We start from the raw sequence: 72,089 nt of genomic DNA, 5'->3' as shown, positions 1-72,089 counted from the left end.
TTGACCGTGAGGCAGCCCAACTTGAAGGCCGCCCTTTGTTCTATAGGTAGCCAGTGCAGTTTGTGTAGCAGAGGTTTGGCCGACTGCCATTTGGGGGTGTAGTGGATGAGACGAGCTGCTTGGTTCTGTACGGCCTGAAGGCGATGCAGCAAAGATTTTGGGAGACCGTGGTACAAGGAGTCGGAGAAGTCCAGGCGGGATAGTACCAGGGAGATGACTACCTGGACCAGAGCAGCTGGTGGTAGTAGGTGACTGACTTTGCGGATTTTTCGAAGCTGGAACATGCATGAGGAGATCACAGCACCCACGTGTGGTCTGAGGGAAAGTTCGGTATCGATTGTCACACCAAGACTTTTTACTGATTTCACAGGGACCGGGGTGGGGACCTAAGTTATTGGGCCAGAACTGCGGGCCCCAATGGGAGGGACTAAACCCGGGAAGAAGATGCTCCGTTTTGCCGGGATTTAATTTTAACTGATTGTAGTCCATCCACTCCTGGATGTGTATCATGGCAGATTGGAAGTTGTTCACCGCGTCTAGGGTGTTGAGTAGGAAGATGATCTGCAGGTCATCGGCGTAGTTATACACTGTGATGTCCCAGCTATGAAGCGAGCGGATCAGGGGACGGAGATAAAGGTTGAATAGTAGGGGTGACAGGGCAGAGCCCTGAGGGACTCCACAGGTTGTAGGGGTTTTGGACGCTGTGTAGGGGCCCAAGCGGACGGCTTGTGTTCTGCCAATCAAGAAGGACTGAGTCCATTTGAGGGCAGGGCCCTGGATGGCCGCCTGCTGGACACGGTGAAGAAGGATGTTATGATCAACCGTGTCGAACGCGTCGGACAAATCCAGGAGTACGAGGGCCTGGGGGATCCCTGTATCAGCGTTCCTCCTCAATGTGTCCAGTACTGCTAGGATAACAGCCTCGGTGGAGTGGGATTGCCTAAAGCCGGCTTGATTGGGCTCCAAGTGGTGGGAGGTCTCGATGAAGTTAGAGAGACACCGAGTGACGTGGGCCTCCATAAGCTTGGAGAAATAAGGTAAGAGCGATATGGGGCGGTAGTTCGAAAGTTCCGCCGGGTCCATACCAGGTTTCTTCAAAAGCGGCACCAAATTGGCCTCTTTGAAGGAGCTGGGGACAATGCCGGTGATGAGGGAGCCATTCAGTAGGGGTAGAATGCAATCGGGTAGTTTGAGGCAGATGTCCCGCAGGACCGAGGGCGGGCACCAGTCGTTCGGAGAACCAGATTTTACCCGGGTCGCAAGCTCAGCTAGTGAATTACAGTTGAGGGTGGGGAAGTGAGTGAAGGTCGATGAATTGTTCGAAGGGAGGTCTGAGGAGAGCATCGGAGGTAGGGTGGATGGAGTCCTTGATTTTGTTGATTTTCTCGATAAAGAAAGCATTAAGAGCGTCACAGGTCTCTTGAGTAGGGATCTGACCTGGGAGAATTCTATCATCTGAGGTAAGCTCGTTCATGATACGGAAGACCTCCTTTGATTTATTGTTCGCAGAGAGGATTCTGTTAGAAAAGTGTTCCGATTTAGCTGAGGAGATTGCGTTTTTGTATTCTCTGCGGGCTGTGGTGTATAGTAATCTATCTGACTCAGAGTAGTTGCGTCTCCATGTCCGTTCCAGCTGGCGCACCGTCAGTTTGTGTTTCTTAAGTTCGCCAGAGAACCATCTATGGGAGTTATGGTGTCTGGTGTGGGGGAACTTAGTGAGGGGGGCGAATTGGTCGCTAGCCGACATTAGCCAGGTGCCAATATCACTGTCCACCGTGTCAATATTGGCGGCTGTTAACAGCTGGGCGGGTGTTGGCTAGGGTCGTAAAAAAGCCTTGGGAGTCATAGGAATTCCATTTACGTGAGAGGCCGCCAGCCATCAGAGGGGCGGGGGTCCTGCCAGTGACAGTGAGGGTGGTGTCAACTAGGTGATGGTCTGACCAAATGCAAGGGAACACAGATGGCTGGGAGAGTGCTAGGTTTGGAGTCCAAATTTGATCCAGGATGTGGACCTTAATGTGAGTGGGCGAGGAAATTTGTTGGGTCAGGTTAAGGCTGTGGAGGGCTTCAAAGAATTCTGTGGCGTGGGGTCCGGCATTAACATCATTGAACCAATAATTAAGGTCACCAAAGAGAGCTAGCCTGGGATGCAATGTCAGTAGGTCAGAGAGCTGTTCAGTCAGGGCAGAAGCAAAGGACGGCATGGGGTGTGGAGGCCGGTAGAGGAAGAGAAGTGTTAAAGCTCCTGCATTGGTTTTCAGACTAATAACTAGGTTGTCTACTTCCGGGAGGGGAAGGAGGGAATTGGAGGAGAAGTTGAGGTGTTTGGATATGATGGCTGCCACCCCACCCCCAGGGCGATTGCCAGTGCGGTCGGCATGGAGGATGTAATAGTCTGGGGGAAGGGCAGACAGAATGTCAGGGAGAGAATCTGTAGTCAGCCAGGTTTCTGTGAGCAGAAGTACATCTGGTTTCTCATTAGATAGAAGGATAAAAATGTCGGCTTGATGTTTGATTAAGGAACGGGTGTTCAGATACAGCACCCGAATGGGGGTATCATTCCTGACTGATTTAGTGGAGGGTATGCATCGGCTAGGGAGGTGTGAGTCAGAGCGCGCAAGGCCAGCTGTAATGATTCGTCTGGAAGTGGCGGGGGAGAGTGGGGGGTGTAAATGTTGCAAATCTTTGAGGAAGTTAGCCGAGTATGAGGTAAATTTGCCAGCGTGGCTGGCCCCTGGGCCCGGCCTGGCGCGGACGGGCGCAGACGGGCTTGCCTTGGGCGCGCCTTCGGCGGCCCCCCTCGCTTCAACAGGTAAAATCAATGTGCAAATTAGCAAGCCAGTATGATCTATGTATGATATATATTCGTATAACCATGCAACTGTAAATACCTATATCAAATATACAGTTTTCTTCTTTCACTAAGTATATTATATGTAAACATCTGTGGTTGTTATGCATTAGCCTTTTCATTTAATACATAACCACAGTGTTCCATTAATTTACAGTTACCATTAATTCAGCTGCCACAGCATTTTGGCAAAAATCATTTCTTTCAGATAGCCTTCCTAAGTAGCAGAGATATTCAAAACTTACTTGCCTTTGTAACATCTAGGCATGTATCCTAAAGTGTAAAAACATGGGGATATATATATATATATTTTGTTTTTAATTGAGTTTTCAATTTATAATCATACATCGACCGCAGTTACTTGTTCACCGGTGACAAAATTAGTGCATTTGAATGTTTACATATTCCAACATATCACAACATATTTTTGCTACACAAAGGCTTTACTAATAGTGGATGGGAAATCAAGATCTTGTTACTGTGTTAGTGTACATCACTCCCTCCTCGGCTCTAGTCATGGCGCCCTGGCCACATGGCAGTCCCACAGCCCAGTGAAGCCCGTAGGCGCCGGTCAGTGCGCATTTAATTGCCAGGGACCAGCATGCAGGTGATGCAGTCAGTTCTTGTTTGTCCTGCAAACAAGAGTTTGTTGTGCTGACCAGATATTCGCTATGGTACTTTGCTAGTCAAGGAACAGAGCCAGCATGTAAATGGGGACCAGATGTATTTTGGGCGAGATCGGACCAGTATGAGTTCCCAGTAGCATGTCAATTGTTCTTTGCAATATGCAATGTCTTTTAACCAGGTTTTTATGTCTGGGGCTGACATCTTTCCCCAGTGAATAGCCACCCATCGCTTGTCCAGCAGAAGTAACATTGATGTGAGCGGTCGGCTCGTTGTGGGTATGTCGCGCGCATAGCCCACAGCTGCAACCAGTGGCGATCTCGACAACCTCTGACCAGTTATGCATTCTATGTGTCTGAACACCTCCAGCCAGTCCCAGGCCAGATGTAGAAGGGCTGTCCTTGGTGTCCCGCAGCACCAGCATTTAGGATTGGGCCATAAACCCTAGCGATGCAGTTGAACTGGGGTGTGATATAATCGGTGTAGGAACCTGAAGTGTATTAATCTGAGGCGGTAGTTCGGCGAGAGCTGCTCAAATTGGCCACAGCAGAAAGTCAATTTTGAATCTGGTATAGGAGAACCCAGTTCGGTATCCCAGGCGTTGTACGATTTTGGAATAGTAAACGGGGATGTGTGCTGTGTGATGGAGTACTTGTGAGTGAATAATTTACGACCAGATGACTCTGTGAGCATATGCTCCAGCACTGGAAGTTGCGGTGGGGCGTTGGGGAATGTATGATGTATTGTTCTGCAGGTAAAATCTGGGGTAGTGTGAGGAGTTCCCAGGATACTCTAGGCTGTTTTCCTGCGCAGACTATCTCGATCATGCTTGATATAAGACACTTTAGGAATTGCACAATTATAGGCATAGGGATATTTTCAAACAGGTACAGCAGTTTAGGGAAGATTATAATTTTAGTGATAGCAATACGACCTGGGAGGGATAGGGACACATTCTTCCTCCTCTGATCTCTCTCCTCTATCCATGTCAGTGCCCTTCCAAAATTGGTGCTCCAGAGCTCCTGTATCTCCCTGCTTACCCAAACTCCCAGATTGCACGTTGGGCCGTCTGCCTGAATGTGTTTGTGCCTTCTGTGAGCAGGAGAATGGTAGATTAGGCCCCTGTATCGTATCAGCTCTCGAGTAACGGGTATGAAATTCACAGCCCGGTCCTTGATATAAAGAGTGATAACGTCAGCATACATAGACACTATCAGCCCCCTGCTGGTGAATCCTATACCCCTGTTCGCATGGTGCTGCCTCAACCACGCTGCCATAGGCTCCGTGGCAATGGCAAAAGTAGGGGGGGATAGCAGGCAACACTGGCGAGTGCCCTGTGAAATTGTGATGGGATCAGATATTAATTGTCGTATGTAGTGAGAAGAGTCACCTTCTCACAAAGCAAGGGCACTCAATAAACAACGAAACTGTTGAGTTTCTTCATCCATTTATTGACTTCATGGAATGAGTTACAACAAATTCATCCGATTAAATCTCTCGTTGAAAATATCATTTCCAAATGTGATAGTACATAACAAAGATTATTCTTCTTAAGCTCATTAGACATCCACCCAATGCATTTCGGGTCATTAGTGTCTGACCCTTCTTCAGGGGTCTAAAAAATGAAATGAAACAGGACCATTAGGTTCACTATCCGGAATGAATGAATGCTATAAACAGTACAATCAAATACATGCATAAGACGAAACATATGTACCAAATCCATAAAACTGTAATAAGAACAAACTAAGTAGAAAATTAGGCGTGAGAACAAGAAATGAAGAGAAAAGAGAAATTTAAAAGAAACGAAAATTAACAAAACGTGCAAAGGCTAACAAAGCGTGTAGGTGGCACAGGATCGAAAACCAATTAAAAGAAACACGAAAATATCAAGCGAGTGAGAAAATGCGAAGGCTTAAAGCGAGTGATAAGATTATGTGAAAAATGGTACTAAAGGATCCCATTTAAACCCAGGGGGGAGCGTGTTGAACGGAGACTTACTGGAAACCGGACGGTTTTCACATGTCTAAGGCTCTGCTGGCGGCGTGAAGGTTCGACGTCGGTTCAGGATCATCAATCTAAGACACCCCGTGATTAGTCAATATATATGAGTGAAAATGAGCCAATTGGTTACGTGATGACGTAATTTCGCAAGCCTATGGGCATCAAGTTGTCAAAAATAAGGACGCTGGCGGCCAATAGAGCGGCCAGACAAATATAACCCGTGTGAAAACGAAGATACGAAAAAATAAATAAATAAATAAACAAAAACCCTCAATAAAGTTACAAGAAAAAAGAAATCAGTAGAGTTAAAGAGAAACAATAAAATGAGAGGGAAACAAATTCAAGAGTCAAAATACAAACGTAATAAAGATACGTAAGTGAACATCATCATTCGAAAATAGATTAATGGATTATGCATAGGGAATTTCAGGACCGGATAACACTGTTTGCCAATGGAACTATGATTAATTGACTAAAGAAAACAGGCATATTCTATACGATCATTCAACCCGATAGGGTGAGAACAATTAAGTTTTTTTATCCAGAAGTATTCAGTCCTTAATCTTTGTTTTGCAGGATCCATGTCTCGACGTTGTGTGATCTTTTCAAGTATTGTGAACCGCAACTGAGAAATTTGGTGACCAGTTTCAATCCAATGTGATGCTACAGCTGATTTTAAATTCTTCGTTCTGATGTTACTTTTATGTTCTGAGATCCGAATTTTCACTTTCCTCTCAGTTTGACCTACGTATATTTTTCCGCAGGGGCATTTGATGGCGTATATACAATTAGTCGTATCACAAGTACTTGTATGATGTAAAGGTATGGAGTAACCTTTCGTGGGATGATTAAATTGGTTGCCAATCATTACGTTACCACAGTGGGTACAGTTTTGACATTGAAGCATACCTCGCCATGGTTTAGTCAATTTCTTAGGTGTATTCAGAATTTCCTTAATGTTTTTTGAACGTTGAAAAGCAAATGTGATTTTATTGTCAAAAAGATCAAGAAGATCTGGTTCCATAGAGATGATTCGCCAATGTTTACTTATGATTTTCTTAATCTGTGATGATTCAGTGGAATATTTCAATACACATACAGTTTTGTTCTTGTCTTTTGTGTCTGTAGTTTTTTCTTGGAGAAGGTTAACTCTGGGTAACAGTGATACTTTATCTGCTGCTGTTTTCAACACACTTTCTGGATAACCCCTTTGTCGATACTTGGTCAATTGTTGTTCAATAGATTTAGTTAAATCATCATTGTTGGATACAATACGTTTTATTCGAATCAGTTGCGAAGTAGGTAGATGTTTTTTTAAAGTTTCCGGATGAAAACTCTGAAAAAGTAAGCTGGAATTTCTGTCAGTCTTTTTAATGTGTAGCTGAGTCGAAATTTGATTCTGATCAAGTTTGACAATGACGTCAAGAAATGTAATGGTTTTTTCATCAATGTGGTAGGTGAATTTAATCCGGTCATTGTGTGTGTTTAATATCGAAATATTCTCTTCAAGTTGTGAACGTGATCCTTTCCAAATAAAGAATAAATCGTCAATGTACCGTTTGTACATGATGATACCTTCTTTCCACATCGTATTATCAAGGATGTGATCTGTTTCAAATTTGCTCATAAAAATATTAGCATACGAGGGAGCCCCTCCGAATCCCATAGATGTGCCACTTGTTTGATTATAAAAGTTGTTTTGCCACTCGAAATAGCTGCAATACAAAGCAAATTGCATGAGTTCCATAATAAACAACCTTTGTGACTCCTCTAATTCACTTGTTAGCAGGCTCCATTCTAATGCCTCGAGGCCTTCATTATGGGGTATTGATGTATATAGCGCTACTACATCAATAGTGCACAGACTGTAGGATGCACCATTTTCAAGTTCAACCAAATTCAACAAGTTTAAAAAAGAGGTGGTGTCTTTAATGTAGGTAACGCTTTTCTGAACAAGAGGCTGTAAGAATTTATCAACAAATTTACCAATAGGCTCAGAGATAGACCCACACGCCGAGACAATGGGTCTGAAGGGAGGGTTATTAATATCCTTATGAATCTTTGGTAACATGTATAGCTTGGGTCTTCTTGGAAATTTTGTGTCAAAAAATTGTTTGGTCTTGGTGCCAATCCAATTCATTTCAAATGCATGTTTAGTGATGTTTTCTAGTATTTGTTGATATTCCACAGTAGGATCAGATTCCAAAGGCAAATAAATGTCTTGATTTGCAACATGTTCATTGACGTTATTGATGTAGAATTCAGTGTCCATTATAACGAGGGCGCCGCCTTTGTCAGCTTTAGAAAAGGTTAGTTGTTTGTCAGCGCTTACATTTTTAAGTGTATTCCATTCTTTGGGAGATAGATTCAACTTTCTTGGTTTGACAAATTTCATTTCTTGTATGTCCGCTAGTACAGATCTCTCAAAAGTTTCAATAGTTTTGTGGGTGAAAGGCGCACAAAAGGTACTGGTGGGTTTAAAGTCTTTATCCCATGTTTCTATGCATTGTGGTGTTTGAATATCTTTGAAGAAAAATTTGAGTTTCAAAGTTCTGAAGAATTTAAACAAAGCGATTTCCGTTTCTGCTTGGTTGGAATGGTAGGTGGGAACGAATGTCATGCCTTTATTGAGTAATTTAGTTTCTGCTTTGGTCAACTGTTTCGATGAAATGTTGACTATGAGGTTGTTTTCGATTTCTGGCTCCTGGTCCTCTCTGCAATTGTTTGATCGGATTCTTTTACTCCTTCTAGTTGGCTTTCTGTTGATGGTGGAGCGTTGGCCGCGGGGCTGATATCTAAAAAAGCAGGCTGTTGAGTGTTATTACTTGTGGATGGTTTGGTGGTGGATAAGGTTGCTTTGTTTAATGGGCCTCTTGATCCTGAAATTTCTGAGTCTGATACCACACTCTCTTGAGATGAAGATGTAGTGGTCTTTTGTGTGGGTTGTGATTGCCATTTCCTTTGATTATAAACTTCGGCCCAAGTATAAACTTCTTCTAGTTTATAATCCAGTGTATCTCTGCGGTATTTTCTAATTTTTCTTTCATTGACTTCCTTTGCATATTTTTCCAGTTTCAAGTTGATGTCTTCAAGAGTTTTGGTGAGATCTGGAATTTTATTGATTTCAGTCTGTAAAATTTTAATTTCCTCTTCTAATTCAATTAGGACTTTTGAAAGTTCTTCCACAATCAGGAGAATGAGGTCTAATGAACATTTGTTCAGTATCTGATACCATCTTTCAACAAATTTCTTGCTGTTTTTGCATAACATTGGCTTGAGGGCTATCCTAAGTCCCCTCGGTATTCTTTTGTTTTTGTGATAATGGATTAACGTGGTGGCATGCATCCTTTGATTAATTTCTTTTTTGCTTATATATTCAAACTGTCGCAAAAGTTGAGAAGTAGTGGTTTTTTGTGAAGTGAAACATCTGGTCTCCTGGATCAAATCATAAATTTCTTGGGCGGCTTCTACAGAGAAGCCGAGCGTTTCAGCTTTGTTGGTGGTCAATTGTGCGATGTCGTCTAATTGCATGATTACTGGTGGTGCAAACAGGGATGAGAAGGACTAAGCAACGAATGAAAAACACTATGTTATCCCTGTGCACTCTTATTTAAACAATTTCGGCAAAGTTCAAAAAATTATTTTGTTGGTGCTCCTTGTGTCACGTGGAGTCCTCCCACGTCTTTGTAAAGATTGTCGTATGTAGTGAGAAGAGTCACCTTCTCACAAAGCAAGGGCACTCAATAAACAACGAAACTGTTGAGTTTCTTCATCCATTTATTGACTTCATGGAATGAGTTACAACAAATTCATCCGATTAAATCTCTCGTTGAAAATATAATTTCCAAATGTGATAGTACATAACAAAGATTATTCTTCTTAAGCTCATTAGACATCCACCCAATGCATTTCGGGTCATTAGTGTCTGACCCTTCTTCAGGGGTCTAAAAAATGAAATGAAACAGGACCATTAGGTTCACTATCCGGAATGAATGAATGCTATAAACAGTACAATCAAATACATGCATAAGACTAAACATATGTACCAAATCCATAAAACTGTAATAAGAACAAACTAAGTAGAAAATTAGGCGTGAGAACAAGAAATGAAGAGAAAAGAGAAATTTAAAAGAAACGAAAATTAACAAAACATGCAAAGGCTAACAAAGCGTGTAGGTGGCACAGGATCGAAAACCAATTAAAAGAAACACGAAAATATCAAGCGAGTGAGAAAATGCGAAGGCTTAAAGCGAGTGATAAGATTATGTGAAAAATGGTACTAAAGGATCCCATTTAAACCCAGGGGGGAGCGTGTTGAACGGAGACTTACTGGAAACCGGACGGTTTTCACATGTCTAAGGCTCTGCTGGCGGCGTGAAGGTTCGACGTCGGTTCAGGATCATCAATCTAAGACACCCCGTGATTAGTCAATATATATGAGTGAAAATGAGCCAATTGGTTACGTGATGACGTAATTTCGCAAGCCTATGGGCATCAAGTTGTCAAAAATAAGGACGCTGGCGGCCAATAGAGCGGCCAGACAAATATAACCCGTGTGAAAACGAAGATACGAAAAAATAAATAAATAAATAAACAAAAACCCTCAATAAAGTTACAAGAAAAAAGAAATCAGTAGAGTTAAAGAGAAACAATAAAATGAGAGGGAAACAAATTCAAGAGTCAAAATACAAACGTAATAAAGATACGTAAGTGAACATCATCATTCGAAAATAGATTAATGGATTATGCATAGGGAATTTCAGGACCGGATAACACTGTTTGCCAATGGAACTATGATTAATTGACTAAAGAAAACAGGCATATTCTATACGATCATTCAACCCGATAGGGTGAGAACAATTAAGTTTTTTTATCCAGAAGTATTCAGTCCTTAATCTTTGTTTTGCAGGATCCATGTCTCGACGTTGTGTGATCTTTTCAAGTATTGTGAACCGCAACTGAGAAATTTGGTGACCAGTTTCAATCCAATGTGATGCTACAGCTGATTTTAAATTCTTCGTTCTGATGTTACTTTTATGTTCTGAGATCCGAATTTTCACTTTCCTCTCAGTTTGACCTACGTATATTTTTCCGCAGGGGCATTTGATGGCGTATATACAATTAGTCGTATCACAAGTACTTGTATGATGTAAAGGTATGGAGTAACCTTTCGTGGGATGATTAAATTGGTTGCCAATCATTACGTTACCACAGTGGGTACAGTTTTGACATTGAAGCATACCTCGCCATGGTTTAGTCAATTTCTTAGGTGTATTCAGAATTTCCTTAATGTTTTTTGAACGTTGAAAAGCAAATGTGATTTTATTGTCAAAAAGATCAAGAAGATCTGGTTCCATAGAGATGATTCGCCAATGTTTACTTATGATTTTCTTAATCTGTGATGATTCAGTGGAATATTTCAATACACATACAGTTTTGTTCTTGTCTTTTGTGTCTGTAGTTTTTTCTTGGAGAAGGTTAACTCTGGGTAACAGTGATACTTTATCTGCTGCTGTTTTCAACACACTTTCTGGATAACCCCTTTGTCGATACTTGGTCAATTGTTGTTCAATAGATTTAGTTAAATCATCATTGTTGGATACAATACGTTTTATTCGAATCAGTTGCGAAGTAGGTAGATGTTTTTTTAAAGTTTCCGGATGAAAACTCTGAAAAAGTAAGCTGGAATTTCTGTCAGTCTTTTTAATGTGTAGCTGAGTCGAAATTTGATTCTGATCAAGTTTGACAATGACGTCAAGAAATGTAATGGTTTTTTCATCAATGTGGTAGGTGAATTTAATCCGGTCATTGTGTGTGTTTAATATCGAAATATTCTCTTCAAGTTGTGAACGTGATCCTTTCCAAATAAAGAATAAATCGTCAATGTACCGTTTGTACATGATGATACCTTCTTTCCACATCGTATTATCAAGGATGTGATCTGTTTCAAATTTGCTCATAAAAATATTAGCATACGAGGGAGCCCCTCCGAATCCCATAGATGTGCCACTTGTTTGATTATAAAAGTTGTTTTGCCACTCGAAATAGCTGCAATACAAAGCAAATTGCATGAGTTCCATAATAAACAACCTTTGTGACTCCTCTAATTCACTTGTTAGCAGGCTCCATTCTAATGCCTCGAGGCCTTCATTATGGGGTATTGATGTATATAGCGCTACTACATCAATAGTGCACAGACTGTAGGATGCACCATTTTCAAGTTCAACTAAATTCAACAAGTTTAAAAAAGAGGTGGTGTCTTTAATGTAGGTAACGCTTTTCTGAACAAGAGGCTGTAAGAATTTATCAACAAATTTACCAATAGGCTCAGAGATAGACCCACACGCCGAGACAATGGGTCTGAAGGGAGGGTTATTAATATCCTTATGAATCTTTGGTAACATGTATAGCTTGGGTCTTCTTGGAAATTTTGTGTCAAAAAATTGTTTGGTCTTGGTGCCAATCCAATTCATTTCAAATGCATGTTTAGTGATGTTTTCTAGTATTTGTTGATATTCCACAGTAGGATCAGATTCCAAAGGCAAATAAATGTCTTGATTTGCAACATGTTCATTGACGTTATTGATGTAGAATTCAGTGTCCATTATAACGAGGGCGCCGCCTTTGTCAGCTTTAGAAAAGGTTAGTTGTTTGTCAGCGCTTAAATTTTTAAGTGTATTCCATTCTTTGGGAGATAGATTCAACTTTCTTGGTTTGACAAATTTCATTTCTTGTATGTCCGCTAGTACAGATCTCTCAAAAGTTTCAATAGTTTTGTGGGTGAAAGGCGCACAAAAGGTACTGGTGGGTTTAAAGTCTTTATCCCATGTTTCTATGCATTGTGGTGTTTGAATATCTTTGAAGAAAAATTTGAGTTTCAAAGTTCTGAAGAATTTAAACAAAGCGATTTCCGTTTCTGCTTGGTTGGAATGGTAGGTGGGAACGAATGTCATGCCTTTATTGAGTAATTTAGTTTCTGCTTTGGTCAACTGTTTCGATGAAATGTTGACTATGAGGTTGTTTTCGATTTCTGGCTCCTGGTCCTCTCTGCAATTGTTTGATCGGATTCTTTTACTCCTTCTAGTTGGCTTTCTGTTGATGGTGGAGCGTTGGCCGCGGGGCTGATATCTAAAAAAGCAGGCTGTTGAGTGTTATTACTTGTGGATGGTTTGGTGGTGGATAAGGTTGCTTTGTTTAATGGGCCTCTTGATCCTGAAATTTCTGAGTCTGATACCACACTCTCTTGAGATGAAGATGTAGTGGTCTTTTGTGTGGGTTGTGATTGCCATTTCCTTTGATTATAAACTTCGGCCCAAGTATAAACTTCTTCTAGTTTATAATCCAGTGTATCTCTGCGGTATTTTCTAATTTTTCTTTCATTGACTTCCTTTGCATATTTTTCCAGTTTCAAGTTGATGTCTTCAAGAGTTTTGGTGAGATCTGGAATTTTATTGATTTCAGTCTGTAAAATTTTAATTTCCTCTTCTAATTCAATTAGGACTTTTGAAAGTTCTTCCACAATCAGGAGAATGAGGTCTAATGAACATTTGTTCAGTATCTGATACCATCTTTCAACAAATTTCTTGCTGTTTTTGCATAACATTGGCTTGAGGGCTATCCTAAGTCCCCTCGGTATTCTTTTGTTTTTGTGATAATGGATTAACGTGGTGGCATGCATCCTTTGATTAATTTCTTTTTTGCTTATATATTCAAACTGTCGCAAAAGTTGAGAAGTAGTGGTTTTTTGTGAAGTGAAACATCTGGTCTCCTGGATCAAATCATAAATTTCTTGGGCGGCTTCTACAGAGAAGCCGAGCGTTTCAGCTTTGTTGGTGGTCAATTGTGCGATGTCGTCTAATTGCATGATTACTGGTGGTGCAAACCGGGATGAGAAGGACTAAGCAACGAATGAAAAACACTATGTTATCCCTGTGCACTCTTATTTAAACAATTTCGGCAAAGTTCAAAAAATTATTTTGTTGGTGCTCCTTGTGTCACGTGGAGTCCTCCCACGTCTTTGTAAAGATTGTCGTATGTAGTGAGAAGAGTCACCTTCTCACAAAGCAAGGGCACTCAATAAACAACGAAACTGTTGAGCTTCTTCATCCATTTATTGACTTCATGGAATGAGTTACAACAAATTCATCCGATTAAATCTCTCGTTTAAAATATCATTTCCAAATGTGATAGTACATAACAAAGATTATTATTTGTTGTAACTCATTCCATGAAGTCAATAAATGGATGAAGAAACTCAACAGTTTCGTTGTTTATTGAGTGCCCTTGCTTTGTGAGAAGGTGACTCTTCTCACTACATACGACAATCTTTACAAAGACGTGGGAGGACTCCACGTGACACAAGGAGCACCAACAAAATAATTTTTTGAACTTTGCCGAAATTGTTTAAATAAGAGTGCACAGGGATAACATAGTGTTTTTCATTCGTTGCTTAGTCCTTCTCATCCCTGTTTGCACCACCAGTAATCATGCAATTAGACGACATCGCACAATTGACCACCAACAAAGCTGAAACGCTCGGCTTCTCTGTAGAAGCCGCCCAAGAAATTTATGATTTGATCCAGGAGACCAGATGTTTCACTTCACAAAAAAACACTACTTCTCAACTTTTGCGACAGTTTGAATATATAAGCAAAAAAGAAATTAATCAAAGGATGCATGCCACCACGTTAATCCATTATCACAAAAACAAAAGAATATCGAGGGGACTTAGGATAGCCCTCAAGCCAATGTTATGCAAAAACAGCAAGAAATTTGTTGAAAGATGGTATCAGATACTGAACAAATGTTCATTAGACCTCATTCTCCTGATTGTGGAAGAACTTTCAAAAGTCCTAATTGAATTAGAAGAGGAAATTAAAATTTTACAGACTGAAATCAATAAAATTCCAGATCTCACCAAAACTCTTGAAGACATCAACTTGAAACTGGAAAAATATGCAAAGGAAGTCAATGAAAGAAAAATTAGAAAATACCGCAGAGATACACTGGATTATAAACTAGAAGAAGTTTATACTTGGGCCGAAGTTTATAATCAAAGGAAATGGCAATCACAACCCACACAAAAGACCACTACATCTTCATCTCAAGAGAGTGTGGTATCAGACTCAGAAATTTCAGGATCAAGAGGCCCATTAAACAAAGCAACCTTATCCACCACCAAACCATCCACAAGTAATAACACTCAACAGCCTGCTTTTTTAGATATCAGCCCCGCGGCCAACGCTCCACCATCAACAGAAAGCCAACTAGAAGGAGTAAAAGAATCCGATCAAACAATTGCAGAGAGGACCAGGAGCCAGAAATCGAAAACAACCTCATAGTCAACATTTCATCGAAACAGTTGACCAAAGCAGAAACTAAATTACTCAATAAAGGCATGACATTCGTTCCCACCTACCATTCCAACCAAGCAGAAACGGAAATCGCTTTGTTTAAATTCTTCAGAACTTTGAAACTCAAATTTTTCTTCAAAGATATTCAAACACCACAATGCATAGAAACATGGGATAAAGACTTTAAACCCACCAGTACCTTTTGTGCGCCTTTCACCCACAAAACTATTGAAACTTTTGAGAGATCTGTACTAGCGGACATACAAGAAATGAAATTTGTCAAACCAAGAAAGTTGAATCTATCTCCCAAAGAATGGAATACACTTAAAAATTTAAGCGCTGACAAACAACTAACCTTTTCTAAAGCTGACAAAGGCGGCGCCCTCGTTATAATGGACACTGAATTCTACATCAATAACGTCAATGAACATGTTGCAAATCAAGACATTTATTTGCCTTTGGAATCTGATCCTACTGTGGAATATCAACAAATACTAGAAAACATCACTAAACATGCATTTGAAATGAATTGGATTGGCACCAAGACCAAACAATTTTTTGACACAAAATTTCCAAGAAGACCCAAGCTATACATGTTACCAAAGATTCATAAGGATATTAATAACCCTCCCTTCAGACCCATTGTCTCGGCGTGTGGGTCTATCTCTGAGCCTATTGGTAAATTTGTTGATAAATTCTTACAGCCTCTTGTTCAGAAAAGCGTTACCTACATTAAAGACACCACCTCTTTTTTAAACTTGTTGAATTTGGTTGAACTTGAAAATGGTGCATCCTACAGTCTGTGCACTATTGATGTAGTAGCGCTATATACATCAATACCCCATAATGAAGGCCTCGAGGCATTAGAATGGAGCCTGCTAACAAGTGAATTAGAGGAGTCACAAAGGTTGTTTATTATGGAACTCATGCAATTTGCTTTGTATTGCAGCTATTTCGAGTGGCAAAACAACTTTTATAATCAAACAAGTGGCACATCTATGGGATTCGGAGGGGCTCCCTCGTATGCTAATATTTTTATGAGCAAATTTGAAACAGATCACATCCTTGATAATACGATGTGGAAAGAAGGTATCATCATGTACAAACGGTACATTGACGATTTATTCTTTATTTGGAAAGGATCACGTTCACAACTTGAAGAGAATATTTCGATATTAAACACACACAATGACCGGATTAAATTCACCTACCACATTGATGAAAAAACCATTACATTTCTTGACGTCATTGTCAAACTTGATCAGAATCAAATTTCGACTCAGCTACACATTAAAAAGACTGACAGAAATTCCAGCTTACTTTTTCAGAGTTTTCATCCGGAAACTTTAAAAAAACATCTACCTACTTCGCAACTGATTCGAATAAAACGTATTGTATCCAACAATGATGATTTAACTAAATCTATTGAACAACAATTGACCAAGTATCGACAAAGGGGTTATCCAGAAAGTGTGTTGAAAACAGCAGCAGATAAAGTATCACTGTTACCCAGAGTTAACCTTCTCCAAGAAAAAACTACAGACACAAAAGACAAGAACAAAACTGTATGTGTATTGAAATATTCCACTGAATCATCACAGATTAAGAAAATCATAAGTAAACATTGGCGAATCATCTCTATGGAACCAGATCTTCTTGATCTTTTTGACAATAAAATCACATTTGCTTTTCAACGTTCAAAAAACATTAAGGAAATTCTGAATACACCTAAGAAATTGACTAAACCATGGCGAGGTATGCTTCAATGTCAAAACTGTACCCACTGTGGTAACGTAATGATTGGCAACCAATTTAATCATCCCACGAAAGGTTACTCCATACCTTTACATCATACAAGTACTTGTGATACGAATAATTGTATATACGCCATCAAATGCCCCTGCGGAAAAATATACGTAGGTCAAACTGAGAGGAAAGTGAAAATTCGGATCTCAGAACATAAAAGTAACATCAGAACGAAGAATTTAAAATCAGCTGTAGCATCACATTGGATTGAAACTGGTCACCAAATTTCTCAGTTGCGGTTCACAATACTTGAAAAGATCACACAACAACGAGACATGGATCCTGCAAAACAAAGATTAAGGACTGAATACTTCTGGATAAAAAAACGTAATTGTTCTCACCCTATCGGGTTGAATGATCGTATAGAATATGCCTGTTTTCTTTAGTCAATTAATCATAGTTCCATTGGCAAACAGTGTTATCCGGTCCTGAAATTCCCTATGCATAATCCATTAATCTATTTTCGAATGATGATGTTCACTTACGTATCTTTATTACGTTTGTATTTTGACTCTTGAATTTGTTTCCCTCTCATTTTATTGTTTCTCTTTAACTCTACTGATTTCTTTTTTCTTGTAACTTTATTGAGGGTTTTTGTTTATTTATTTATTTATTTTTTCGTATCTTCGTTTTCACACGGGTTATATTTGTCTGGCCGCTCTATTGGCCGCCAGAGTCCTTATTTTTGACAACTTGATGCCCATAGGCTTGCGAAATTACGTCATCACGTAACCAATTGGCTCATTTTCACTCATATATATTGACTAATCACGGGGTGTCTTAGATTGATGATCCTGAACCGACGTCGAACCTTCACGCCGCCAGCAGAGCCTTAGACATGTGAAAACCGTCCGGTTTCCAGTAAGTCTCCGTTCAACACGCTCCCCCCTGGGTTTAAATGGGATCCTTTAGTACCATTTTTCACATAATCTTATCACTCGCTTTAAGCCTTCGCATTTTCTCACTCGCTTGATATTTTCGTGTTTCTTTTAATTGGTTTTCGATCCTGTGCCACCTACACGCTTTGTTAGCCTTTGCACGTTTTGTTAATTTTCGTTTCTTTTAAATTTCTCTTTTCTCTTCATTTCTTGTTCTCACGCCTAATTTTCTACTTAGTTTGTTCTTATTACAGTTTTATGGATTTGGTACATATGTTTCGTCTTATGCATGTATTTGATTGTACTGTTTATAGCATTCATTCATTCCGGATAGTGAACCTAATGGTCCTGTTTCATTTCATTTTTTAGACCCCTGAAGAAGGGTCAGACACTAATGACCCGAAATGCATTGGGTGGATGTCTAATGAGCTTAAGAAGAATAATCTTTGTTATGTACTATCACATTTGGAAATGATATTTTCAACGAGAGATTTAATCGGATGAATTTGTTGTAACTCATTCCATGAAGTCAATAAATGGATGAAGAAACTCAACAGTTTCGTTGTTTATTGAGTGCCCTTGCTTTGTGAGAAGGTGACTCTTCTCACTACATACGACAATCTTTACAAAGACGTGGGAGGACTCCACGTGACACAAGGAGCACCAACAAAATAATTTTTTGAACTTTGCCGAAATTGTTTAAATAAGAGTGCACAGGGATAACATAGTGTTTTTCATTCGTTGCTTAGTCCTTCTCATCCCTGTTTGCACCACCAGTAATCATGCAATTAGACGACATCGCACAATTGACCACCAACAAAGCTGAAACGCTCGGCTTCTCTGTAGAAGCCGCCCAAGAAATTTATGATTTGATCCAGGAGACCAGATGTTTCACTTCACAAAAAACCACTACTTCTCAACTTTTGCGACAGTTTGAATATATAAGCAAAAAAGAAATTAATCAAAGGATGCATGCCACCACGTTAATCCATTATCACAAAAACAAAAGAATACCGAGGGGACTTAGGATAGCCCTCAAGCCAATGTTATGCAAAAACAGCAAGAAATTTGTTGAAAGATGGTATCAGATACTGAACAAATGTTCATTAGACCTCATTCTCCTGATTGTGGAAGAACTTTCAAAAGTCCTAATTGAATTAGAAGAGGAAATTAAAATTTTACAGACTGAAATCAATAAAATTCCAGATCTCACCAAAACTCTTGAAGACATCAACTTGAAACTGGAAAAATATGCAAAGGAAGTCAATGAAAGAAAAATTAGAAAATACCGCAGAGATACACTGGATTATAAACTAGAAGAAGTTTATACTTGGGCCGAAGTTTATAATCAAAGGAAATGGCAATCACAACCCACACAAAAGACCACTACATCTTCATCTCAAGAGAGTGTGGTATCAGACTCAGAAATTTCAGGATCAAGAGGCCCATTAAACAAAGCAACCTTATCCACCACCAAACCATCCACAAGTAATAACACTCAACAGCCTGCTTTTTTAGATATCAGCCCCGCGGCCAACGCTCCACCATCAACAGAAAGCCAACTAGAAGGAGTAAAAGAATCCGATCAAACAATTGCAGAGAGGACCAGGAGCCAGAAATCGAAAACAACCTCATAGTCAACATTTCATCGAAACAGTTGACCAAAGCAGAAACTAAATTACTCAATAAAGGCATGACATTCGTTCCCACCTACCATTCCAACCAAGCAGAAACGGAAATCGCTTTGTTTAAATTCTTCAGAACTTTGAAACTCAAATTTTTCTTCAAAGATATTCAAACACCACAATGCATAGAAACATGGGATAAAGACTTTAAACCCACCAGTACCTTTTGTGCGCCTTTCACCCACAAAACTATTGAAACTTTTGAGAGATCTGTACTAGCGGACATACAAGAAATGAAATTTGTCAAACCAAGAAAGTTGAATCTATCTCCCAAAGAATGGAATACACTTAAAAATTTAAGCGCTGACAAACAACTAACCTTTTCTAAAGCTGACAAAGGCGGCGCCCTCGTTATAATGGACACTGAATTCTACATCAATAACGTCAATGAACATGTTGCAAATCAAGACATTTATTTGCCTTTGGAATCTGATCCTACTGTGGAATATCAACAAATACTAGAAAACATCACTAAACATGCATTTGAAATGAATTGGATTGGCACCAAGACCAAACAATTTTTTGACACAAAATTTCCAAGAAGACCCAAGCTATACATGTTACCAAAGATTCATAAGGATATTAATAACCCTCCCTTCAGACCCATTGTCTCGGCGTGTGGGTCTATCTCTGAGCCTATTGGTAAATTTGTTGATAAATTCTTACAGCCTCTTGTTCAGAAAAGCGTTACCTACATTAAAGACACCACCTCTTTTTTAAACTTGTTGAATTTGGTTGAACTTGAAAATGGTGCATCCTACAGTCTGTGCACTATTGATGTAGTAGCGCTATATACATCAATACCCCATAATGAAGGCCTCGAGGCATTAGAATGGAGCCTGCTAACAAGTGAATTAGAGGAGTCACAAAGGTTGTTTATTATGGAACTCATGCAATTTGCTTTGTATTGCAGCTATTTCGAGTGGCAAAACAACTTTTATAATCAAACAAGTGGCACATCTATGGGATTCGGAGGGGCTCCCTCGTATGCTAATATTTTTATGAGCAAATTTGAAACAGATCACATCCTTGATAATACGATGTGGAAAGAAGGTATCATCATGTACAAACGGTACATTGACGATTTATTCTTTATTTGGAAAGGATCACGTTCACAACTTGAAGAGAATATTTCGATATTAAACACACACAATGACCGGATTAAATTCACCTACCACATTGATGAAAAAACCATTACATTTCTTGACGTCATTGTCAAACTTGATCAGAATCAAATTTCGACTCAGCTACACATTAAAAAGACTGACAGAAATTCCAGCTTACTTTTTCAGAGTTTTCATCCGGAAACTTTAAAAAAACATCTACCTACTTCGCAACTGATTCGAATAAAACGTATTGTATCCAACAATGATGATTTAACTAAATCTATTGAACAACAATTGACCAAGTATCGACAAAGGGGTTATCCAGAAAGTGTGTTGAAAACAGCAGCAGATAAAGTATCACTGTTACCCAGAGTTAACCTTCTCCAAGAAAAAACTACAGACACAAAAGACAAGAACAAAACTGTATGTGTATTGAAATATTCCACTGAATCATCACAGATTAAGAAAATCATAAGTAAACATTGGCGAATCATCTCTATGGAACCAGATCTTCTTGATCTTTTTGACAATAAAATCACATTTGCTTTTCAACGTTCAAAAAACATTAAGGAAATTCTGAATACACCTAAGAAATTGACTAAACCATGGCGAGGTATGCTTCAATGTCAAAACTGTACCCACTGTGGTAACGTAATGATTGGCAACCAATTTAATCATCCCACGAAAGGTTACTCCATACCTTTACATCATACAAGTACTTGTGATACGAATAATTGTATATACGCCATCAAATGCCCCTGCGGAAAAATATACGTAGGTCAAACTGAGAGGAAAGTGAAAATTCGGATCTCAGAACATAAAAGTAACATCAGAACGAAGAATTTAAAATCAGCTGTAGCATCACATTGGATTGAAACTGGTCACCAAATTTCTCAGTTGCGGTTCACAATACTTGAAAAGATCACACAACAACGAGACATGGATCCTGCAAAACAAAGATTAAGGACTGAATACTTCTGGATAAAAAAACGTAATTGTTCTCACCCTATCGGGTTGAATGATCGTATAGAATATGCCTGTTTTCTTTAGTCAATTAATCATAGTTCCATTGGCAAACAGTGTTATCCGGTCCTGAAATTCCCTATGCATAATCCATTAATCTATTTTCGAATGATGATGTTCACTTACGTATCTTTATTACGTTTGTATTTTGACTCTTGAATTTGTTTCCCTCTCATTTTATTGTTTCTCTTTAACTCTACTGATTTCTTTTTTCTTGTAACTTTATTGAGGGTTTTTGTTTATTTATTTATTTATTTTTTCGTATCTTCGTTTTCACACGGGTTATATTTGTCTGGCCGCTCTATTGGCCGCCAGAGTCCTTATTTTTGACAACTTGATGCCCATAGGCTTGCGAAATTACGTCATCACGTAACCAATTGGCTCATTTTCACTCATATATATTGACTAATCACGGGGTGTCTTAGATTGATGATCCTGAACCGACGTCGAACCTTCACGCCGCCAGCAGAGCCTTAGACATGTGAAAACCGTCCGGTTTCCAGTAAGTCTCCGTTCAACACGCTCCCCCCTGGGTTTAAATGGGATCCTTTAGTACCATTTTTCACATAATCTTATCACTCGCTTTAAGCCTTCGCATTTTCTCACTCGCTTGATATTTTCGTGTTTCTTTTAATTGGTTTTCGATCCTGTGCCACCTACACGCTTTGTTAGCCTTTGCACGTTTTGTTAATTTTCGTTTCTTTTAAATTTCTCTTTTCTCTTCATTTCTTGTTCTCACGCCTAATTTTCTACTTAGTTTGTTCTTATTACAGTTTTATGGATTTGGTACATATGTTTCGTCTTATGCATGTATTTGATTGTACTGTTTATAGCATTCATTCATTCCGGATAGTGAACCTAATGGTCCTGTTTCATTTCATTTTTTAGACCCCTGAAGAAGGGTCAGACACTAATGACCCGAAATGCATTGGGTGGATGTCTAATGAGCTTAAGAAGAATAATCTTTGTTATGTACTATCACATTTGGAAATGATATTTTCAACGAGAGATTTAATCGGATGAATTTGTTGTAACTCATTCCATGAAGTCAATAAATGGATGAAGAAACTCAACAGTTTCGTTGTTTATTGAGTGCCCTTGCTTTGTGAGAAGGTGACTCTTCTCACTACATACGACAATCTTTACAAAGACGTGGGAGGACTCCACGTGACACAAGGAGCACCAACAAAATAATTTTTTGAACTTTGCCGAAATTGTTTAAATAAGAGTGCACAGGGATAACATAGTGTTTTTCATTCGTTGCTTAGTCCTTCTCATCCCTGTTTGCACCACCAGTAATCATGCAATTAGACGACATCGCACAATTGACCACCAACAAAGCTGAAACGCTCGGCTTCTCTGTAGAAGCCGCCCAAGAAATTTATGATTTGATCCAGGAGACCAGATGTTTCACTTCACAAAAAACCACTACTTCTCAACTTTTGCGACAGTTTGAATATATAAGCAAAAAAGAAATTAATCAAAGGATGCATGCCACCACGTTAATCCATTATCACAAAAACAAAAGAATACCGAGGGGACTTAGGATAGCCCTCAAGCCAATGTTATGCAAAAACAGCAAGAAATTTGTTGAAAGATGGTATCAGATACTGAACAAATGTTCATTAGACCTCATTCTCCTGATTGTGGAAGAACTTTCAAAAGTCCTAATTGAATTAGAAGAGGAAATTAAAATTTTACAGACTGAAATCAATAAAATTCCAGATCTCACCAAAACTCTTGAAGACATCAACTTGAAACTGGAAAAATATGCAAAGGAAGTCAATGAAAGAAAAATTAGAAAATACCGCAGAGATACACTGGATTATAAACTAGAAGAAGTTTATACTTGGGCCGAAGTTTATAATCAAAGGAAATGGCAATCACAACCCACACAAAAGACCACTACATCTTCATCTCAAGAGAGTGTGGTATCAGACTCAGAAATTTCAGGATCAAGAGGCCCATTAAACAAAGCAACCTTATCCACCACCAAACCATCCACAAGTAATAACACTCAACAGCCTGCTTTTTTAGATATCAGCCCCGCGGCCAACGCTCCACCATCAACAGAAAGCCAACTAGAAGGAGTAAAAGAATCCGATCAAACAATTGCAGAGAGGACCAGGAGCCAGAAATCGAAAACAACCTCATAGTCAACATTTCATCGAAACAGTTGACCAAAGCAGAAACTAAATTACTCAATAAAGGCATGACATTCGTTCCCACCTACCATTCCAACCAAGCAGAAACGGAAATCGCTTTGTTTAAATTCTTCAGAACTTTGAAACTCAAATTTTTCTTCAAAGATATTCAAACACCACAATGCATAGAAACATGGGATAAAGACTTTAAACCCACCAGTACCTTTTGTGCGCCTTTCACCCACAAAACTATTGAAACTTTTGAGAGATCTGTACTAGCGGACATACAAGAAATGAAATTTGTCAAACCAAGAAAGTTGAATCTATCTCCCAAAGAATGGAATACACTTAAAAATTTAAGCGCTGACAAACAACTAACCTTTTCTAAAGCTGACAAAGGCGGCGCCCTCGTTATAATGGACACTGAATTCTACATCAATAACGTCAATGAACATGTTGCAAATCAAGACATTTATTTGCCTTTGGAATCTGATCCTACTGTGGAATATCAACAAATACTAGAAAACATCACTAAACATGCATTTGAAATGAATTGGATTGGCACCAAGACCAAACAATTTTTTGACACAAAATTTCCAAGAAGACCCAAGCTATACATGTTACCAAAGATTCATAAGGATATTAATAACCCTCCCTTCAGACCCATTGTCTCGGCGTGTGGGTCTATCTCTGAGCCTATTGGTAAATTTGTTGATAAATTCTTACAGCCTCTTGTTCAGAAAAGCGTTACCTACATTAAAGACACCACCTCTTTTTTAAACTTGTTGAATTTGGTTGAACTTGAAAATGGTGCATCCTACAGTCTGTGCACTATTGATGTAGTAGCGCTATATACATCAATACCCCATAATGAAGGCCTCGAGGCATTAGAATGGAGCCTGCTAACAAGTGAATTAGAGGAGTCACAAAGGTTGTTTATTATGGAACTCATGCAATTTGCTTTGTATTGCAGCTATTTCGAGTGGCAAAACAACTTTTATAATCAAACAAGTGGCACATCTATGGGATTCGGAGGGGCTCCCTCGTATGCTAATATTTTTATGAGCAAATTTGAAACAGATCACATCCTTGATAATACGATGTGGAAAGAAGGTATCATCATGTACAAACGGTACATTGACGATTTATTCTTTATTTGGAAAGGATCACGTTCACAACTTGAAGAGAATATTTCGATATTAAACACACACAATGACCGGATTAAATTCACCTACCACATTGATGAAAAAACCATTACATTTCTTGACGTCATTGTCAAACTTGATCAGAATCAAATTTCGACTCAGCTACACATTAAAAAGACTGACAGAAATTCCAGCTTACTTTTTCAGAGTTTTCATCCGGAAACTTTAAAAAAACATCTACCTACTTCGCAACTGATTCGAATAAAACGTATTGTATCCAACAATGATGATTTAACTAAATCTATTGAACAACAATTGACCAAGTATCGACAAAGGGGTTATCCAGAAAGTGTGTTGAAAACAGCAGCAGATAAAGTATCACTGTTACCCAGAGTTAACCTTCTCCAAGAAAAAACTACAGACACAAAAGACAAGAACAAAACTGTATGTGTATTGAAATATTCCACTGAATCATCACAGATTAAGAAAATCATAAATAAACATTGGCGAATCAACTCTATGGAACCAGATCTTCTTGATCTTTTTGACAATAAAATCACATTTGCTTTTCAACGTTCAAAAAACATTAAGGAAATTCTGAATACACCTAAGAAATTGACTAAACCATGGCGAGGTATGCTTCAATGTCAAAACTGTACCCACTGTGGTAACGTAATGATTGGCAACCAATTTAATCATCCCACGAAAGGTTACTCCATACCTTTACATCATACAAGTACTTGTGATACGACTAATTGTATATACGCCATCAAATGCCCCTGCGGAAAAATATACGTAGGTCAAACTGAGAGGAAAGTGAAAATTCGGATCTCAGAACATAAAAGTAACATCAGAACGAAGAATTTAAAATCAGCTGTAGCATCACATTGGATTGAAACTGGTCACCAAATTTCTCAGTTGCGGTTCACAATACTTGAAAAGATCACACAACGTCGAGACATGGATCCTGCAAAACAAAGATTAAGGACTGAATACTTCTGGATAAAAAAACTTAATTGTTCTCACCCTATCGGGTTGAATGATCGTATAGAATATGCCTGTTTTCTTTAGTCAATTAATCATAGTTCCATTGGCAAACAGTGTTATCCGGTCCTGAAATTCCCTATGCATAATCCATTAATCTATTTTCGAATGATGATGTTCACTTACGTATCTTTATTACGTTTGTATTTTGACTCTTGAATTTGTTTCCCTCTCATTTTATTGTTTCTCTTTAACTCTACTGATTTCTTTTTTCTTGTAACTTTATTGAGGGTTTTTGTTTATTTATTTATTTATTTTTTCGTATCTTCGTTTTCACACGGGTTATATTTGTCTGGCCGCTCTATTGGCCGCCAGCGTCCTTATTTTTGACAACTTGATGCCCATAGGCTTGCGAAATTACGTCATCACGTAACCAATTGGCTCATTTTCACTCATATATATTGACTAATCACGGGGTGTCTTAGATTGATGATCCTGAACCGACGTCGAACCTTCACGCCGCCAGCAGAGCCTTAGACATGTGAAAACCGTCCGGTTTCCAGTAAGTCTCCGTTCAACACGCTCCCCCCTGGGTTTAAATGGGATCCTTTAGTACCATTTTTCACATAATCTTATCACTCGCTTTAAGCCTTCGCATTTTCTCACTCGCTTGATATTTTCGTGTTTCTTTTAATTGGTTTTCGATCCTGTGCCACCTACACGCTTTGTTAGCCTTTGCACGTTTTGTTAATTTTCGTTTCTTTTAAATTTCTCTTTTCTCTTCATTTCTTGTTCTCACGCCTAATTTTCTACTTAGTTTGTTCTTATTACAGTTTTATGGATTTGGTACATATGTTTCGTCTTATGCATGTATTTGATTGTACTGTTTATAGCATTCATTCATTCCGGATAGTGAACCTAATGGTCCTGTTTCATTTCATTTTTTAGACCCCTGAAGAAGGGTCAGACACTAATGACCCGAAATGCATTGGGTGGATGTCTAATGAGCTTAAGAAGAATAATCTTTGTTATGTACTATCACATTTGGAAATGATATTTTCAACGAGAGATTTAATCGGATGAATTTGTTGTAACTCATTCCATGAAGTCAATAAATGGATGAAGAAACTCAACAGTTTCGTTGTTTATTGAGTGCCCTTGCTTTGTGAGAAGGTGACTCTTCTCACTACATACGACAATCTTTACAAAGACGTGGGAGGACTCCACGTGACACAAGGAGCACCAACAAAATAATTTTTTGAACTTTGCCGAAATTGTTTAAATAAGAGTGCACAGGGATAACATAGTGTTTTGGGATCAGATATTAACCCATTAACCTTGACTATGGCGGTGGGCGACGCAGTCAAGAGTTGGATTTTTTGTATGAATGTGGGGCTCATCCACAGCTGGGCCAGGAGCATGAAGAGGAATTTTCACTCTAGGGAATCAAATGCCTTAGTGGCATCTAATAGTGTGGCTATCGCCGAGACATGTGGGGCGAGGTAATGCATCAGCGTAATTATGGTCATTAGGTTGTGGGATGTGGAGCAGCTCGGCACAAAGCCCAACTGATCTGGCTGAACAATGAGTGGGAGTAGCGGCTGCAGCCTATTCACCATGGCAAATATTTTGTTGTCTATATTTATTAGTGACAGCGGGCGATATGAGTCACACGATGTCGGAGCTTTGCCCAGTTTGAGCAGTGTAATGGTGACTGCCTCATGCATTGATGGTGGGAGTAACCCTCTTTAGAGCGCCTTCTGATACACCTCCAACAGGCGAGGAGCCAGGAGCGCCACATATTCTTTGTAGAATACTGAGTTCAGCCCGTCGGTCCCAGGAGCCTTTTCACCTGGAAGGCTTTGTATGACTTTCTGTATGTCCTCACCAATGAAAGGCTCATCTAGATAGTCTTGGTGTGCCCACTCAGCCATAGTAGCTCAATCATGTCTAAATATTCCAATAATTCTTAGGGGGATGATGCTGTAGTGTATACTTGGGTGTAGAAGTTTTTCATAGTGTCTAGTACGTCAGTTGGTGAGTGGACTGGTGGCGAATCAGGTGGATGGAGCTCGGTAATATAGAAGGAAGCACTGGAGGTTTTTAGCAGATTCGCCAGCATCTTGCCAGGGCAATCACCCTCTTAGTATCAACGGTCCTGCTCGTGTTTATGTAGGAATTAGTTTTCTCTTTTAGCTTCCTCCTGGAATGCCGTTAGCTGTCCCCTTATCTTTGCTAGTAACTCAGATTCTTGGGATTTGAAGTGTTGGCATTCCAAATCTCGAATCTCGCACTCTAGGTTTATAAGGGTGTTTCAATGATCTTTCAGAACCCCCGACTGCAGGGCTATACATGCCCTATGTATCACGACCTTGAAGGCCTCCCATAGTGTGCCCGCTGAATCTACTGAGTCTGCATTGTGCTAAAAAAATTGATTATGCTTTTTCATATCCCATCTTTAAATACAACGTCCAAGCAGTGCATTTGGACATAGCCGCCATGCAACGGGCTGCACAAAGGGCTGTGGGGTCTGGAACTTAAGTACTACCCGTGCTTGGTCCGACAACATGCGTGGAAGATGTGTGGCTGTTGTGGCCCAAGAGTGCACATCTTTGGATGTGAGCCAAAAATCTAACCTGGACCGTGCTCTGTGTTGCTGTGACACGCAAGTGCCCTCCCTTAAATCGGGGTGTAGTAAATGCCAAGTGTCTACTAGGTAAGTATCATCCATAGGGGTACAGAGCATAGCAGCTGCCTGCTGATGATGATTACGGGATGCACCCACCCTGTCTGCATGTTCTGACAGGACCACATTTAAGTCACCACCCCTGAGTATCGCGGAGTTCCCCAGTGACTGGATCCCCATCCATACATGGTTAAAAAGCTCTGGGTCATCAGTATTAGGCATGTATGTGTTGGCTATCGTTACCTGTTTTTCATATAGCCCACCCTTCAGTATAATGTATCTACCTACTGGGTCTGTTATAACATGTTCTGTTTTCCATGGGAGACCTCTGCATGTAAAGATCACTAAACCTCGCGAATAGTTGGAGTAGGCTGATGTGTGTATATCCCCCCACCTGCTATCTTTTAGCTGTGACTGGGAGGTGTCCCTCAGATGGGTCTCCTGTAAGAGACAGATATCTACTTTGTGTCTGGTCAGATATGATTGAACCAGCTGTGTTTTCTATGGTCGTTTAGACCCCGAGTTTTAGGGGGACCACAACCCGGTGGGCGATTCCCTATGTGATGGGCAGGTGAATATGTATGCAGTGTTTTTGCGTACTCATACATGTCAACACATCATGTCTTGTGTCGTGATGGAAATGTGCAGTGCGAGCAGCCTCAGCAAGAAAATCTGCAGTAACAAACAACAACAACTTAGCCACATCCCACCCCCCTCCCACACCAACACCCAATTAGGTTGAATAATTAGCCCCCCTTTTACACCCAACAGAACTTTGATCTCAAACAGCCAGAAGACTACAAGGGAATTATCCCGAGGGGAACAAGGAGTTACCGGTGAACAGCCCTTCCAGTTAAGGCTGGGTGGTTGAGCCGTGGTGCATGTTGGGCTGTGATACTATATTGTTTAGATAGAGCAGGAAGTACTGTCACAGGATTGTGATGGTGTAACAAAGGCTTACCATATGATGTAAATAGACTGTAAGGGAGGCAAAGTATAACATTTGCATTAACAGGGATGTCCTGCTACAGTGGTACAAACAAACCATGCCAGAATTGAAAATCAGTGTGCTTAGTCATTCTCCTTCAGGTGGCCTTCTGACGATGTTCTGCCTGTCGACTGCACAGCTTTCCTTGACTTTCCCGCCTGCTTGGCAAATTTCACGCAGCCTTCGCATCTGTGAAAAAGTGAGATTTGCCCTCAAGTTGTACCCACAGCTTTGCTGGGTATAGAAGAACATATTTAGTCCCTGATTGTTGGAACAGTTTCTTGGCTGGAACGAATTCCCTGCCAGCCACCTGGACCGGTTCAGTAAAGTCCAGATAGAAGTATATTGTGTTGCCTTGGTATTGGACGGAACCAAGTTGTGCTTGCTTCATAACTGTGTTGTGGTAGTTTAGAAGGCGAGCCAGGATTCGACGCGGCTGTGCCCCCACCGGTGGTTTGGGGCCGAGAGAGCGGTGGGCCTGCTCGACCAGGAGCATGCTGGAAAGTTCACTACCAAAAAGATCGCACAGCATGTTTTCCGAAAAGTTTTCCATGCTGGGTATGTTGGTCGTTTCTGGTATTCCTGTCATTCTAACATTATTAAGTCTGGATCTAGCCACCAAATCCTCATTTTTGGCTTTTATTAGGCATAGAATCTTGTCCATCTGCAGCAGCTGCTCTTGAGATTCTGTGTGTTGGTCGTCCAAGTGGGAAACTCTGTTCTCGAGGGCATCAATCCGTGTTTCATGTGTTTCGCCCCGCTGTTTCACCTGGTCAAAGCGAGCGGCGAGGGAGTCTAGTTTGGAGTCTATGGCCAGCAGGCTGGCCTTCACATCTTTCAGCATGGTTCGTAGATCTTCCTCCTGTGATGCATCCACCTCGATTTCCCCTGCCGCAGTGGCAGCCGCAGCCGCAGGTCCACTGTCTACTTGACATGTAAGTCTTTTGTCGAATAACAGATTTGGCTGTTTTGCATCAGTTTTTCCCACGGCTGTGGTTTCCAGCACCCAGAGCGCTAGGAAGGTAGATGTGTGAAACCCACAGGCCGCAGTATCCTCTCGACAGCAGCACAGGCAGACCTGGGATGCACCCTGTCAATTCCAGCGACACCACCAGACCGTGGGGAGCCCCTCAATCGAAAACCACCTCTGATGAGTATGCTGTGTGTTCACTGTGCCGCGACCTACGGTCAGCATGTTATGTCTATGAATGCAGCAGACATGTGCACTGTCTTTCCGATGCGGGGGGATACGACCCGTCTTCTCCAGCTCCCGCTCACTGCCCGGCCGAGTGTGAGTCTGTACAATTGTAGTCACTGCAGGCCTCACTCCACTTTTATTTTTTGTCTGCACCGTGGCAGGTCCCAGGGAAGCGGCGACACCAGGGTGGTGCAAGGGTCAGCCTTCCTCCACCAGGCCCGGGACCCGATGCATGTTTACCACCTGCAGAGCAACCGCCCCCCCACACCGGCCTCAGTAATCAGGCAATGTAGCGACAGGAGCCTCCGTGCTTCCACATGCCACACCTCCCAGCCGTGTGGTGAAGATCAGGGGTCACACCGCGGGACTCACAAGCTTGTCTGTTGCAGAAGGTCCGCTCCACACCCGCTGCAGCCTCCGGCCTGGTCCGCCACCACCAGACGCTCTGCGGCCTGGAGGGCACTCCAGGAGGAACCACAAACGCCATCGCCGGTCTGCAGCAATGCAGGCAGGGCACCGATTCAGCAGCGGCGTCCACCACGTCGGATGCAGAAGCACCTCGGGACCACATGCAGTAGGCCACTGCAGGCCAGCACTTCTCAGCAACAATGGAGGCGGCATCTGCCCGTGTCACAAAAGCAGCTAATTCCAGTGCTTTCCCATGTCAGGTGAGTGTGCTGTGTTCTGTGTTGTGCCAGCACCAAGATCAGGTAGATTAATGCAGGATGTTGGGGCTCGACCGGCAGTGCCCTCTTAGTGAGCGGCCATCTTGCTGCTCGGCTTGGCCACGCCCTCAAAAGCATAGGGATAATCAATAGCTATTCTCTATACTACAAACACTCCTAATTTCAGTGTTTATCAACAAAGCCATCATGAGATCAAAAAAAGTAAGACATATAATAGTGCTTACTTTCACATTACGTGATCTGTATACAAGCAGAGGCTAGTATGACTGTAATTGTAACAAGGGAACACTCTAATGGACTGGCAGTAGTCTCGAACAAATCTGTTCTAATGACCCCACATCTCACATTTTCGGATGTAAACATTCTTATATTTTTTTATTGTTATTCCAATAAATAGGTCAAATATTTTCCTTTAGAGTTACTCAACATGGATTAACTATTCTGACATACAGGAACAAATGTATTTTAGTGCTGGAATACGGCCAAACACGTGTTGGTATTTTCGAATTCTACTGTAGCTACTGTCATAATGAAGTTGTTTACTTTAGTCAGTGGATTTAGTGAATATGTCTGTATTTAATTTATTTTATATTAACCCAGTTGGCTATATGTCTAGAAATGATACTTGTATTTGTGATTTATTTGTTGTAAACCTAATATTCGGTTCACACGCATGTAGCCATTCAATATGTCTCTAGAGTTCCTTCCTTTCCATACCACACGAAGAAGAAGTTGTCTATGTATCTACATCAGTGATTCACATTTAGAGAATTAATCAATTTCATTATATATATATATTTCTATTTCTAGTGGTTCATGTATAAATTATCAGTGCTGGGGACACAGGTCACTCCCATTTATGTTACCTTCACCGATAAATACATTTTATTTTCAAATAAAAAAAAAAATGCTAGGTTACAAAATGATTTCCAATAACTCCTCTAAAAATTGTACAGTTACTGTTCGGTTACCATGGTCATTTTCCATAGCCGTTATTATGGCCTATATTTCTTTCCACTGGGAAATATCAGTATAAAAAGCCTATTTATCCAATATAATTAAGGGCTGGTGGAGCAGGCATAGTGCCTCTACGCGGACTCGTGGAGTACACGCAGTTGGAAAAAAACTCTGCTCCGCTCCCTCCCAAAGTAATTATAATGTAAAAAAAGGCACTTACCTGCCGTGGCTGCCTCCTCCTCGCCATGGGCACTCTCCTTCCTCGTCCTTCTTTTTTTATAACCCCTACGTTGTAAGTTTTGCGCATGCACCTGAGATTACTTAACATAACATATATAATGCTGCTGCCTCCTTAAAACTACCAACTGCATTTGATACTGCCAAAAACACAATATTGGCAATGGAAGGACTGTATGGATAGAGACTCTTGAAAATGTCATAGTTGAAAAAGATGATAAAAAGGTTATAAAGTATCTGAGTAACATGGCTGGTGAAGGAGGCAAAGAAGCCATTAAAAATATACCACAAAAAGGTGAAGTGATGTAAGAACAAATCAAAACAGCCTTGAATGTCAAGTTTAATCCAGTGCCAAATGTGGATTTCGAAAAATAATATTTAGTCAGGTTACCAGAGACCAGTGAAACCACCAATGAATTTGTTGAAAGACTGCAGCTTCTAGTGAAGCGCTGTAGATTCAATGCGTTTAAAGATGAGGAAGCTACTTGCCTCAGAGTAATAGATGTATGTCTCTCAGATTCCTTTCGATGGTGAACGCTGATGAAAACACTGAGCTCAGAATAAGTCCTCAAGACTGCTCGGGCTGAAGAGCATGCTGATTGTCAATCATGACATGGATGCCAGATGCGCCCAAAATGCGTCAGTCATGAGCATGAAAAGTAAACAAAAGTACAAGGCTGAGAGACACAAATGTGGATTGTCCTTTCCACACGAAGGTTAATGCCCCGGCATTGTACAAACGTGCCTCAGCTGTGGTAAAGTAAACTATTTTGCCATGACTTGCAGGGCAAAGAGAATAGTGTGTTATACTGTGAAGATAAAATGGCCGATTGAATGATACCTCCGTGATGGTAGATGTGCTCTCACAAGGTCAATCGGTCACACTAACTGAGGTGCAAATCGACACCGAACGAAGTTGATTGTCAACTAAATTATCGACAAACAGTTCCTCAGTTTCCAGTGGAAGCGACAATGATAATTGTGTGATGTTGATGTTTTCCTCAGAAAGGCATAGACATGTGGTTCTGATCAAATATGGGAAAAAAGTCAAAGTGAAGAAAAACCGACATGGAGAAGCACCAAGCACATTAAAACATTGTCCGAAGTTCACTTTAAAAATAAATGGGTGATTAATACCATTCATAATTGATAATGGTAGGTCCATAAATATCATGCTTGGGGGGAGGTGTCAAGTACTGTCTCTGTTACCACAACTTACTAAGTCAAAGACAAAAATATACACGCCCTTAAAGAGTCAAGAATACTTTGCAGCCATGATGAAATTTAAGAAAAATGTGGTACAAACACTTATTTATGTACTTCGAGGAACAGCTTCAAGTGCCTGTCTGCTGAGTTTTAAAATTGTGACTGATATGGGACTGATATCAGTGAACTACAATATAAATGCTCATTATTAAATTGTAAGTCAATTTCCTTCATTATGTCATGGGCTAGGAAAGCTCAAAACACTGAAAGTAACAATTACACATAAATGAGAATGTTTATCCTGTTGATCAAAGACAGATGAATTGATTTTCACTTGCAAGACTCTGCTGAAAAGAAACTTAATTTGATACTCAAACATGACATCATTGAACACTCCACTGATCCGACACCATGAGTTTCTCCCATTGTAGTAGTGCCCAAAAGAGATAGTGAAGGAGCTGTATGCATATGCATTGACATGCACCAGGCCAACAAGGCCATTGAAAGAGAGTGTCATCCCTGCCCTTACATTGCTGATATGATAACTCAGCTAAATGGTGCAAAGTTTTTTACTCAACTTGACTTAAATGTAGCTTCAAGAAACATTCTGGTACATTACAACCTGTTCTAGACATATTGGTTTGTTTAGCTATAAGCGATTGAGTTTTGGCATATCCTCTGATGCAGAATTTTTCCAAGACATCAATCAACGTATCACACAGCCTGCAGTAAATGCATTTAACTATAGGGATGACATATTCGCTTTTGGAAACACACAGAAAGAACATGACAAGGCTCTAATGCAAGTATGTTGTTTGTTAATTAATGCTGTGCAGTTACTGTTAGAGATACATACAATACTTTTCTATGGCCAGTGCACCATTCCAAGAACAAATGAAAAAGGATGTATTTTTTCATTGGTCATGAGAGTGTGAGAAGAGCTTCCAAAACATCAAGCGAGCCATTCAAACTGTCTCTGAAACGGCCTACTTTGATCCCAAACTACATACAGAGGTTGTAGTTGATGCTAGACCTGTTGGGTTGGGTGCAATCCTTGACCAGCACAGCTGACAGCCAAATTCCTGGAGACATGTTGTGGCATACACCATTAAGAACATCAATTTGCAAGAGGAGATCGAGTTCTGGTTAGATCATACAGAAAAGGAAATCTGATGCTCATTTTGAGGATGAACCCTTTACTATCAAGAACACCGAACAACACATGGTGACTGCCCAGCATCCTGGGAAGTCCCTTATGAGAGTTTCCTCTCATTTTCGCCTTGTGGCCCATGACTCACCAAACATCTATGTAAATGTAGTGACTAAGTCTAGACAGAGTGTTGGTGACTCTGTATCTGCTAACAATTCCACCTCACCTGTGCAGATCACTAACACTTCGACTGCGGGTTCCAGGTTTCCAGTGACCTGATCAGGATGTGTGATTCAGGTGCCACAATGCTTAATTGAAGAACTGGAATTGCTTGTGTGTCTATGTATTTATTCAAGTATTTACTCGTATATTTATGTATGTATTTAATTATTTATCTATTTTTAAATCTGTGACTTTTTATTTAACAAAGCATCTTGTAATAAAAGAACGCTGTAACTCTTTTGATTCCCACTGTATTCTGTAGGCCTCTGACATAAGCATTGAAGGGATGAGTTTAAGCCAGGCTTAAAATATTGAGTTCTGACTGAAGTAAAAATGTGTAAAACTACTCTCCATGTGTGGCGTTCTGATTGGCGGGTGCCTAAGCTGGCAGGATGCTACGGTAAATGTCGGGAAGAGAGACAAAGGTTGACCCTCTTCTAAAAAGATATTTCACGCACTACCAACAGGAACTACAGTCGAACTCCTTACCTGTACCATCCAGCAAATGGCAGTCATAGGCAGACTGATCAGCAGCCCTCTTTATTAAAAAATAACCTAATCTAATTTATAAAAAAAGCCTTTCCCTTTCCCTACCGCAGTGTCTGGTTTCTCTCCCTATAGTCTCAGAAAATCACACTTTGTTTGGGAAAGCAAACTCACCTCCACGGCCATGGACTTCCAACATGGAACTTAGAGGCCTGTGTCACTCTAGTTCACTCAGCCACTCATGTAGTGAGTAACATTCTTCTCCCACACAGCATACATTCATTCATGCACATTCTATTGCTGGGATTACGGGTTAGCCATTAGCAGTAGGCTCCCACACTTGCAGTAAAGGTAAAATGTAGGGGTGTGCATGATTCATTTAATTTGTTTTTGCATAATTATGTGAAATTAAGGTGAAATAAAGTGAAAGAATACATTATTATTTATAATTACACAAATCTGTTATTGCACACTGTTTAGAACGAAACGCATCCTCGTGCCTACTGTTGGCATAAGGATGCATTTATATACGAGCCCGGTGAACAACAGCTATTCACCCTATGCTGCTCCTGTGCGCATACCACAAATTACTGTGAATTGTAATTTCTTTTACCGCGAATGGTGCATAATCACGTGAATTGGGGTAATGCTGTGATTTCGGGGATTACATGCATCGAGTGAAATACAAAATTCCCGAAATTATGCAAATTATGCAAATTATGCGGGTGCAATTGAAATTTTACCCAGGATTTGTAAAAAGACCTGGTCACTCTAGGATCACTTCAAAACACGGTATACTTCCACAATCGTGTTACATGCATGAACCTGTGGCAGAGAGAGTAGTTCACTTTCACTACTAAAAACTCAATTGGTGCTCACCTTCATATCCAGGATAGGTCCAGGATCCATCTCATGTTATAGGCAGGCCTAGAACCTCCTGTTCACGCTAGGTAGTATTAGACTGTTGCCAAAAAGCCAGACATTGAGTTAAGAGTTTCTTGCAGTTGTGCACACAGGGCAGGAAACAACACTGTACACCATGCAGCTGTCATTCCCATCCAACAGTGTTATTGTGTTGTGAATGTGTTGTGCTTTTGTTCTGCTGTGAGGCACATTTTTGTGCTGCTGTGAAAGTGTGGTATTGTGGAGTATTGTCTTGGTGTGTTTGTTCTGTTCTTGTGTTCCATTGTGAAATATTTGTTGTGTTAGATTTTGTTGTAGTGTTGATGTATTATGTTATTTTTGTGATGGGTTTTTGTTCTGCATTACGGCATTCGTTTTTTCTTATTATGTACTGTGGTTATTGCATTCTATTTTGACAGTTTTGTTGGGTTGTGCCCTGTTCTGTTTTTACTGTGGTGTTATGTTCTTTTGTGTTATATTATGTTATTTTCTGTTGTGCTCTGCAATCTATATTTACTTTGGAGATGTAAATGACTAATATTAAATTTCCAGTCATTGGCAGCATGTTCCTTTAAAGTTCCAGTGACAAGGGAGCGCTTACCAATATCTAAGGTATTATTATTATTATTAAAGCTTGTAGAGCACACGGCTACCTCCAACGGAAGTGTCCCAGCGCTAGCATCCTATCTAAGACAAGAAGAGACCAGGGAGGACCACTATATCTAGGGCAAGCCAAAAAGCCAAGTCTTAAGAGCTCTTCTAATCAAATACCACTGCTCAGTATCTAAATGTTTAACACTACTGTGAACCTTTGGGCTTGCCACTGTCTTAAATAGTTGAAGAGCTCCCTTATCACCATAGACCATGTCAAATGGTTGCGTGTCACTGGACATTTAGAGGCCTTCGCTTCTTTTGGCTGGAAATATAGCAGCATTTGTTGATGTATCTAAAATAAACAACAAAAAGCCGGACTCATATTCTGATGGACAGCCAGTTTCTCTGCCAAGGCAACAAAGTAAATTACTCCATCATCCTGATGGAGATGCTGCCTGCCAAATTTAGAAATTACTGCCAAGCAGGCGGTCATCTTCTAAACCATTGCCAGGAAACGCCATCATGGCGGTTCCTGTCAATGGTTTGTTGCACTTTGGTGCAGGGCTCCATCAACATGATGGAGCCTTGTAACAAACTGTTTTCTTTTTTATTTTCCTCCCAAAAAACCCTGAAGCAGATTTTCTTTTGAAAAAAAAAAAGATAATTCCTCCTTGTCATGGGAGTCATGTACCATAGCGAGGGGGGCATTTTGAGATTCTTACTGTCTCTTACCACCTGGGTTTGCCTGCTGGAGACTCACAGTCAAAAACAAGTATATGTCCACTCATCCTAATTGAGCAGATGGACCTATAGCCAATTCTCTGACAGTCCTTAATCCTTCAGAGAATTTAGGCCATAGCAGTGTCAGAGTCGTCATCTCCATGGAAAAACTATGGTCTGCACACAATTAAATCGGGTGGGTGGATGTATATGTTGGTGGGGAAGCAACAACGTTGATGTTGTGACACAGTTCCCTCTCCATCAACATATACATTAGGATCAAAGTCTAACACAGTAAAAAACACAAAGCAACATAATAACAAATTAAAACAAAACTGGGTGAAGCTGTTTAAAGAGAACGCAACAGAACAACCACCGGTTCAACCCAATTGCATCTCATACCAATAATGAAGCACAAAAGAACACCACCACAACAAAATGCTACACAACAAATACACACACGCTTTGTGACGAGGAAGAGGTGTGGCGCCGCGGGCAGGGCGACTGACTCCGGAATCTGGGGAGCACGGTTAGATCCCCAGCGCTGGCGGCAGATTAGCCCAGCACCATGTGACTCTGGGCAATAGCTTCCTTAATCTTCCCGACGGCCCCCAGCGCCTAGAGACCCTTACGGGTGATTGTTCGCGCTTTACAAATGTGGATTATTATTATTTGTTGTCACGCATTACCACTTCAAGAAACCTGCTTTCACAATACATTGATAAAAAATGGTCTGCACCAAGGTGTGTCCTAACTTTCCACAAAGGACATGAAAGAGTTACAGTCAAAAACGTTTTGTTATCTAGAACAGTCAGTCTAATGTTTTGGAGGAGACAATATTAACACCTCCTGTGCTTTCTGAATCTGATCTGGCCCAGATATGGTAAAACATTGGCGATACGTGCTAAAGGAGCAACACTCGAGTCTATGTCTTTATACAAGTATAAAAGGTTTCAGCAAAGGAACTTTGACTTGCAAAACAGTTTAAAGAAAGACTTTTGCTTGGAAAATGAGTCCAGAAGTATCAGCACAAAAGCAGTGGGGGCAGCTGGTTGCATGACAGCTAACACTTACCATATCTGGCTAAAAGAAAGGAAGGTATTTAAAAAACCCGAATAAGCTAATGTTACCACTCTTGCGGCTTCGTACTGTTTATATTCACTATTTTCCATGCTGCCCTCAGCCCTTCTGCTAATGGTACTAGATAATTCAGACTGTTACACATTCCATCCTTTTTCAGATGGAAAGAATCAGAAAAGAGAGTCTATAAATCACATCCCGATTCAGCTGGATGTTTCAGTATTTTGTATTAAAGAAATAAAGCAAACCAGAATTTCGCAGTAAGTGCAATGACTAGATTGATCCCATCTGGAATGGACCAGTGTGTAGTGTGCTCACTGATTCAACAGACACGACCGCAGAGATCACTTCTGTGATTCAAAGGCTCCAGAAAATGTGAAAGTGCATATAAAGAAAGCGTTGCTTTTCTAATGTCGGATATCGTATACATGGTAGCACCTCGGATATTTTGCATGTCTGTTGCCTGTTTGTTGAAAAGCAGAAGAAGAACTTCGTATTCATATGTCACATTTCTGGATAGGAGTGATTATGGTTTTGATGTCTGCGATTGGCAAGACCATATAAGTAATGGCATAGACAACTATCCTACAAAACTATTAAAGCTATAGATTTGTATGCCTTGTTTTAAAATTTAAACGGTAAAAAATTAAAGTATCACCTTACTGTAACCAATATAAACACAGAAACAAAAATGTCATTTAAAGGTGTAGCAGTTCTAAAAAATGGATATTGATCTCATGGAAAAAATTGACAATTTAAGGCCTGATTATAAGTACCATGTAAAGTTGTGAGACCTGCGCAAACACCCAGATGCCCAGGGATTGCAGTCCTAAGTGATGGAAATAAGGTCCCGATTTTGTCGAAGAGGGTACAATGTCACTAAGGCGATGAAGCACCCTTCCCCAAGCTGAATATATGCCCGCCTCATTTAGATTCGGGTGGACCTTCTGTTTGCTGACAGAGGATACTACACCGTCAACACCGCTGATAAACCCCTCCAATGACCCAACAAACGGAGGTTTCAGTATTTGTCTGCGCACCCTTTTTAGAGTGGACTAACAAATAGCAATATTTCACTGTCTGTCACAGGGACACTGCAAACTGCATGATGACCCTCCACGCAATGGGAGACTACTTTCTTGGTGGGGGAGGGGGTCATTTTTTTGATAATTTTGAAGACAAAATCCCGCTTAGCGATTTTGTTTTTGAAAATAAAAAAATGGTTAAAATTTAATATATGGCTCCGTCAGTTTGATGGAGCCCTCCGTCAAACTTTCAAGAGATGCCCTCTGGACTGGGGGAATCTCTAAATTTGGCAGGCAGAGTGCCCTCTCTGTGGTGGGAGTGAAGTACTCCGCCATGACAAAGGTGCATATTACGTCCTCCATAGTCTAAGTACGGCCTTTAGTTTGCTATCACAATCCAGTTGACATATGTGATACACAGTGATTCTAGGGGGCAGATTTTTGTTGCACTTGCGCCACTTTTGCGCCGCCGTTGCGTCACTTTTGTGACGCAGCTGCGGCGCAAATCCTGCGCCATGGTGCGGGGTATTTACAACGTGACGCATCTGGGAGATGCGTCACGTTGTAAAGCCCTGCGCCACATGTAGGCGTTCCAGGGCAGGTGGGGGCGTTCCAGCGCAGGAACGCCTCCTAAAAGTGGCTGAGTGAAATCTACAAGATTTCACTCAGTCACTTTTAGGCCCATGCTGCGTCAAAACCCTGCGCCTGCTTGAAGCAGGCGTAAGGATTGACGCAGCATTGTACAGATAGGGCCCCCCAGAACATTGCTGGAGCTGCGTCGCGCTTGCGACGCAGCTGTAGCAATGCACCACTTTTACGGCACAGATGCGTCACGCATCTGTGCCGTTTTTGCCCCATGGTGCGCCGCATTATAAATGCAATGCATCCATGGTGGCGCAGCTGTGGCGCATAATAACTGGCGCATCCCTGCCGATATGCAGGGATGCGCCAGTTATCATAAATCTGCCCCTAGGTTTTCACCTCTAGCGAAAAAAGAAAGTTACAAGAACTTTGGTTAAAAAGTCCCAAATTTGTATATATATATATTTTCACTGAAAACCATAGGTTTCAGGCATGTTATAGTTAGAAATTAGCATTTAAAAAACCTTAGAACTTCACTGAAAGAACCATAGGTTTTAGGGAAAGTTATAGTTAGTTGTCCATTGCACTCGTACAAAACCCGTGAAATTCCCCCGTTATAGTTAGTTCAGCTAACTATAACTTGCGCCCCCGCAATGCACTGCTGATGACGTCACATAAGACATCACTCTTGACATGGTCAGTGATATCACTGATGTCATTTGAGATTTTATCAGTGATGTCATCAGTGATGTCACTGACCATGTCATGAGTGATGTAATATGTGACGTCATCAGCAGTGCATTGCAGGGGCGCGAGTTATAGTTAGCTGAACTAACTGTAACGGGGAATTTCACGGGTTTTGTACAAGTGCAATGTCCACCTAATTATAACTTTACCTAAAACCTATGGTTAATTTCGAAGGTTTTTTAAAAGCAAATTTCTAGCTATAGCGTGCCTGAAACCTCTGTTTTTTTCTGTGAATTTCACAGGTTTTTCAAATGCTAGTTTCTAACTATGCCTACAGAGGTAGGACATGTGAAGAAAGAAGAAAAAACGCACAGAAAGAAGCAATAGAAATGCAGAAAGAAGCAACAGAAGTCCACAAAGACGAAGAAAAGTGCAAGAAGAAGCAAGACGTGCTGAAAGAACCAACAGAGGAGCAGAAAGAGGCCTTGTTGCAAAATCAGCCTGTGCCCACAACTTTTTCAGACGGGTACTGGTGGTACCTGACTCTGACTAACCAGGCCAAGAGCCAGTGCTATGCTACAAGACACTTAGAATACAGTGAAGACACCTACATACACTAGGGAATACTATGCATTGGGGTACCCCTGTGATTAGCATGACCTCCTCTGTAAGGCCCTAGTACATAATAGGGAAGGGGGATTAAAACTACCTCTAAGACAGAGGTGCAGAAAGGCCCCACCCCCTCCCTTCAACACTGTGCAAAGGCACCCTGTGGTGCGTTTTATGTTGGGGTATTAAGTACCCTTGAATCCTGAGGGTCCCTGGGGTCCAACTAGCCCACCAGGTACCTCCAGTAAGCACCACAGAGCTGTGTTGCAGAGAGGTATAAAAAGGTGATTGTCCTGGACCACCTCTCTGCAATGCAGGCCTCTGGCAGTTACTAGAGGTACCTGGTGGGCTAGTTGGCACCCAGGAGCCCTCAGGACTAAAGGGGAATTAATTCCCCAACTTAAAACACGCCACAGGGCGTGTTTGCACACATGTCACCTCAGGCCCTGCCCCCTCCCTTTACCACTGTGTAAACGCGCCACGTGGCGCGTTTTAAGTTGTGGGATTAAGTCCCCTTCAATCCTGAGGGTCCCTGGGCTCCAACTAGCCCACCAGGTTCCTCCTTTAAGCGCCACAGAGCTGCATTGCAGAGAGGTGTAAAAAAGGGGAGTGGCCTGGACCACCTCTCTGCAATGCAGGCCTCTGGTGCTTTTTAGAGGTACCTGATGGGCTAATTGGTCCACAGGGGTCCTCGGGATTGAAGGGGAATTAATTCCCGAACTTAAAAAGCGCCACAGGGCGTGTTTGCACACATGTCACCTCAGGCCCCTCCCCCTCCCTTCTCCACTGTGCAAACACGCCTTGTGGCACGCTTCAAGTTGGAGGATAAAGTCCCCTTGAATCCTGAGGGTCCCTGGGGTCCAACTAGGCCACCAGATACCTCCAGTAAGGGGCACAGAGCTGCGTTGCAGAGAGGTGTAAAAAGGGGCTTGGCCTGGACCACCTCTCTGGAACGCAGGCCTCTGGTGCTTTTTGAAGGTACCTGATGGGCTAGGTGAACCCCAGGGGCCCTCAGGATTGAAAGGGAATTAATTCCCTAACCTAAAATGTGCCACAGGGCATGTTTGCACACATGTCACCTCAGGCCCCACCCCCTCCAAGCAACACTCTGCAAACACGCCCTTTGGCGCGTTTTAAGTTGGGGAATTAATTCCCCTTCAATACTGGGGGTCCCTGGTGGCCAACTAGCCCACCAGGTACCTCCAGTAAGCGCCAAAGAGCTGCGTTGCAGAGAGTTGTAAAAAGGGGTGTGGCCTGGACCACCTCTCTGCAACGCAGCCCTGTGGTGCTTACTGGAAGTACCTGGTGGGCTAGTTGGCCACCAGGGACCCGCAGTATTGACAGGAAATTAAATCCCCATCTTAAAATGCGCCACAGGGCGCGTTTGCAGAGTGTTGCGTTTATTTTTTTTAAATGTATTTTAAAGGGGGGCTGTGTGCCTCCCTTACTTTTTTGGGGAACTGGGGACCCCATCCCCCAGGGCATGGCCATATGTTTTTTATTACTATGGAGGGGGGATGCGTGACCCCCCTCCTCAGGCCATTTATGGCCCCGGGGACTCCATGCCCCAGGGCCGGCCTTTGCGTTATTATTTTTTATTGATTATTGGGGAGGGGGGCCACATGGCCACTTCTAGCCCCGGGGACCCCATCCCCTGGGGCCTGGTCACCTCGTTGGGGACCGTGAAGGGAGCCCCAATTCCCCCACGGTCCCTGCTGGCTCCCCGCGTCCTGCAGGAGCCAGCATTGCTTTTCCACAGCAGCTCCCTGTGTGGAAAAGCAATGTGGTTTGGATTTTGGAAAAGAGAGCAGTTTGCTATGACAGGGCGGGAGCTGCGAGGCTCCCGCCCTGCCATAGCAAACAGCAGTGTCCCGGGGGTGGGCACCCCGGGACACTTCAGGAACCAGCCCTGGGGGGTGGTGGTCCCCAGGGCCATCACAGGCTCCAGGAGGGGGGCTGCGTAGCCTCCCTCCCATTACATTGGCAAAGCCCTGAGGAGGTGGTGGTCCCCAGGGCTCGGGGGTCCGTAACGGATCCTCAAATATACATAATTAGTGACCCGGGGGAGGTGGCGGTCCCTGGGGCATGCGGGGTGGCTCGAGCCCCCCCCACACAGGAGTATTTATTTTAAAAAAAAGCCATGAGGTTGGCGGTCCCCGGGGCAGTGGGGGGCCATGTGCCCCAGCTAATTAATTAATGAAAGCCCTAGTGGGTTGTGGTCCCCAGGGCTTGGGGGGCCATAGAGGCCCCCCACAGATTAAAAAAGAAGCCCCAGGGGGTGGCGGTCCCCGGGGCTGCAGGGGGGCCGTGAGCCCCCCCAAATATTTTTGAAAAGTCCCGGGGGGTGGCGGCCTTTTTAAAAATGGTGTAAATCTGTTCAGTAGTTTTTGAGAAATGTAAGAAATAATGGTAGTGATATTTAAAGGCAAGGAGGATCTGCTCACCCTCCCGATCACGAGCAAAATGCTAATTGGCTGTCAACACTCCAAACCAGGAAGTGTTGGCAGCCATTTTGTGCCTCAGTAGAAACGAGGCACAAACAAACAGAAAAAGAAACGCGAAAAACAAGAAAAGGGGGCAGGGTAGAAGCACCCTGACCCCCCTAGGCCTGCTCAGGGGGTCCCACAAGGACCCTCAGGGCCAAAAAAAAGCTTTTTTTTAAAAACAAAGCGGCGAGATTCGCGCACCCAGCATGAATTTCGTCCGAAAGTTAAAAAAAAACGGGTGGGCCAGGTCCCAGGGCAGTTAAAAAATGTGTGGGGGGCCTCAATTCCCTCACACTGCTGAACAGATTTACACCATTTTTAAAAAGGCCGCTTTCTGAGCCAAGCAGTACCTTTTTGCCAAATTTGGTGTAATTTCGTTCAGCAGTTTTTGCTATAACCCTGTCTAAAGTTTCCGATGCGAAATTTATTTTTTGACCTCTATTTTTTAAATTTCCCAGGAACTACTGAACGGATTTACACCATTTAAAAAAAATGCGCTTTCTGAACCAAGGGCTAACTTTTTGCCAAATTTGGTGTAATTCCGTTCAGCAGCCGAGTCTAAAATTTCCTATGGGAAATAACGTGGGGAAAATGTGTTTTTGGACCCCCTTCTTTCTCGGCCCCCGCTTCACGAATCACCCCGAAACTTTCAGGATAGGAGCTGACCAGAGCGCCGCACCAGTTTTAAAAATTTCACGAAGATTCGTCAACCGGCGCCAAAGTTATTGGGAAAAGAATGTTATGATTTTCCTATGGTAACTAGGTCCTAACTATAACTACCTACTGGCGACCGCCAGTAGGTTATATATATATATATATATATATATATATATATATATATATATATATATATATATATATATATATATATATATATATATTATCTACTGGCAGTCCCCAGTAGATAGTTATAGTTAGGACCGAGTTCCCATAGGAAATCTGAAAATTATATTTTGAATAACTTTGGCGCCGGTTGACGAATCCTCGTGAAATTTTCAAAACGAATGGGGCGTTCCGCTCAGCTCCTACCCTGACAGTCTCGGGGTGATTCGTCAAGTGGGGGCTGAGAAAAAAGGGGGGTCCCAAAACGCGTTTTCCCCATGCATTTTCCCTTAGGACCTTTAGTCGAAGGTACAGCCCGAACGGCTGAACAGAATTACTTGAAATTTGGCACAGAGGTAGTCCTCAGGTCAGGGATGTGCCTTTTGCATATATGGTGTCAATCTGTTCAGTAGTTCCTGAGAAAAGTGCAGTTAAAAGTACATAAATAGCTATATGCGCGCACCGTGCGCGCACCGTGTGCGCACGGTGCCGTGCGCGATCGTAATTCTGATTGGTGGTTTGATGTCAGTCAACATTCGAATCTGTCAAAATCAGGAAGTGTCAGACGCCATTTTGTGTGTGGCAGTGAAAAAGAAAGGTGGAGAACGTGAAAAGGGGGCAGGGTAGAGAGTTCCTGACCCCCTAGCCTTTGTCAGGGGGTCCCTGAAAGACCCCGAAGGGTGAAAAAAACATTTTATTTTTTTTCAAAAAATCACGGGGTGGGCGCACCGTGCGCGCACGGTGAAACACCCTTAAAAAAAAAAACATTTAAAACTGTTTATAAGTTTATAGAAGATATTAACTATGCTGTTCAACTTTATCCAAATTCAAAAAAAAAAAGCTGAGCCATTCCATATTACAGGATACAGTCAATCTATAACTATATACATAGGTAGTTTATTGTAAAATAAATATATAAAAAATATAATAATACATACATAAATTAGCATTTAAAAAACCTTACAAATTCACTAAAAAAACCATAGGTTTCACACACGTTATAGTTAGAAATTAGCATTTAAAAAACCTTGCAAATTCACTTAAAAAACCATAGGTTTCACACACGTTATAGTTAGGAATCAGCATTTAAAAAACCTTGCAAATTCACTGAAAAAATCATAGGTTTCACACATGTTATAGTTAGCTGGACATTTCACTCATACAAAACCATTGAAATTTCCCCGTTATAGTTAGTTCAGGTAACTATAACACGCACCACCGCAATCCACTGCTGATGACGTCACATATTACATCACTGATGACATCATCCAGTGAATATGTGTCTTTCTGTAAAATAAATATTTTTTATATATGTATATCTAAAGGTTAATGGAAGAATAAACGGGTAAATAAGTGTCTAAATGGATGGTGTTTTTTGTAAAATTAATTGTATAACTGACTTATTAACAGTATCTTAGTGAATTCAGTGATGTAATATGTGACGTCATCAGCAGTGGATTGCGGTCGCGCGAGTTATAGTTACCTGAACTAACTATAACGGGGGAATTTCAATGGTTTTTTACGAGTGAAATGTCCAGCTAACTATAACATGTGTGAAACCTATGGTTTTTTCAGTGAATATATATATATATATATATATATATATATATATATATATTCACTGGAAAAGAACACAGGTTTCAGGGACGTTATAGTTAGTTGGACATTTCACTTGTACAAAACCAGAGAAATTTGGCCGTTATAGTTACTAGACCTAACTATAACTCACGCCCCCGCAATGCACTGCTGATGACGTCACATATTACATCACTCATGACATGGTCAGTGACATCACTGATGACATCATTGATGACATCTCAAATGACATCACTGATGACATCATCCAGGTGATAATCTGATGCACCTCCTCACCCCCTAATAAAACCTTTTATACACCCGCGCTTTGTTTTAAAAAATAAAATCGATTCGGATTTGTGAATCCAGCGTGAATTCGGCTGTTTTTAAAAAAAAATGCTTTATATTGGTGCCAGAGTAAAAAGCCATGACTCGTGCTGAATGTGAAAACCACAGCCCACGAAGAAGTGCTTACACGCACGAAACACGTCGGCTGAACTTTCACAAATGCAAGGCCTTTTTGACTGCATGGACATTGCTGTTTTTTCAATAAATGTGTGACAGAATGAAACAACAGGCTACTTTGTTGTTGGATGTTTTAAGCAGCCCTGCCTGAGTCACGAGGGGGCCCCACTGCACGTGTGCAGCCCTGCGGTAGCACCAACCGACGCTGCAGTACCTAGGATGGGTAATGCCTTTGGAAGATGGTAATAAGCATGACAAGCAGTCTAATCATGCCCCGTGACCCACTTGGGATTATTTTAGGCTTTAAGCTTTACCATCAGCAAGAGTCAGGCGACTCACTGGAGGAAGAAACAAAGCACTACAATTACCAGCAGGCTACCGGGTGGCCACGCCCACTGAGGCGGGAGACTTGTATATATTTGGTGCTGTGAAAAAACCATGACTCCTGCTGAATGCGATAACCACAGCCCATGCTTACAAGCACGAAACGCGTCGGCTGAACTTTCATGAATGCAAGACCTTTTTGACTGCATGGACATTGCTGTTCTTTCAATAAATGTGTGGCAGGATGAAACTTAATCAATTTAATGACAGAACACGCACAGCCTTAAATCTGTGGTCTAGGTTTGTCGTGTGTGCCGTGCTCCTGGGTATCGCTCCCTGATAAAGAGCGTAATGGTCTATCACTGTGGTAGCATCCCCAAATCCATGGGGTATGTCTCCCAAGGCACAGGTCAAAAGGGCTGTGAATGCAGCTTGTCCATTATCAAATAAACACACTTCTTCAAAAAAGTTATTTTTAAGAATTCATAACTGTATTGATTGTTTAATTCACAATATTTTGCTTTCTTGCTTAAACTTCATCTCCGAAAATGCATAATTCCCGGGTTAACCTATTCAATCATCATCCCAATGCATTTCGGCCTTCGTCAGGGGAGTGTCTACAACATAGAAATTTATTTTTATTAGTTACAGGGGATAACCACCGAGATTGTATTATTCCGCCTAACATTAAAAGTGTATCTTAGGTGCCTATAATACATCCGTGCTGAACATGCTTTCATGCATCGTGTATATACGCTACATTAGTGCATACTAAAACGAGGTGCCTCTTTTTGCTCATGTGTGTGTCTCTCGAGTGTCGACAATAGTTAAATCCTGCGATAGCTACTTAAAATACGTGATTTGTGGGGACCGCTGCGTGACTCAACATGCAAGTTATCACAAAGTATATACAAGTTTACTACCGTTCCGACGGCTTACAACACAGTGCAACTTAGCTTACCGATTATCAGAATTGCACGCTCATCTCCTCAAAAACGGTGCAGTGTTTGTTAGTGAACTCCCATGGGTTCACGCTAAGTGATGTGTGATGGGTTACTCGTTGATGTGCTATGCTACATTTAAAGGGGACTGATGATTAAATTGTGTGAACGGCTGTGCGAGCTAATAAAGATATGGTGAAAATAAAAAATATATAGTGTGTTCAAAAGTGCTGATAACTTTAAACGGCGCTCTATGCGTAATCATCTATTCAGCTTTAATGGCTGCACACTGTTCAGGTGCAGGTGAATGTATTCAGAGCAGTGAAATACACGTCACTTCATTCTACGCTATTTGATTGAACCCCACTCGAATGTATGCCACTTCACTGTATGCTATTACACTCTATCCCATGCCACTGTATGCCAATCTAGTCTACACCACTCCATTATATGCCACTCCACCATATGATACTCCACTATACACTATTGCACTCTATGCCACTCCACTTTACAATACTATGCTCTATGCCACTCCACTCTACGCTATTACACTGTATACAGCTCCATTCTACACCAGTCCATTCTACACTATTACACTGTATACAACTCCACTCAAAGCCTCTTCAGTGTATGCCACTCCAATGTATACGCTATATGCTACTCAAGTATATACTATTCCACTATATGCCATTCTTCTGTATGCCACTCTACTATATGCTATTCCACTGTATGCTGCCCCACTTTATGCCACTCCTGTGTGTGGCACTCCACTCTACGCCACTTCATTCTAAGCTATTCGACTGGACCATACTCCAATGTATGCCACTCCACTGTGTGTATTACACTCTACCCCATGCCACTGTACACCACTCCAGCCTACACCACTCTATTATATGCCACTCTATTGAATGCTACTACACTGCTCACAATTACACTCTACACCACTCCACTCTATGCTATTCCACTGTATGCCATTCCACTCTATGCTAATCCACTCTACCCTACTTTAGTGTATGCCACTCCACTTTACCTCACTCCATTCTACACTAATCCATTGAATGCCACTCCACTGTACACCACTCTACTGTGTGCTATTACACTATTTACACTCTACCCCATTCCAGTATACTCCACTCCAGTCTATGCCACTTTACTGTACGCCACTGCACTGTATGCTACTCCACTATACGCTATTCCAGTCTACGCCACTCTACTATACACCACTCCACTCTACACTATTCTACTGTATGCCACTCCACTATACAGTCAAACACTCTATGCTACTCCTTTGTACGCGGTTCCACTCTACGGTGATATATGCTATTTCACTCTACCCCACTCTACTCCTGTACACAACTCCACTCTACGCTATTCTTCTATACGCTATTACACTCAATGCTATTTTACTCAAAGCCACTCCACTGTACTCCACTCTAGACTATTCCAGTATACACCACTCCATTCTACACTCTTACACTGCAAGCAACTTCAGTCTTTGCCCCTCTACTGTGTGGTTTTCCACTCCACCCTTCTCCACTGGTTTGCCACTCCATTGTATGCAATTACACTCTATCCCACCCCACAACAAATTACTCCAGTCTAAATTATTTCAATGTATGCCACTCCACTGTACACTACTACACTATACGCTACTACACTATATGCCACTCCACTGTATACTACTACACAATATGATATTACATGCTATGCCACTCCACTGTATGCCACTCAAGTCTACACTACTCCACTCTATGCTATTCCACTTTATGCCACTCCACTGTACGCTACTCCACTCTACACTACTCCACTGTACTCTCCTCCACTCTAGATAACTCCACTCTGCACAACTCTACTGCACTCTTTTCCACTTTACTAGACTACTCCACTCTATCCCGATACATTAAAACTTACTCAACTCTATACCCGTACACTCCATTGTATAACACACCACTACACTCTACGACAGTTTCCAACACTGTATTACACAACACTCTATTCTACTGTATGAGATGCCACTCCAATTTATAGCAATTTACTTGACTCTAAGCTACGCCACTACAATGTATGCCACCTGACTCTACACTAATCCTCTGAACCCTAATCCACACTACGCCACTCAACTGTACACATTTCCACTCTACCCTATTCTACTCTACGCCACTCCACTCTTCTACACTCTATTATACAGTAATCCTCTGTACTCTAATCCACTGTATGCTACTCTGCTTTATGGTAATCCACTCTATGCCACTACAGTGCACGCCACTCAACTCTATGCCGCTCCATTATATGGCACTATCCTACACTATATAACTTCACTCTATAAAAGTCTACCACACTTCATGGCATTCTATTACATTCTACTCCACTTCATTCCTGTACACTCCACTGTCCAACTCTATACTCTATGCCCATTAACTCCAATGTACTCTATTCTACTATACAACTCTTTTCAATACAACACAGCAATCTACTCTGCTGTACAAGACCCCACTCCAATTTTTAGTTTACTACCTACACTCCACTCCATGCCACTCTACTCTACGACACATCAATACACTCTATTTTACTTTACTTCACACTATGTCAGACGAGTCATAGTTAATATTGTCTAGTTAGTGAGCTTAAAAGAGTGTATAAAGAAGTGTGCTACTAATAATAATTTGAAAGTGGTGGATAAATGGTAGATTAAAGTTATAACTATGACTTCAGAATGTTTAAAGTTTGTGTAGTTTAAACTTGTTTTAGATGGGGAAAATAAGTTTCTTGACTATAAATAAGCTTTAACTTTTGTGTTTTTTTTAACTGAAATAAATATATATGTATGTATGTATATATAAGTTTATGTGTATATATATGTGTCTTTATATATGTGATCATTTATATATGTGTATATCTATATAACTATAACTATATATATATTCACTGAAAAAACCATAGGTTTCACACATGTTATAGTTAGCGGAAATTTTACTGATAAAAAACCAATGAAATAGGTGGGGCGCTCCGCTCCGCTCCTACCCTGAAAGTCTCGGGGTGATTCGTCAAGCGGGGGCCGAGAAAAAAGGGGGGTCCCAAAACGCGTTTTCCCCATGCATTTTTCCATAGGACCTTTAGTCGAAGGTACAGCCCAAACGGCTGAACAGAATTACTTGAAATTTGGCAGAGAGGTAGTCCTCAGGTCAGGGAAGTGTCTTTTGCAGGTCTGGTGTCAATCTGTTCAGTAGTTCCTGAGAAAATCAAAAGTAAAATCATATATATATGTGGGCGGAGCCTAACCACACATCTCATCCTGAGATCTGATTGGCTGTCAGCACTTCATCCAAGAAGTGTTGGCAGCCATCTTGGGACCAATATACATGATAGCACCTCATTAAAAACCATTGCAGTTAATAGAAGGTTTTAAGACTTTAGTTACATTATAAATCATTTGTTGATGGTACCATACTCATTTTAGGAATTGTGGTATGTTCTAAGGTGATTTCACCATGTGAAAAAGCCTTCTGCTGGGATATCATGATTGAGAGAAAAATATTTTCTCATGCTTTTCCCACAGAGGTTTGGAAGGTGATCTATAAGCTAAACTGAGAGCTTATTTTCTGTAAATTCACATTATCTTTCTCAGTCATGTGAGAATGAAGTCTGACATTCTCAGTAAAACATGTACATCCAACAAGGGCAGAGACTGTCAGTTGATTCCTTTGTGTTCTACTGCAGCTTCCCAGAGTGTTCCAAAGAAAAGCTAGAGCGCTAACAGTCCTACTTATGATAAACGTATGGCACACCTGAAGCCATCTTGCTTGGATTAAAGTGGTAACTCTTAAAACATTTAATTTAAAAAGTAAAAAAATGAGAGGGGGCATTTTTCCATAAAAAGTATGATTAGTGCTGCAGAAAGAAAAATTAGGGCACATTTTGAGTGACTTCTCAAATCCTCTTCTATTTCATTAAAAAATTCTGACATGCAGACTGAAACATGCACTACCAGCAGCAGTTTTCCCTGGTGAGCAGTAGCTTTACTACAGTGATCTAATGAGCAAAAAGAGTGCTAACATTCAGAATTTATGGCAAATGTGTGACATATCTGAATACCTTCATGATTGAATCAAAGTAAAAAACTGAAAGCATTTCCTACTGAGGAGACTGCAGTACATGAGGAAATTAGGAAACTTCATAACAAATAAATCTCCCAAGATGGCCACCGGAGACAAAAGAGCCCAAATGTAGCCCAAAATCACCCAGATGTAGCCCAAATATAGCCCAATGACAGAAGTGTGCAAAACACTTATTATTTTGTGTTTTTGCAGTGTTATATAGTGCAGACTTGTCAGGTATTGGAGTGCTTTACATGAGCATTGGTTACATCACACAAGAACAAATTCATTTTGGTTGTAGACATGGGGAGACTAAGTGATTTGACCAGAATCACAGAATGTCGAGCTGAAGCAGAAACTCCAACCTGGTTCCCCAGTTGCAAAGTCTGCAGTTCTGGAAGTAACACCACATCCTCTCCCCTAAGTGCAACATTTAATCAAGTGGTCAACTGGATAAAAAAACATAAAGATAACAAATAATTTAAAAGTGCTTTGTCGCTATTTGAAAACTCAGAAAATATGTCCTTATTTTTGTCTATTAGAGCACTAACCATAATTTTGATGCCAATAAGACCCTCTCATATATGTAATTTCTAAAGGAAATACTCTAGGTATTACAGTTTTGATTACATCAAGATGACGTCAGGCGTTCCACACTTTTGTAATAAATATAGAATGTTAGCAATCTAGTTGTTCATTAGGATACTGTTGAGAGGCAGAGGCCAGGGGCACAGACTCTGAAAATTGAAGGCAGGTAGGAGGGTGCAAAGGCAACAATTTAACCACACTGAGCAGGCAGGAAGGGCCGTGGCAGCACAATAGACTATGGAGGGCAGTGGAAAGGGGGGCAGGGGCAACAAACCAACAATACAGAACTTGCAAGAGAGGCTGTGGCAATGTAATAGACCATTGTGGGCAGAAGGAAGAGGCAATGGTAGTACAACCATACATGCCAACAGACCCGATTCAGCCAGGAAACGCCCAATGTTTTTAAGCTCAAATGGGCTTTATTTGATCTGTCTCCTGTCTACAATCTCCTCTTTTTCAATGTAACTCAAAGGGGAAAATCAATACCCCAGTTTTTTTTTTAAATCTCCCTCTTACCAAGTTCAAAATGTTCGCAAGTATGGTACATTGGATCATGGAAGGAAATGGGGTAGGGACATGGACTTGGATAACAGAGGACAGGAGGGACATGGAGAGGTGCACCAAACTGACCCTGCAGGGCAGGCATCAGGGTTTGCAGCAGCACAATACACCACACAGGGCATGCGGGACGGGAGTGCAGCACAACAATCCATAGAAAGCAAGAGGGAGGGGACAGGACCATGCACATGGACAACAGAGAACAGAGGGGCAAGAGGCAATGGTAGCTAGCTGACCATAATGGACAGACAGGAGAGAAAGCTGCAGTATAACAGACCATAAAGGGCAGGAGGGACGGATCAGGGGCATTACAATGGAACAGACAAGCCAGGAGGGAGGGAGTAGGGGTCTGCATATGTAAACAGAGGGCTGGGGGCAAGGGGGCAGGGCAGGAGCAGCAAGATAGCCATGGAGGTCAGGCAGGATGGGCACTAGAAGCAAGACACACCATGAAGAGCAACAGTGAGACTGTGATGGCATACACACAGACCATGGAGGGAAGGTGGGAGGGGGTCAGGGGCAGCTAACTGACCACACAGGGAAGGTGGGAGGGGCCATGGCAGCACAGAAGACCATGCATGGCAAGTGGGAGGGTTAGTGGCAGCACAAAGGCTATGATGGGCAAGAAGGAGGGTGCAGGGGCATGCACAAAGGACGATGGAGGATAGAAGGGAGGGTCAGGACCTGTGCACAGACAAGAAAGTACAGGGGAAGGGGCCTCACAACAGACGGCACGGGGCAGGCCGGAGGAGCAGTTGCAGCACAACAGACCAGGGAGGGCAGAAGGGTGTGGCAGTACAATGGACCATGTAGGACAGGAGGAAGAGGATAGGGGCATGGCATGTGGACAGGCAGGGTGGAGGTGGCAGGGACAGGTTACAGTCATCTGACAATGCTAGGCAGGTGGGAGGGGAGTGGCAGCTCAACAGAACACTCAGAGTAGATAGGAGTGGCAGGTCCATGGAACATGGTGGGCAAAAAGGATGGAGCAGGGGCATGCACAAAGACATTGGAGGGCAGGGGGAAGGAGAATAGGGGCAGCAAGCTAAGCACATAGTTTAAGCAGGAGGTCAATGATGGGGCATAGAATTGGGCAATGGAGGGCAGGAGGAGTGGACTGGTACATCATACTAAATTGAGGGCAGTGGCAGCACATCAGACCATGCATGGCAGGAGGGAGGAGGCTAGTCCCTGGATTCACACAACAGAGGATAGGGAGGAGGGGGATGGGGCAGCAAGCTAACTGTTCAGAGAAGGCAGGTATTAGGAACTTTATTGTTTTTAAAACTTGTGTCTGTGCGAACTACTTAAAATATGAACAAGTATGCAGCATAATCTCACTTTTATTCAGGAAGAAGAGGACGTTTGTGACTGTGACTCCGGGCTCACTTGGCAGAAACACCATCTGACCCTCCACCCCCTATCGCAAAATGTAATGCCCGTGAAAAGGGTAGGTGAACACAGTGTATATAGAACATAGTCCTGAGAGCACGATTGAAAATGAAAACTAGATATAGTGTATGGTATAAACTATGCACCAAAAAGTGTGATATAAGATGAACCGGGCGTGAAATATAATATGCAATACATTGTGCGCAATGACAGATTCATTGGAGAGCGCGAGATAGCACAGGCACTAGCGCCTGCTATGCGATATGCACCTTGGAGTGTAATATGCACAGGGCAGTGTTGTGTAACCTAACTAGTCTCTAAAGTTGTAATATAAAATATGTGCTGGGGAGTGTAACGTTGCATATGCACTGTGACAAAGATATGGATCCCAGATTGTAATATGTATGGCATAGCACTGTGCGTTATAACATAGGCATCGAGGAAGGCACGTTAGATGGGGCAATATAACCCGTGCGAAGACAAGTGTGGCATGACATATTCACGGGGTGGTGTTACAGTGCACATGGGCTAGAGAGTGTCATAGCATATGCACTAGCTAGTGGAATACAACACAGAGGTGTGTGGCACTCAGCAGGCAATGGTGGGTGTAACACAGCATTGGGCTCTGCCAGGAGTGCGCTGTGACTCTCAAGTGATGTTCGTCCCCTTTCCAGAGAGTAAAATAAAAAGTATTACACATCCGGAAGTGGATGTGTGTTTTATTAACCGTGTGGGGGGTTTCTTGCATAGTTTTGGTCGAAATTTTAGTCGAATCCCCTTTGAATGGCTTGGTGTGCATGTGTATTAAATGTGCCCGTCAATAGCTACCAATGTTTGTATAAATAAACGACAAGGGTGTCTACCGGCATTAGGCACGGTAGGGCATCAGACATGTCAGAGCTTCACTAGTGGTGTAAATACATTCCACGTGGATTCATTGTATGCATAGTCGCCTTTTAAAGAATATCACGCAAATCGTCATGGTGATAGGTACGTACGGTTTGTCCAGCATGTCCTAGGTGTGTCTATAAATATATATTTTTTAAAAATAATAAAAAACAGTGGCCGGCCCTGGGGATTGGGGTCAAAAAAATATAATTATGAGACAGGCCCTGGGGGATGGGGTCATCAGGGCCAATAAATTAGAATAAGAAGGGGAACCACACAGCCCCCCTTCTTAAAAAATTAAAATAAATAAAAGACTGGCATCGTGCCGGAGGCCACGCCCACTCCTTGCAACACTCTGCAAACGCGCCCCCTGGCGAGTTGTAAGTTGGGGAATGAATTCCTCTTCAATACTGAGGGTCCCTGAGGGCCAACTAGGCCAACAGGCATCTCCAGTATGCACCAGGGAGCTACGCTGCAGACAGGTGTTCTGAGGCCAAGCCCCTTTTTACACCTCTCTGCAACGCTGCTCTGTGGCGCTTACTGGAGGTACCTAGTGGTCTAGTTTGACCCTAGGGACCCTTAGGATTCAAGGGGACTTATTCTCTCAACTTAGAACAGCCACAGGGCGCGTTTACACAGTGGTGAAGGGAGGGGACAGGGCCTGAGGTGACGTGTGCAAACACGCACTATGGCACATTTTAAATTGGGGATATCATTTTCCTTCAATACTGAGGGCCCCTGGGGGCTAACTAGCCCACCAAGTGCTTCCAGTAAGCACCACTGAGCTGCATTGCAGAGAGGTGATTCAGGCCGTGCCACTTTTTACACCTCTCTGCAACACAGCTCTGTGGCACTTACTGGAGGTACCTAGTGGGCTAGTTGGACCCTAGGGACCCTCAGGATTCAAATGAACTTAATCTCCCAACTAAAAACGGACACAGGGCGTGTTTACACAGTGGTGAAGGGAGGGGACGGGGCCTGAGTTAACGTGTGCAAAAATGCCCTGTGGCTTTTTTTAAGAGGTAGTTTTAATCCCCCTGCCCTATTATATACTAGGGGCTTACAGAGGAGGTCATGCTAATCACAGGGGGATCCCATCACATAATGTTCCCTAGTGTATGTAGGTGTTTTCACTGTATTCTAAGTGTCTTTTAACATAGCACTGGCTCTAGGACTGGTTAGTCAGACTCAGTTACCACCAGTATCCGTTTGAAAAAGTTGAGGGTACAGGATGATTTTGCAACAAGGCTTCTTTCTGCTCTTCTTTTTGTTCTTTCTGCACGTTATCCTTCTTCCTGCACTTTTCTTCGTCTTTGAGGACTTCTGTTGCTTCTTTCTGCACTTCTTTTTTTTCTTTCTGTGCATTTTATCTTCTTTCTTCACATGTCCTATCTCTGTAGGCATAGTTAGAAATTAGCATTTAAAAAAACCTTTGAAATTCACTGGAAAAACCATAGGATTCAGGCACGTTATAGTTAGGAATTAGCATTTAAAAAACCTCAGAAATTCACTGAAAAAACCATAGGTTTCAGGGGTGTTATAGTTAGCTGGACTTTTCACTTGTACAAAACCATTGAAATTCCCCCATTATAGTTAGTTCAGCTAACTATAACTCACGCGCCCGCAATGCACTGCTGATGACGTCACATAAGACATCACTCATGACATGGTCATTGACATCACTCATGACATCACTGATGACATCTCAAATGACATCACTGATGACATCATCCTTGTGATAGAGTGGCAGACCTTCTCTCACCCTAATATAACCTTTGATACACACATTGAAAAATGGAGACTAATATTTTCAAAACAATGGACATACCAATACCAGTTACAACAACCTCTTCAGTAATTCTAAGATCCACATACACATCCACTCATTCACCAACAGTCCTATACAGTCACTCATACATGTACTCACTCATCATATGTACTCATACACCTATAAATCCTGTTACACAATGCCACTCATCCATAGAGTTACTCACACACATAGTCACTCATGCTAATAAAGAATCAAACATACATTTACTTGCATATTCAGTCATACACACACCACCACACTTACTTCTACGGAAACTTACACATACTTAGTCTTTTAAACAATCACTTATAGAAACACATACTTATTCATACAAGAACTCTTTCAATCTCTCACTCTCACATATACTCACTTATATACACCAATAGTCACATATACTAGTTTAAAATATATGTATTTACTCATAAAGACACTATTGAGACAGTCATTCACTCACTAACACACCCATACACACACTCATCCACCCATACAGTCCTGCACACATGCTGTCTTCAACATATACAAACAGTGAGTCACTCATTCATGCACCTATGCACTACGTAATACCCCCCACCGAACCATGCAGACACTCAGACTGATACTCAAAAAACCAACTAATAAACTATATAGACACCCATGTAGCTACTCACCAACCCATGCAGCCACATATACACAAAGTGAGAGACTGATACAGATATTTACATATTTAAAAATTACTCACTAAGCCATGTATTCACTATGATACACTTAATCAGTCAGTTACACAATCAATTTTTCAAAAACAAATCATCCATTTAGACACTTATATACCCATTTATTCTTCCATCGACCTTGAGATATACATATATAAAACATTTAATTTTCATAAAAACACACATTCACTGGATGATGTCATCAGTGATGTCATCAGTGATGTCATTTGAGATGTCATCAGTGATGTCATAAGTGATGTCACTGACCATGTCATGAGTGATGTAATATGTGACGTCATCAGCAGTGCATTGCGGGCGCGCAAGGTATAGTTAGCTGAACTAACTATAACGGGGGAATTTTAATGGTTTTGTACAAGTGAAAAGTCCAGCTAAATATAACACCCCTGAAACCTATGGTTTTTTCAGTGAATATATATATATATATATATATTATCTACTGGCAGTCGCCAGTAGATAGTTATAGTTAGGACCGAGTTTCCATAGGAAATCTGAAAATTCTATTTTGAATAACTTTGGCGCCGCTTGACGAATCCTCGCGAAATTTGCAAAACTAATGGGGTGCTCCGCTCAGCTCCTACCCTGAAAGTCTCGGGGTGATTCGTCAAGCGGGGGCTGAGAAAAAAGGGGGCTCCAAAACGCGTTTTCCCCATGCATTTTCCCATAGGACCTTTAGTCGAAGGTACAGCCCGAACGGCTGAACAGAATTACTTGAAATTTGGCAAAGAGGTAGTCCTCAGGTCAGGCATGTGCCTTTTGCATATATGGTGTCAATCTGTTCAGTAGTTCCTGAGAAAATTGCAGTTAAAAGTACATAAATATCTATAAGCGCGCACCGTGCGCGCACCGTGCGCGCACCCTAACGTGCGCGAGCGTAAATCTGATTGGTGGTTACATGTCAGTCAACATTCGAATCGGTCGAAATCAGGAAGTGTCGGCCGCCATTTTGTGTGTTTTATGTGCGACAGTGAAAAAGAAAGGTGGAGAACGTGAAAAGGGGGCAGGGTAGAGAGTTCCTGACCCCCTAGCCTTTGTCAGGTGGTCCCTGAAGGACCCCGAAGGGTGAAAAAAACATTTTTATTTTTTTTTAAATCGCGGGGTGCGCGCACGGTGAAAAACCTTAACAAAAAAAACATTTTAAACGAGCCATTCCATATTACAGGATACAGTCAATCTATAACTATATACATAGGTAGTTTATTGTAAAATAAATATATAAAAAATATAATAATACATACATAACTTAGCTTTTAAAAAACCTTACAAATTCACTTAAAAAACCATAGGTTTCACACACGTTATAGTTAGGAATTAGCATTTAAAAAACCTTGCAAATTCACTTAAAAAACCATAGGTTTCAGACATGTTATAGTTAGCTGGACATTTCACTCATAAAAAAACAATGAAATTCCCCCGTTATAGTTAGTTCAGATAACTATAACTCGCGCGACTGCCACTCTATCACAAGGATGCTGTCATCAGTGATGTCATGAGTGATGCCACTGACCATGTCATGAGTGATGTAATATGTGACGTCATGAGCAGTGGATTGCGGGCGCGCGAATTATAGTTATCTGAACTAACTATAACGGGGGAATTTCATTGGTTTTTTACGAGTGAAATGTCCAGCTAACTATAACATGTGTGAAACCTATGGTTTTTAAGTGAATGTATATATATATATATATATATATATTCACTGAAAAAACTATAGGTTTCAGGCACGTTATAGTTAGGAATTTGCATTTAAAAAACCTTAGAAATTCACTGAAAAAAACCATAGGTTTCAGGGGCGTTATACTTAGCTGGACATTTCACTCGTACAAAACCATTGAAATTCCCCTGTTATAGTTAGTTCAGCTAACTATAACTTGTGTGCCCGCAATGCACTGCTGATGACGTCACATATTACATCACTCATGACATGGTCAGTGACATCACGCATGACATCACTGATGACATCTCACGTGACATCACTGATGACATCGCTGGTGAAATCATCCAGTGAATGTGTATTTTTCTGAAAATTAAATATGTTTTATATGTACATCTCAAGGTCAAGGGAAGAATAAATGGGTATATAAGTGTCTAAATGGATGATTTTTTTTTGTAAAATTGTTTGTATAACGGACTGATTAACTGTATATTAGTGAATACATGGGTTAGTGAGTAATGTTTAAAGATGGAAATATCTGCATCAGTCTCTCACTTTGTGTATAATTGACTGCATGGGTTGGTGAGTAGCTACATGAGTGTCTATATGGGTTATTACTTGGTTTTACGAGTAGCAGTATGAGTGTCTGTATGGTTCAGTGGGGGGTATAACTTCGTTCATAGATGCATGAATGAGTGCGTCACTGTTTGTATGTGTTAAAGACAGTATGTGTGCAGGGCTGTATGGGTGGGTGAGTGTGTGTATGGGTGTGTTAGTGAGTGAATGACTGTCTCAATAGAGACTTTGTAAGTAACTACATATATTATAAACTAGTATATGTGAGTATTGGTATATATAAGTGAGTATATTTGAGAGTGAAAGATTGGAAGAGTTCCTGTATGAATAAGAATGTGTTTCTATAAATGATTGTTCAAAAGAGTAAGTATGTGTACGTTTCTGTAGAAGTAAGTGTGGTGGTGTGTGTATAACTGTATATGCAAGTAAATGGATGTTTGATTCTTTATTAGCATGAGTACCTATGTGTGTGAGTAACTCTATGGATGAGTGGCGGTGTGTAACAGGATATATAGATGTATGAGTACATATGATGAGTGAGTACATGTATGAGTGACTTTATAGGACTGTTGGTGAATGAGTGGATGTGTATGTAGATCTTAGAATTACTGAATAGGTTGTTGTAACTGGTATTGGTATGTCCATTGATTTTAAAATGTTAGTTTCTAGTTTTTGTATGCGTGTATCAAAGGTTATATTAGGGTGAGAGGAGGTCTGCCACTCTATCACAAGGATGATGTCATCTGTGATGTCATCAGTGATGTCACTGACCATGTCATGAGTGATGTAATATGTGACGTCATCAGCAGTGCATTGCGGGCGCGCGAGTTATAGTTAGCTGAACTAACTATAACGGGGGAATTTCAATGGTTTTGTACGAGTGAAATGTCCAGCTAACTATAACGCCCCTGAAAAATGTTTTTTTCAGTGAATTTATAAGGTTTTTTAAATGCAAATTCCTAACTATAACGTGCCTGAAACCTATGGTTTTTTCAGTGAATTTCAAAGGGTTTTTAAATGATAATTTCTAACTTTAATGTGACTGAAACCTATGTTTTTTTAAGTGAATGTCAAAGGTTTTTTAAATGCTAGATTCTAACTATGCCTACAGAGGTAGGACATGTGAAGAAAGAAGAAAAAACGCATAGAAAGAAAAAAAAAGAAATGCAGAAAGAAGCAACACTTCCTCAAAGACGAAGAAAAGTGCAGGAAGAATGAAAATGTGCAGAAAGACCAAACAGAGGAGCAGAAAGAAGCCTTGTTGCAAAATCATCTTGTACCCTCAACTTTTTCAGACAGGTACTGGTGGTAACTGAGTCTGACTAACCAGTCCTAGAGCCAGTTCTCCAGGGTCCCTAGGGTCCAACTAACCCACTAGGTACCTCCAGTAAGCGCCACAGAGCTGCGTTGCAGAGAGGTGTAAAAAGGGACACGGCCTAGACCACCTCTCTGCAATGCAGCGCAGTGGCGCTTACTGGAAGCACATTGTGGGCTAGTTAGCCCCCAGGGGCCCTCAGGATTGCAGGGGAATTATTTCCCCAACTTAAAACGCACCACAGGGCGTGTTTGCACACATCACCTCAGGCCCCGTCCCCTCCCTTCCCCACTGTGTAAACGCACCCTGTGGCGGTTTTAAGTTGGGAAATTAAGTCCTTTTGAATCCTGAGGGTTCCTAGGGTCAAACTAGCCCACTATGTACCTCCAGTAAGAGCCACAGAGCTGCGTTGCAGAGAGGTGTAAAAAGGGGCACGGCCTAGAACACCTCTCTGCAATGCAGCGCAGTGGCGCTTACTGGAAGCACATTGTGGGCTAGTTAGCCCCCAGGAGCCCTCAGGATTGCAGGGGAATTATTTCCCCAACTTAAAACGCACCACAGGGCGTGTTTGCACACATCACCTCAGACCCCGTCCCCTCCCTTCCCCACTGTGTAAACGCGCCCTGTGGCGGTTTTAAGTTGGGAAATTAAGTCCCGTTGAATCCTGAGGGTTCCTAGGGTCAAACTAGCCCACTAGGTACCTCCAGTAAGTGCCACAGAGCTGCGTTGCAGAGAGGTGTAAAAAGGGGCATGGCCTCTGAACACCTCTCCGCAACGCAGCCCCCTGACATATACTGGATGTACCTGGTGGCTTTTTGGCCCTCAGGGACCCTCAGTATTGAAGGGGAATTATTTCCCCAACTTACAACTCACCAGGAGGCGCGTTTGCACAATGGTGAAGAAAGGGGGCGGGGCCTGAGATGACATGTCTGCAAACACACCCTGTGGCGCGTTTTAAGTTGGGGAATTAATTCCTCTTCAATCCCGAGGGTCCCTGTGGGCCAACTAGCCCACCAGGTACCTCCAGTATGCGCCAGAGAGCTGCGTCGCTGAGAGGTGTTCAAAGGCCATGCCCCTTCTTACAACACTCTGCAACGTAGCTCCGTGGTGCTTACTGGAGGTACCTGGTGGACTAGTTGACCCCTAGGGGCCCTCGGGATCGAAGGGGAATTAACTCCCCAACATAAAACGCGCCAGAGGGCGTGTTTGCACACATGTCACCTAAAGCCCCACCCCCTCCCTTCACCACTGTGCAAACGTCCCTTGTGGCGTGTTTTAAGTTGGGGGATTAACTCCCCTTGGATCCTGAGGGCCCCTGGGGTGCAACTATCCCACCAGGTACCTCCATTAGGTGCCACAGAGCTGCGTTGCAGAGAGGTGTAAAAAGGGGCGTGGCCTCAGAACACCTCTCTGCAACGCAGCTCCCTGGCGCATACTGGAGGTTCCTGGTGGGCTAGTTGGCCCCCAGGGACCCCCAGAATTCAAGGGGAATTAGTTCCCATCTCCAAACGCGCCAGGGGGCGCGTTTGCAGAGTGGAGCAGGGAGGGGGTGGGGACTCCGCGCAATGCCGGTCATTTTTTTTTATTTATTAAGAAGGGGGGCTGTGTGGCCCCCCTTCTTTTCCTAATTAATTGGCCCTGGGGACCCCATCCCCCGGGGCCTGCCCCGTAATTTGGTTTTTTATTACCTTTGGAAGGGGGGGTGTGGCCCCCTTCCCTAGGCCATAATCGGCCCCGGGGACCCCATCCCACGGGGCATGGCCATTTAGTTTTTTATAATAGATTTGGAGGGGGGCTGCGTTGCCCCCCCTCCTCAGGCCACTTATGGCCCCGGGGACCCCATCCCCTGGGGCCGGCCTTTCCTTTATTTTTTTTTATTTTTTTTATATAATGGGGAGGGGGCAGTGAGGCCCCCCTCCCGGGCCACTTCTAGCCCCGGGGACCCCATTCCACGGGGCTGGCCCTCTCCGTTGGGGACCGTGGAGGGGACCCGAATCCCCCTACGGTCCCGCCGGCTCCCCGCATCCTGCAGGAGGGAGCAGGCATTGCTTTTCCACATGGGAGCTGCTAAGATGCAGCTCCCCATGTGGAAAAGCAATTGTCTTTGGTTTTTGGAAGAGAGAGCAGGTTTCCTGCTCTCTCTTCCAAAAACTAAAGCAGTTTTCTATGGCAGGGTGGGAGCCGCGAGGCTCCCGCCCTGCCATACCAAACTACAGTGTCCCGGGGGTGGGCACCCAGTGACACTGCAGGAGCTGGCCCTGGGGGTTGGCGGTCCCCATGGCCATCACAGGGCTCCAGCAGATGGGCCGCATGCCCCCCTCAGACCTTTTTCAAAGCCCCAGTGGGTGGTGGTCCCTGGGGCTTGGGGGTCCGTCATGGACCCCCAAATTTCAATACTTAGTGCCCCAGGGAGGTGGCGGTCCCCGGGGTGTGAGGGGAAGCTCATTCCCCCCCACAGGTTTATTTTTTTTAAAAGCCCCGGGGGTGGCGGTCCCCGGGGCTTGGGGGGGCTTGGATGCCCCCCATGTTAAAAATTAAAGCCCCGGCGGGTGGCGGTCCCCGGGGCTTGTGGGGCCTTCAACCCCCCACCCAATAAATTCAAAAGCCCCGGGGGGATGGTGGTCACTGGGCCTGGGGGGCTGTGAGCCCCCCGCACATAATTTCGAAAAGCCCCGTGGTGTGGCGGTCCCCGGGGCTGGGGGGCCCCTTTGGGCACCCCATCACAATTAAAACAATGCCCCCGGGATTTAGCCCGCCCGGGGGCTAAATAGCAAGGAAGCGCGGCTCTTCGTTTTTTTGTTTTTCTCAGCAGGATCCGCGCACCCTGCGCGGATTATGACGATTTTAAGTCCTTGTGGGACCCCCTAAGCAGGCCTAGGGGGGTCAGGGTGTTTCTACCCTGCCCCCTTTTCGTGTTTTTTGCGTTTCTTTTTCTGCTTTCTTGCGCCTCGGTTCTACTAAAGATAACATACATTACGAAAAACTGCAAACAAATCCCACCACAACCTTCAAATTGGACATAGAAAAAAAAACTCAGAGCATGGACATCACAAAATTTGATAGATGAAGAGGAGAGTAGGTATCTACTTGTAGATTTCCCCAAATTGGCAACAATATATTTTCTCCCGAAAATACACAAAAATCGAGAAGAACCACAGGGAAGACCAATCCTATCAGCAAAGGGCTCCTTATTAGAACCAATGGCAAACTACATTGACTTTTTTCTTATTCCTTATGTAGCCAAACTACGCTCATATATAAAGGACACAACAGACCTATTAAGAATTTTACAAACAATAACTTGGCAAAACACATACCATCTAATAACAATGGATGTAATTGGACTGTATACCAATATTGACAACTCCCTGGGTCTGAACGCTGTCAGTTCACTTCCTACAGGAAAGAAACATTCATTACAAAAATCATAATGAAATGTTACTAGATATGATCTCAACGTGCCTTACATGTAACATCTTTCTGTTCGGTGAAGATCTTTTCCGGAGCGGCTATGGGCTTTTCCTTTAGCCCAAGCTATGCCTGCTTAACAATGGGCTGGTGGGAGGAAAAAGTTGCATGGAATACCCAAAATGAGAAATACACCAAACAGATTGTCAGCTGGACTCGTTTCATAGACGATCTTTTTATTATTTGGAACGGAGAGGTGGAGGATTTCCAGGATTATTTTCAAATACTAAATAACAGTATAAGTGATTTGAAATTCACCTACGTAATCAATAAGGAAAGAGTGACCTTCCTGGATATGGAAATTTACGTGAAAAATAATCAACTGGAAACAACACTTCACCGTAAATCAACAGCCACAAATGCAACTTTGGAAGCAACAAGCTTCCACCAACCCTCTCTAATAACCAGAATACCGTATGGAGAATTCCTACGGTTAAGACGAATATGCAGTGAAGAAGGGGAATGCAGAAAACACAGTGCTGGGACAATAAAGAGATTCAAAGCCAGGAAATACAATGAAAAGATTGTTAATCGATGTTGGAACAGAGCCAACGAGAGCCCCAGAAATGAGTGCCTGAAACCAAAAGGAATAGAACAACAACCAGAAATGGAACCTATCAGATTAATAATGGACTTCTCGTTGGAATCAAAGGAAGTAGCTGGCATCATAAAAAAGAACTGGAAAATTCTACAGCTGGATGGCACAATTGGTGAAAGAATGGGAACTCAACCAACAATAACATATCGGAGAGCGACCAATTTAAAAGATCGGCTTGTACACAGCCATTTTAAAGCCAAACAACCTAAGGAAACATGGCTCAAAACCAAAGGATCCATCAAATGCCACAACTGTAAAGTGTGCCAAATTGCGCAACCAACAATGGAAACGACAATGGCCAATGAGAAAGTTTGGCAAATAAGGGATTTGATATCATGTAAAAGCCAATATACAATATACATCATCGAGTGCCCATGCAAGTTGAAATATGTGGGAAGCACCATATGCGAATTGAAAAAAAGAATTTTAGAACATATCCGTGCGACAAAGAATAAAGACAAGAATAACGCAGTGGCAAAGCACATGGAACTTTACCACAATGGTAATTGGAAATCTTTGAAATTCTATGGAATCGAGACTATCCCCATATCGTCACGTGGTGGCAACAGGGAGAAAATGTTACGCCAATGGGAATCCCGTCACATTTTAAATTTCAGGAGCTTGACACCACAAGGTCTAAATCAATCGGAAGAATTATACATACACATTTGATTCAAAGTAACCAAGCAGAAAATTGTACTGGATTGCATGAACAGCAAGGTTGAATTTCTGATCTCAATATGGGGAGAGACACTCCACTGGAGGAGCCTAAAATGAGAATAAAATATCCCCACTGAAGGGTCAGACATGGAACTTTCAACCCGCAATAACTGCACTCTGCACTAAACCCTTATACCCAAAGTGGTAGGGTTTTCTGTTAGATTACAAATTTGGAATGATTTTGTTATTAGAATGCTGGAAAACGAATGTGTAAATATTTCACCTTGGTTGAAATTATGATATGAATTATAGTTTTGGCTTCGGTTTGACCAGAAACATTACTATTGTTTGATGGATTATCCAGTCCTACTAATGTTTGTTTATTCCAATGCTTGTCTCTCACCTTTTCATAAACACGAAAGTTTGAAATTTAAAGGGACTACGACTCCCATCAGTCCGAGGAGTAAGCCCTGTCTTGAACAGGAAATGAGGTATTATCATTTCCTTTTGTAAAGTTTTTTCAAAAAAGTTTAAATTTGAGTTACCTAGAGTAAAACAAACGACCGTGAACAAGGTATCGTGTGTATACCGAAACGCGTTGGTTGGGACCTGTGTGTCTTTCGTTGTGGCTGACTTGAAAATGACTTGTGAATAAATCAATCATTATTCACGAACTGGAGTGCGACCCTACTTTTCTTTGAGGAGGAAATTGTTAGTATATATATATATATTCACTTAAAAAACCATAGGTTTCACACATGTTATAGTTAGCTGTACATTTCACTCGTAAAAAACCAATGAAATTCCACGTTATAGTTAGATCAGGTAACTATAACTTGCGCGCCCACAATAAACTGCTGATGACGTCACATAGTACATCACTCATGACATGGTCAGTGACATCACTCATGACATCAATGATGACATCTGAAATTACACATTGTGGATTGCGGTCGCGCAAGTTATAGTTACCTGATCTAACTATAACGTGGAATTTCATTGGTTTTTTTACGAGTGAAATGTACAGCTAACTATAACATGTGTGAAACCTATGGTTTTTTAAGTGAATTTGCAAGGTTTTGTAAATGATAATTCCTAACTATAACGTGTGTGAAACCTCTGGTTTTTTCAGTGAATTTGCAAGGTTTTTTAAATGCTAAGTTATGTATTTATGTTGTATTTTTTTTTCTGGTTTTTCACTATGCGCACACCCTGCGCGCACGGTGCTCTTCGCGCACCGTGCGCGCGCTGTGCAGTTTATGCCGTGCGCGCCTCGCCTTTTTTTACGCAGTAACATTTGTTTTTTTTTCCCTTGTGGGTCCTTTAATTTATTTAATAAATGTGATTGTTACTTCTTTTTTTTTTTTTTTTTTTTTTGCCGTGCGCGTACGGTAAGCTTACCGTACGCGTACCCCGCGATTTTTTTTTAAAATTATTAAATTTATTTTTCGTACTTTTGGGTCCTTCTTGGACCCCCTGACAAACACTAGGGGGTCTGCAACTCTCTTCGTTGCCCCCGTTTCACGTTCTCCACCTTTGTTTCTCAGTGCGAGAGACAGAAAATGGCGGCCGACACTTCCTGATTTCGACCGATTCGAATGTTTACAGTCATGTAACCACCAATCAGAATTGAGCTCGCGCACGGCACCGTACGCGTACGGTAAGCTTACGGTAAGCGCACGGAGCGCGCTTACAGATATATATATTGATTTAAATGCTATTTTCTCAGGAACTACTGAACAGATTTACACCAGACCTACAAAAGGCACTTCCTTGACCTGCGGACTACCTCTCTTCCAAATTACAAGTAATTCTGTTCAACCGTTCGAGCTGTAGCTGTGTCTAAAGGTCCTATGGAAAAATGCATGGGGAAAACGCGTTTTGGGACCCCCCCTTTTTTCTCAGCCCCCGCTTGACGAATCCCCCCGAGACTTTCAGGGTAGGAGCGGAGCGTAGCGCCCCATTAGTTTTGAAAATTTCGCGAGGATTCGTCGACCGGCGCCAAAGTTATTCCAAATAGAATGTTGCGGATTTCCTATGGAAACAGGGTCCTAACTATAACTACCTACTGGCGACCGCCAGTAGGTAATATATATATATATATATATATTCACTGAAAAAACCATAGGTTTCACACATGTTATAGTTAGCGGAAATTTTACTGATAAAAAACCAATGAAATTCCCCCGTTATAGTTAGTGCAGGCAACTATAACTCACGCGACCGCAATCCTCTGCTGATGCTAATACTGTATTTAGACACTTATTTGCCCATGTTTTCTTCCATACATTTTTAGCTATACATACATTACAAATATTTTTTTTTCATAAAGACACATATGTCATCAGCAGAAGATTGCGGTCGCGTGAGTTATAGTTGCCTGCACTAACTATAACGGGGGAATTTCATTGGTTTTTTATCAGTAAAATTTCCGCTAACTATAACATGTGTGAAACCTATGGTTTTTTCAGTGAATTTGCAAGGTTTTTTAAATGCTAATTCCTAACTATAACGTGTGTGAAACCTATGGTTTTTTCAGTGAATTTGTACGGTTTTTTAAATGCTAAGTTACTTTACGCCATTCGTGGCGTGCGCGCCCACTTAACGCAGTTCGTTCCGTGCGCGCACGGTGCGCTTCGCGCACCGTGCGCGCACAGTGAGCACGCGGTGCGCTTCGCGCACCGCGCGCCCACTTTACGCAGTTAGTGCGGTGCACGCACGGTGGGCACGCGGTGCGATGACAAAGCAAGAAAGCACGTCAACAAATCTGTTTCTACTTTCCTCCGCGACTATGGTATGGGTGCCATTTACCACAACAACTTGCGTTATGACATGCAAGACATTTATAGAGGAGATGGTGTGCACTTCAATGATGAAGGGAACAGAGTCTTCCTCTTGAACCTTAGACTCTGCATCGGTACTTACTTGTAGGTACCACTAAAAAAATGACTTCATAAACACAACAGCTCTTTTTAGAGCTCCCTAATATCTAAACTCTTAAATCTGCTTTTCATTTATTTATTTTTATTTTTTTTACCGTACGCTTACCGTAAGCTTACCGTACGCGTACCCCGTGATTTTTTTTAAAATCAATAAATGTTTTTTTTGTACTTTTCTGTCCTTCTTTGACCCCCTTACAAATGTTAGGGGGTCTGTAACTCTCCTCATTGCCCCCTTTCCTTGTTTTCACTCTTTTTTTTCAGAGTGAAATACACAAAATGGCGGCCGCCGCTTCCTGGTTTCGACCGATTCGAATGTTTACTAAGATCTAAGAGCCAATCAGAATCGCGCTCGCGCACGCCACCGTACGCTTACCGTAAGCGTACGGTAAGCGTACCGTAAGCGGGCTCAGATATATATATTGATTTAAAGGCTATTTTCTCAGAATCTACTGAACAGATTTACACCAAACCTACAAAAGGCACTTCCTTGACCTAGGGACTACCTCTCTGCCAAATTTTGAGTAATTCTGTTCAGCCGTTCGGGCTGTAGCTCGTTCTAAAGGTCCTATGGAAAAATGCATGGGAAAAAGGCGTTTTGGGACCCCCCTTTTATCTCAGCCCCCGCTTGACGGATCCCCCCGAGACTTTCAGGGTAGGAGCGGAGCGTAGCGCCCCACCTATTTTGAGAAATTCGCGAGGATTCGTCGACCGGCGCCAAAGTTATTCAAAATAGAATGTTGAGGTTTTCCTATGGAAACGTGGTCCTAACTATAACTAATATATATATATATATATATATATATTCACTTAAAAAACCATAGGTTTCACACATGTTATAGTTAGCTGGACATTTCACTCGTGAAAAACCATTGAAATTCCCCCGTTATAGTTAGTGCAGGCAACAATAACTCACGCGACCGCAATCCTCTGCTGATGACGTCAGATATGAGCGCTGTGGGCGCTTGGTGCGCTTCGCGCGCCAAGCACCCACGATGCGTTGTTCGTGGCGTGCGCGTACGGTGCGCGCACCCTGCGATTTTTCGCAAAAAAAATATTTTTTTTTTTACCCTTGGGGGTCCTTCAGTGACCCCCTGACAAAGGCTAGGGGGTCAGGACCTGTCAATCCTGCCCCCTTCTCACGTTTTCCCCCTTTGTTTTTCATTGCCTCAGACTGCGAGAGACAAAATGGCGGCCGACACTTCCTGATTTCGACCGATTCGAATGTTTACTGACATCTAACAACCAATCAGAATTGCGCTCGCGCGTACGGTATGCTTACCGTACGCGCACGGTTCGCGCTTATAGATAAATATATGCTTTTAACTGCAATTTTCTCAGGAACTAATGAACAGATTTACACAAGACCTGCAAAAGGCACATCCCTAAACTGAGGACTACCTCTCTGCCAAATTTCAAGTAATTCTGTTCAGCCATTCGGGCTGTAGCTTGGACTAAAGGTCCTATGGAAAAATGCATGGGGAAAACGCGTTTTGGGACCGCCCCTTTTTCTCAGCCCCCGCTTGACGAATCCCCCCGAGACTTTCAGGGAAGGAGCGGAGCGGAGCGGAGCGCCCCACCTATTTTGAAAATTTCGCGAGGATCGTCAATCGGCGCCAAAGTTATTCCAAATAGAATGTTGCGGATTTCCTATGGAAACACGGTCCTAACTAAAACTATCTACTGGTGACCGCCAGTAGATAATATATATATATATATATATATTATCTACTGGCGGTCGCCAGTAGATAGTTATAGTTAGGACCGTGTTTCCATAGGAAATCTCAAAATTCTATTTTGAATAACTTTGGCGCCGGTTGACGAATCCTCGCGAAATTTTCAAAACTAATGGGGCGCTCCGTTCAGCTCCTACCCTGAAAGTCTCGGGGTGATTCATCAAGCGGGGGCCAAGAAAAAAGGGGGGTCCCAAAACACGTTTTCCCCATGCATTTTTCCATAGGACCTTTAGACGCAGCTACAGTCCGAACGGCTGAACAGAATTACTTGAAATTTGGCAGAGAGGTAGCCATAAGGTCAAGGAAGTGCCTTTTGTAGGTCTGGTGTAAATCTGTTCAGTATTTCCTGAGAAAATAGCATTTAAAAGCATATCAATATCTATACGCGCGCAGGGTGCGCGCACTGTGCAAGCCCTGTGCGTGCACCCTGCCGTGCGCGAGCGTAATTCTGATTGGTTGTTAGATGTCAGTAAACATTCGAATCGGTCGAAATCAGGAAGTGTCGGCCGCCATTTTGTCTGTCGCACTGAAAAGGAAAGGTGGAGAACGTCAATAGGGGGCAGAGTAGGGAGTTCTTGACCCCCAAGCCATTGTCAGGGGGTCACAGTAGGACCACCAAGGGCAAAAAAAATTATTTTAATTTTTTTTAAAAACATCGCGAAAAAAACATTAAAAATAATAGAAATAAAAATCAAGTTTAAGTGTTTAGATTTTAGGTGGCTCTAAAAAGAGCCCTTGTGTTCGTTGAGTGTTTTTCGGTACCTACAAGTAAGTACCGATGCAGAGTCTAAAGTTCAAGAGGAAGACTCTGTTCCCTTCATCATTGAAATGTACACCGTCTCCTCTATAAATGTCTTGCATGTTGTAATGCAAG

Source organism: Triturus cristatus, chromosome 4_1 (assembly GCF_964204655.1).
Source record: "Triturus cristatus chromosome 4_1, aTriCri1.1, whole genome shotgun sequence".
NCBI classification, from domain to species: domain Eukaryota; kingdom Metazoa; phylum Chordata; class Amphibia; order Caudata; family Salamandridae; genus Triturus; species Triturus cristatus.
Note: the sequence above shows the minus strand (reverse complement) of the source record.